Below are 72,089 nucleotides of genomic sequence, written 5' to 3'. Positions count from 1 at the left end.
CTAGATGAGGGATTTATCTGAATCTGTTCACTTTAGGTAATTTTCGAGGGCGGAAATTCTTTAAGTGCAGGACAGTTGTAACACCTCAATTTAGGTTATTTATTGAGCTATGTTAATTACATAAATAAATTATGATTCTTGTATGAGTATGTGGGTCATGAGAAGGTGTAAGGAGAGTTTGGTGTGTTGGTAGAGTAATTAGAAGCAAATATAATTTAAATAATATTTTAGAGAATGTAAATAATTAAATTAGTTAGTAAATAAGAAAAATAGAAGAAATTATAGTTAATAGAGGAATGATGGATATTTTGGCGAATAAGACAATAAGTGGGGATATTGTGGAGATAAAAAATTAAAGAGGTTAGGTTTATAATAAAAAGGGATCAGTAGAGAGTTTTTGAGATTAGAACATGAAAACTAAAGTTTTGGGGAAAAGGGAAAAGGTGTGAAGAACAAGTCTATGGCTCAATGAGGGAAGAACTAAACTTGACTAGTGAGCTTGCTTAATGTAAATCTAAGCTAAGGATGGAGAATAACCTACATGTTGTTATTGATTAATTTCTTGCACTATTCGTGACTGATTTTTCTGTTTTGATGCTTGATGTGTTAATCACCATTGTTGCGATTTTGAAGGTTTTAGGCATAATCTTAAATTAATGATTTGATATTTAATTATGTTAAAATTGTGACTTAACATGAGATAATAAAGGTATTGCATAAGTTGTAACTTTATGAGCATTTGGGTTTTTAAGGAACTGAAATCGGAGGTTTAGGATGCCTCTACTGATGAAAACACAAAAAATTCAGCATTTTGTCTATCGCAATCACGCTTAGCCTAGGGGGCGCGCTCTGCGCAAGAGCTGTTGTTCGTGTTTTTTGGTCGAAGCGTTAGAGAGCTAACACTTATAACTATTGATTAATGTTAGTATTTGAGTTATCCGTTATATGATTACTGAATGCCATATGAAAAAATGATTTTTCTTAACCAATTTTATAATTTTCATAGTGATATTGATGATGTTGTTAAATGAGATTTGTGTTATGATGGAGATACTTATATGTTGTTGATACTTATTTTTTGAGTATGATTATGTGTCATGATAACATGAGTAATTGATGATAATTGTGTGTAATTGTTGATGTTATCTTGTGATGATATTACAATGTTTAGAATGTTAATTATAATTGGTTAACAATATACATGTTAAATATGTGGAGTATGTTGAGAATGAATATGGATTATTTTGAGTTATGTTTGTTATATTGTCACATGTTTGAGATATAATTCAATAAAGATGAATTATTAGCATGCTTGTGTTACAATGTTGATTAATAATGTACATTTTATGATTTTGGTGTGATGTAATCTAAATAGGGGATTACTTGAGTTCTCAATGCATTTATGTTTGGATCAGAGAGGGGTCTTAACACATTGATTTGATGATATGTCCATACATTCATATTAAGTTATGTCAAGAGGTATGTTCCTAGTTCAGAGAGGGGACTAATGGCTTGTCCCAAGCTCAGAGAGGGGGCTTGGAGCTCAGAGAGGAGGCTCACGGGTTCAGAGAGGGGGCTCGGTTCCTGAGTAAACCATTGTTGAGTTGGTACCATATGTATAGAGTTGCATGGAGTTGTATTTTGAATATTAGATGCATAATGAGAGATAAATGCATATGATATTGATGTTGTGTGTAATATGGTGTGTGATTGGTATGTGAATGAGCTGTGATTTGAGATTATGTAGATTATGCTATGTGTTGGTATCCTACCTTGCAGTATATGCCCGTTATTATTGAATGTGATTTCTCATCCCTTCTATTTGAATGTTTCTTTTACACGAGCATCGTGCAGACACTCAAGAGTAGAGTCACTGCTTTAAGTGAAAGGTTGTTTTTGTATATATTTATTTTAATTTCTTTATTTTATCTTTGGTTATGCTCTGATATATAACACTAGGGAAACATTTCTTTATCTTATGTTAAGATTTCAGAGAGACAATGTATGCTCTCGTAATTTATGTTTTTGTGTGATAAGCATTTAGAGAAGACTTCTGAGTCGATGCTTTTTAATTATGATATGATATTTATTATGAGATTTAAATTGTTGTGTTTTAATTGAGTATTTCCACTGTAGTTATACCCTAAGTGAATGTGAGCATGTGATGACAGGCGTTGTATGTTTATTTAAATTAATTGTTACAAGATCAATCGGAGTGTGTTTTGAGATGTGTAACATCCTAAGTGCGAATGCTGTGAAAAATCTCTAATTTAATTATAATTATGCATTGGGGAAATAAGGTGTTACATTGGTGGTATAAAAGCAGCTTTGTCTGTCCGTCCAAGTTTATGACATGTTGTTTATTCCCTAGTTTATCGGTCTGTACCAGATATGCAAAAGATAGGAGAAGTGGCTTATTAGATTGCTTTGCTACCATCACTTGCTAATCTTCATAATGTGTTTCATATGTCTCAGTTGAGGAGATATATTTTGGATCCATCTCATGTGATCCAAGTGGACGATGTACAAGTGAGAGATGATTTTACTGTTGAGGCATCACCCATGCCGATAGAGGGTTGTGAAGTGAAATAATTACATGGTAAAGAGATTACCTTAGTGAAGGTATCTTGGGGAGGACTGAAGGTGAGAAAAACAAGAAAGGGGGGTTTGAATTGTTTTAGAAATTAAAAGCTTTTTCAAAAGTAAGAACACACAGAATTTTATACTGGTTCGCTTATAACACAAAGCTACTCCAGTCCACCCGGCCAAGGTGATTTCGCCTTCAATAAGGACTTAATCCACTAATCTTGAAAGATTAATACAACCAAATGTCTAAGAGAGTGATCTCTTACTCCTCCCAAATATACAGACTACGCAGAGTCACTTGAGGAACAAAATCAAATTAGCAAAGAATAAATTGTAATAGAGATTGCTTCTAAGAGTAAGCGGATATTACAGCAGAATAATCAAGCAAGTGTTTCACGTATGAGCAGCAGCTCGTGAAAATTAAGAGAGAATGTAAAGAATATTTCTGTGCGTTGTTATGTGTCTCTCACTGAAGTATGCTGTCCTTTATATAGTGGTGAAGAGGACCGTTGGAGTGATGACAGAATATTGGCCTTTGATGAGCATTTAAAGTCATTACTTTTGTGTTTCTTGCCATAATCAATTTGCCTCCCTGAATGATTTCTTTCTAAAAATACTTCCTTTCCATTTGAAGAAGTTCTTTCCGTTATTCTTTCTGGATTTGGAGAATCTTCATCAGAGTCTCTGTTATCTCGGAGTTTCTGTGTCAGAAGGAGATTGCATTGTGGTTACATCAGAGCTTCTAAGAGTACTGGTCTTTTAGATCATCAGAACTAAGTCCAATGGATGTTTAGAGCTTATGGTTCTTCCTTCTTGCTTTGCTCAGAGTCAGAGCTTCTAAAGCCCACTTCTTCCTCAGATGCTTCTGATCTTCTAGAACTTTGTATCTGACCAGAGTTTGTATCTGATAAAGCGATCAGATTCCTTTGTTGTTGTTCAGAGTCCTGCACACTTAGAGAATTTTCGTTAGGGTGCCATTTTTGGTTTCATCCTTTGTTATCATCAAAATCTTGGAATTCTATTGTAGAACTAATTTTGTGCTTACAAGGACCAGCTGGTAGGAATGTAACTTGGGAGCTCGAGAGCTAGATGAGGGATTCATATCGGAATCTGTTCATTTGAGTTAATTTTCAAGGGCGGAAATTCTTTAAGCTGGAGAGAGTTGTAACACTTCAATTTAAGTTATGTATGAATTTATATATTTACTTAATTATTGAGTTATGTTAATTAAATAAATAAATTGTGTTTCTTCTATGAGTATGTGGGTCATGAGAGGGTATAGGGAGAGTTTGGTGGGTTGGTAGAGTAATTAGAAGGAAATAGAATTTAAATAATATTTTAGAGAATTTAAATAATTAAATTAGTTAGTAAATAAGAAAAATATAAGAAATTAGAGTTAATAGAGGAATGATGGATATTTTGGTGAATAAGACAATAAGTGGGGGATATTATGGAGATAACAAATTAAAAAGAGGTTAGGTTTCTAATAAAAAGAGGTTAGGTATCTAGATACTCTTCTGCAAATTTCTAAGTCAAAAGCAACTAAAACCAATTTTTAAACAATGTTTGCAGAGTACTGAAAGGATTTAGATATGTTTTCATCAGAGCTGTTTTTAGTTCCCCCCCTTTTTGTCAGAATCAAAAAGACTTGGTAAAATAAAGGAAAGGCATATATATATATATATATATATATATATATATATATATATATATATATATATATATATATATATATATATATATATATATATATATATATATATATATATATATATATATATATATATATATATATATATATATATATATATATATATATATATATATATATATATATATTCAGATAGAAAGCACAAACAGCAGAAAGCGAGAACAGACACAACAGAAAGCAACAAACAAATTAGCAATCAAAAGGAATCCTAGGTGCCTAAGAGTTTGGAGGTGGAGGCATCCTTTGAAGCAGTTGGGTCAACAGATTCTGAATGTTGACATTGACTGAATCCTGTTGATCCAATCTAGCTCAGACTTCTTTCTACTCCTTCTGAAGATCTTCAAGTGTCTTGAGAACCAGAGGGACAAAGGTGGAAGACTCTCCTTGAGTCAAAGTATCCGGTTCTACCCTGTTGGCAGATTCTTCAGCACGACGAGCTTCAGCTTCAGCAGCAGCTTTAGCTTAAGCTTCAGCAGCAGCTTTTGCTTAAGCTTCAGCAGCAGCAACATCAGCTAGAGCTTTGGCTTCTGCTTCCTTAAGTGTTTGCATTTCCTCTTGCCTTGCTTTCTCTTCTGCTTCCTTTCGGGCTTGCTCCTCAGCTACTCTGGATAGGCGCTCCTGTAGTCTCACTTCAGCGCCTATGATGATGTCGTTTCTGACTTGCTCAGAGAGGCTCTTCAGTTTGAAGGCTTCAGAGGTCATCCATCCAATAACTCTGTTCCAGTGTGTCCTAACAGCTGAAGGATCATCACTGATGCCAGAGTTGATGGTCAGAGACTTGACCTTGTCAACTGAGGCTCCTGCAAACAACACTATTGCTTCCTCTAGGGTTGGCAGGGTGTTTTCTGGTTCAGAGGGTGGAGGTGGAGAAGTGGGAGGGCTTAGGTTTAGAGTGGGAGTTTGTGGTTCAGCGAATGTATTTGGTGGGTGTATGTCAGAGTTATTTGGTTCAGAGGGTTGAAGGTCAGATGGTGTTGGGTTTGGTTGTTCTGCGGGTGGTGAAGTGACTTCAGGTTCAGGTGTGGTTTGGGTTGGCTGTTTTGAGGCCAGAGTTTGAGCTTGAAGTTGGGCCAGAGTGGGAGATGAGGGGTCAGAATGTTCTGTGTCTGTGGAAATGTTATAGTAAGGGGGTGATTCTGGAGAAGAAGATGATGAGGTGGTTTCATTCAGCATTTCTGCGTCAGAACGAGGTAAGGTTGTGGTGGCAAGGTTAAATTTCTGGGATGGTTGGTGAGATGTTCTGGTGGTTGAGGGAGGGGTATCTGAGTTTGTGTAGATTGGTGTTGGTTGAAGAATAGAAGAAGCAATAGGATGTGTTTGTGCAGAGGGAGTAAGAGAAACGGACTTACCAGAAGGTCCAGTCAGAGGTGTTGGAGGTCTTGATCCGGAGGATTCTCCTACTCTTGCCTTCTTAGCTTGCTTCGCCTTTTCAGAGGGTCCCCGTGACGCTTCATGAAGTTTGGAGGCGCATCTGGTAGCTCGCTTATGTTGAAGTCTGAGATATCCACTCCTTCTCTCTTCAGATCATCTAGATAATAAAGGATTACTTCTCGGGGGTCTTCCTTTGAGAACAGATAGAGCCCATTGAGAATCTTCCTCTGATCTTTGAGAGTTTCCCAGGAGGTGTCCAGAGTAGGTTTGAATTTGACCTGATCCAGAATCCCCATGCTCTTCAGATTTCTGGCGTTGAGAGGTTTTCTAGTGTCGATCATCACGTCCTCCATGAGTCTGAACTTTAACAGATGGTCCACGAGACCGCTTTCTATCAGCACGTCAGAGATTAGCCTTCCTAGAGGGATGTAGTTTCTGGGCTTCATATTTTTTCTTGTATCTCGTACAGAATCTCTGAGGTACTTGAATAGAAGTGCTGGAAGACAGAGCTTCAGATCCTTATGGATACAATACAGAATTCACTTCTGGTCTGTGTTGATGTAGTCTGAAGAGTTTGAAACTGGGTGATGATGGATGGTACCCAGAATGATCTTCAGCCAGACACGGAGGTTCTGATGTAGCTCCTTGTTCTTGGAGAGATTGCCTTCAGCGTTCTGCTTGAAGATTGTTGGATTAATCTCCTGGGACATGTATTTTTCCCTGGGATTAATGTTGTAGATTCTTCTGCCTCCATCTTGACTCCCAACACATAGGAGACAATAAAGTTATCATCAGCATCAGCGAATCTCCAGAATTCCTTCACTAAATTTGTGTAGACAGGACCATACAAGCATTTGAAGTAATTTCCCCAGCCTTGATTCCTGAGTTATTCAGTTAGGTCAATACCGTTTCTGCGCATGTTGTCAAAATCCACCAAGGATTCACATAATACTTCTAGCTTCTCAAATGGTGTTGCTAAGTTGATGTGAGGCTCACGATCGAGAATGTGGGGCTCTTTGTAGATGGGAGTTGAGACTACACCGGTAACCGCTGGGTTTGGGTTGCTTGAACTTGGAGCTTGTTCGCTTGAATCCATTTGTTGAGAGAAGTTGTAAACTGATTGTTGTTGAGAATCCATGAATGTTGATGACGAACTGAGTTGAAGGTTGAATGCTGCAGGAATGCTGAGAGAGAGCTGAACTTGCAGAGGGTTTATGAGTGCATGAGAGTGAAAAGTGTACAATGTGTGAAATGAATGTGTTTAAATACCCAAATTAGGGCGCATGCAAAACGACACACAAACCAGAGTTTAGCATAAAAACCAAGTTAGCACGTTTAGAGGGAAAATGATTACAACTCATAAATGATGTCTAATCCCAACAATCAGTACACTGCTCGAGGAGATCTCAAGAGACTATTCCTTGATTTCTGCCAGACAGCTGTCTAGAAGTTCCAAGGTCAGACACAAGGTACTCCACGTGTTTGCTTTATCTGATCTTCAGGAATACAAAGGGATTGGTTCCTGGAGATTTCTAACTCAGATATCTTCTAACTTGGTAGGAGTATCAGAGTCAGACGCAAAATCCATTGTACTTACATCAGAATCTTATTTTACAAACTCAGAGGCACATTTTATTCAGGGCAATTTTGAATGTTCAGATTCTTTAAAATGAAGAGGAATTTATCTTCACCTAAGGGTTTAGTAAAGATGTCAGCCCATTGATGATCTGTATCAATGAATTTCAATGTTACTACCCCTTTCTGAACATAGTCTCTGATAAAATGATGTTTTATTTCTATGTGCTTAGCTCTGGAGTGTAAAATAGGATTCTTGCTTAAATAAATGGCAGCAGTATTATCACAGAAGATAGGAATGTTACTCTCGAAGATTTGCAGATCTTCTAATTGATTCTTCATCCAGAGCATCTGAGTAGTGCACAGTGATGCTGATATGTATTCCGCTTCTGCAGTGGACAGGGCTATGGTTGATTGTCTTTTGCTGGCCCAGGATATCAGATTCTTTCCCAGAAGCTGACAGTTTCCAGATGTACTTTTTTGTTCCATTCTGTCTTCTGCGTAGTCTGCATTACAAAAACCAGATAGTCTATACTCTGATGTTTTCTCATACATCAGGCCCAGGTTAGGAGTTCCTTTCAGATATTTGAGAATTCTCTTAACTGCTGTTAAATGAGATTCTCTGGGATCTGATTGGAATCTAGCACAAAGACAAACACTGAATAGAATATCAGGACGAGTAACAGTCAGATAGAGAAGAGAGCCTATCATACCACGATAGAGCTTCTGACAAACCTTTTGACTGACTTCTTCTTTTTCAAGAATGCAGGTTGGATGCATGGGTGTCTTTGCAGGTTTGCATTCAGCCATTTTAAATTTCTTCAGAATGTCTTTTATGTATTTACTTTGATGAACGTACGTGATTTCTGAAGTTTGATTGATTTGAATTCCTAGAAAGATTTTTAGTTCTTGCATTAAGCTCGTTTCAAATTCTGCCTGCATTAGCTCATAAAATTCTTGACATACAGAGGCGTTAGCTGAACCAAAAATGATATCATCAACGTATATCTGGCATATCATGAGATCATTATTAATGTTTTTACAGAAGAGTGTGGAGTCAGTTTTCCCTCTGATAAATTCATGTTCTAGAAGAAAATTGCTTAATCTTTCATACCAAGCTCTGGGAGCTTGTTTAAGTCCATATAAAGATTTCTTAAGTTTAAAAACATGTTCTGGATAATTTGAATTTTCAAAACCTGGAGGTTGGTTGACATACACTTCTTCTGATATATAACCATTAAGGAATGCACTCTTGACATCCATTAGATACAATTTGATAGAATGACTTATAGCGAATGATACAAGTAAGCGAATAGATTCTAACCTGGCGATTGGGGCAAAGGTTTCATTGTAGTCAATGCCTTCTTGTTGACTGTAACCTTGAGCCACCAGTCGAGCTTTGTTTCTGACAACTTCTCCTTTCTCATTCAGCTTGTTTCTGAACACCCATCTGGTTCCGATAATGTGAGTGCCTCTGGGCTTAGGAATAAGATCCCAGACATTGTTCTTTGTGAATTGATCTAGCTCTTCTTGCATGGCTAGAACCCAGTCGCTATCTTGAAGTGCCTCATCACAGGAAGTAGGCTCGATCAGAGATACTAGTCCCAAAGGAGTTTCTTCAGGAGTCTTGAAGGTAGACCTAGTTCGGATAGGTTCGTCCTTATTTCCCAGAATCAACTCTTCAGATATGTTGAGGCGACTTTTAGCTTTCTTTGGGATTGCTGGGGAGTTAGTTCCTTCTGAAGTTTGAATGGCAGTTGCTTCTGGAGCTTTAATCTTCTCGTCAGAACCTGCAAGAGTGATCTCCATATCTACAAGTTTCTCAACTAGCTTTGACTTTTCAAGGTCAAGCTTATCATCAAATCTGACATGAATTGATTCTTCCACAATTTTGGTTTCTGTATTGTATACTCTGTAGCCTTTAGAGCGTTCTGAGTATCCTAACATGATACCTTTTTGTGCTTTGGAATCAAACTTGTTCAGATGTTCTTTAGTATTTAAAATAAAACAGGAACATCCAAAAGGATGAAAATAGGAAATGTTTGGTTTTCTTCCTTTACACAGTTCATAGGGAGTCTTCTCCAGAATAGGTCTTATGGAGATTCTATTCTGAATGTAACACGCTGTATTTACAGCTTCAACCCAAAAGTGCTTAGCCACATTTGTTTCATTGATCATGGTTCTGGCCATCTCTTGGAGTGTCCTATTCTTCCTCTCTACAACTCCATTTTGTTGTGGAGTTCTATGGCAGAAGAAATCATGGGATATTCCATTAGAGTCAAATAATTCCTCAAAAAATTTATTTTCAAATTCCCCACCATGATCACTTCTGACTCTGATGACTTTTGAGTCAAATTCGTTTTGCACTTTGGAACAGAAGCTAGTGAATACAGAGTGAGACTCACTCTTGTGCTTTAAGAATTTTACCCATGTCCAGCGACTGAAATCATCAACAATGACTAGTCCATACTTCTTTCCATTGACTGATGCTGTTTTCACAGGACCAAATAAATCAATGTGAAGAAGTTCCAGAGGCTTAGAGGTAGAAACAATATTTTTCTTTTGGAAAGATGATTTTGAAAAATTTCCTTTCTGACATGCTTCACATAGAGCATCTGAAGAAAACTTCAGCTTAGGTAGACCTCTGACTAACTCGAGTTTATTTAGTTGAGATAATTTTCTCATGCTAATGTGGCCCAAGCGTCATTGCCATACCCATTGCTCTTCATGAACAGACATCAGACATTTCACATTTTGTTCTTTTAAAACAAACATATTTATTTTATAAATATTGTTTTTCCTCTTACCAGTGAATAGGACAGAACCATTGTTTTGATTTATGGCTTTACATGTTTTTTGATTAAAGATTACATCATATCCGTTATCACTTAATTGACTTATTGGTAACAGATTATGCATTAATCTTTCTACATACAACACATCAGATATAGAGGGAAGAGTACCATTACCAATAGATCCGGAGCCTCTGATCCTTCCTTTCTGATCTCCTCCGAAGCCTACGAATCCAGCATCTTTAAGTTCCAGGTTTTGGAACATAGACTTTCTTTCCGTCATGTGTCGCGAGCATCCAGAGTTCAGGTACCATGACTGGTGTTTTAACTCTGCTGCATAAGATATCTGCAACATAAACGATCTTATCCTTTGGTACCTAGAGTCTTTTGGGTCCTTTGTGATTAGTTTTCCCAGAGTTTCTTAAAACTTTGGGTTTTCTAGCATTATTTAATTGTTGTTCTTGTGTGTGTGTGTATAGTGATATGAAAATGGAGATTTAGGTTGGTCATTAGTAGAAGTTTTATCTTCACTAGGATCATACCCAATTCCTCTTTTATTGTTCTGACTGACTCCATAAATCATGGATGCCATTATGCTTCTCCCTATCCCATTTTTCAGAAACTTTTGAAAAGATTTTTCATATTTATAAATTATTGTGTTTGAAGTTTGTGGAGCTTGAGATAACGCTTCTTCAAGTTTTGAGTAATTTTTCTTTGTTGCATCTATTTCTAATGTCAAAGTTCTGTTTTCATCTTTTAGTTCTAAAATTGTTATCTCAAGTTTGCCACATTCTTCTAATGTTTCTTCAAGAACGCCTTTTACAGCTTTAAATTTTTGTTTGAGTTTCTGATATGAGCTTAGAGTTTCAGACAGACATGATTCAAGGTCAGATCGAGAGAGTTCAGAAAATACCTCTTCTAATTCAGATTCTTCATCTGAGGTGTTCTTGGATGTGGTAGCCATGAGTGCCACATTAGCATGTTCATCAGAGTCTGATTCTGATGAGTCAGATTCGCTGTCATCCCAGGTAGCCATCAGTCCCTTTTTGGTTCTGAGGGAATTTTTCTTGAAGTTCTCTTTTCTGGAACTGTCTTTCTTTAACTTGGGACATTCGTTTATGTAGTGACCTGTTTCTTTACATTCATAACACGTAACATCTTTGTTAGGTTTACCTTTTGAGGTTGATTCTGATCGGTCCCCTCTGGGTCTTGGTCTCTTGAAGTTATTATTCCTCTTTCTCCAGAGTTGTTTTACTCTTCTGGTCAGAAGGGATAATTCTTCCTCATCGTCAGAATCTTCCTGTTCAGAGTCATCAGCGTCTTCTGTTTCGGCCTGGAAGGCTTTGTTTCTGTCAGACTTGCGCCTTTCAGATCTGGACTTTAATGCTACAAACTTGATCTTTTTCTGAGGCTCATCTTCCTCCAATTCTATCTCATGACTTCTGAGTGAACTGACAAGCTCTTCAAGGCTGATGTGTTCAGATCCTTTGATAGCTTTAAGGCGGTGACCATGGGTCTCCACTTCTTTGGCAAGCTTCTGACTATCTTTTTGACATGGTCTGCAAATGTATATCCTTTGTCTAGCACTTTGAGACCTGCAATAAGAGTTTGGAATCTAGAAAACATTACCTCTACAACTTCATCATCCTCCATTTTGAAGGCTTCATATTTCTGGATTAGAGCCAGAGCCTTTGTTTCTTTGACCTGAGAGTTTCCTTCATGAGTCATCCTTAGGGAGTCGAGTATATCTTTAGTTGTTTCCCTGTTGGTGATTTTTTCATACTCATTGTAGGATATGGCATTGAGAAGTATCGTTCTGGCTTTGTGATGAATTTTGAATTCGCGCTTCTGATCATCTGTCATTTTACTTCTAGGAACTACAACTCCAACATCTGTTACAAGAGGTTTGTATCCAATTGTGACAATTTCCCAGAGATCAGCATCATAGCCCAGAAAGAAACTTTCAATTCTATCTTTCCAGTAATCGAATTTTTCTCCATCAAAGACTGGAGGTTTAGCATTGTAGCTGTCTCTTTCATTGGTGTTGGCCATAGTTTTTCTCGTTATGGATCTCTCTACACTGTTAAGTGTTTGATTAGAAAATCAATAACAGAGCCGAAGCTCTGATACCAACTGAAGGTGAGAAAAACAAGAAAAGGGGGTTTGAATTGTTTTAGAAATTAAAAGCTTTTTCAAAAGTAAGAACACTGAATTTTATACTGGTTCACTTATAACACAAAGCTACTCCAGTCCACCCGGCCAAAGTGATTTCTCCTTCAATAAGGACTTAATCCACTAATCTTGAAAGATTAATACAGCCAAACGTCTAAGAAAGTGATCTCTTAGTCCTCCCAAGTATACAGACTACGCAGAGTCACTTGAGGACCAAAATCAAATTAGCAAAGAATAAATTGTAATAGAGATTGCTTCTAAGAGTAAGCGAATATTACAACAGAATAATCAAGCAAGTGTTTCACGTATGAGCAGCAGCTCGTGAAAACTAAGAGAGAATGTAAAGAATATTTCTGTGCGTTGTTGTGTGTCTCTCACTTAAGTATGCTGTCCTTTATATAGTGGTCAAGAGGACCGTTGGAGTGATGACAGAATATTGGCCTTTGATGAGCATTTAAAGTCATTACTTCTGTGTTTCTTGCCATAATCAATTTGTCTCCCTGAATGATTTCTTTCTAAAAATACTTCCTTTCCATTTGAAGAAGTTCTTTCCGTTATTCTTTATGGATTTGGAGAATCTTCATCAGAGTCTCTGTTATCTCGGAGTTTCTGTGTCAGAAGGAGATTGCATTGTGGTTACATCAGAGCTTCTAAGAGTACTGGTCTTTTAGATCATCAGAACTAAGTCCAGTGGATGTGTAGAGCTTCTGGTTCTTCCTTCTTGCTTTGCTCAGAGTCAGAGCTTCTAAAGCGCACTTCTTCCTCAGATGCTTCTGATCTTCTAGAACTTTGTATCTGACCAGAGTTTGTATCTGATAAAGCGATCAGATTCCTTTGTTGTTGTTCCGAGTCCTGCACACTTAGAGAATTTTCGTTAGGGTGCCATTTTTGGTTTCATCCTTTGTTATCATCAAAATCTTGGAATTCTATTGTAGAACTAATTTTGTTCTTACAAGGACCAGCTGGTAGAAATGTAACTTGGGAGCTCGAGAGCTAGATGAGGGATTCATATCGGAATCTGTTCATTTGAGTTAATTTTCAAGGGCGGAAATTCTTTAAGCTGGAGAGAGTTGTAACACTTCAATTTAAGTTATGTATGAATTTATATATTTACTTAATTATTGAGTTATGTTAATTAAATAAATAAATTGTGTTTCTTCTATGAGTATGTGGGTCATGAGAGGGTATAGGGAGAGTTTGGTGGGTTGGTAGAGTAATTAGAAGGAAATAGAATTTAAATAATATTTTAGAGAATTTAAATAATTAAATTAGTTAGTAAATAAGAAAAATATAAGAAATTAGAGTTAATAGAGGAATGATGGATATTTTGGTGAATAAGACAATAAGTGGGGGATATTATGGAGATAACAAATTAAAAAGAGGTCAGGTTTCTAATAAAACTGGATTAGTAGAGCGTTTTTACGAATAGAACATGAAAACTGAAGTTTTGGGGAAAAAGGCAAAGGTGTGAAGAGCAAGTCTAGGGCTCAATGAGGGTAGAACCAAACTTGATTAGGGATCTTGCTTAATGTAAATCTAAGGTAAGGAGGGAAAATAACCTTCATGTAATTATAATTGAATTTCTTGCACCATTCATGACTAATTTTTTTATTTTGATATTTGTTGTGTTAATTACCATTGTTGCAATTTCGAAGGTTTTAGGCATAATCTTAAATTAATGATTTGATGTTTAATTATTTTAAAATTATGAATTAAATTGAGATAATTAGGGTATTTCATAAGTTGTAATTTTCTGAGCATTTAGGTTTTTTTGGAACTGAAATCGGAGATCCGGAAGGCCTCAAACGATGAAAAACACTGAAAATTCAGTATCTTGTCGGTCGCGACCGCGCTCAGCTCAGGGGGTGCACTCTGTGCAAGAGATGTTGTTTGTGTTTTTTGGTCGAAATCTTTTTGGGCATAAATTTGGCTCCAAAAGTCCAAATCGAGTGTCGTTCGAAGCGTTAGAGAGATAACACATAGAACTATTGATTAATGTTAGTATTTGAGTTATCATTATATGATTACTGAATGCCATGTGAAAGAATGATTTTTCTTAACCAATTTTATAATTTTCATTGTGATATTGATAATGTTGTTAAATGAGATTGATGTGTTATGATGGAGATACTTATATGTTGTTGATTTTTATTGTGTATGATTATGTGTCATGATAACATGAATAGTTGATGATAATTATGTGTAATTGTTGATGTTATCTTATGATGATATTATGATGTTGAGAATGTTAATTATAATTGGTTAACGATATAAATGTTTAATATATAGAGTATGTTGCGGATGAATGTGGATTATTTTGAGATATGTTTGTTATATTGTTGCATGTTTGAGATATAATTCGATTGAGATGAACTATTTGCATGCTTGTGTTACACTGTTGATTGATAATGTGCATTTTATGATTTTGGTGTGATGTAATCCAGATAAGGGATTACTTGAGTTCTCAATTCATTTATGTTAGGATCAGAGAGGGTTCTTAACACATTGATTTGATGATATGTTTATACATTCATGTTAAGTTGTATCAAGAGGCAGATTACTAGTTCTGAGAGGGGACTAATGGTTTGTCCCAAGCTCAAAGAGGGGGCTTAGAGCTCAGAGATGAGACTCATGGGTTCAGAGAGGGGACTCGGTTCCTGAGTAAATCATTGTTGCGTTGGTACCACATGCATCGAGTTACATGGAGTTGCATGGAGTTCCATTTTGAGTATGAGATGCATATCATATTTATGTTGTATGTAATATGGTGTGTCATTGGTATGTGAATGACTTGTGATTGATGAGTTGGTGTGAGAATGTAATTGATATACTATGATTTGAGATTGTGTAGATTATGCTATGTGTTGGTATCCTACCTTGTAGTATATGCCCATTATTATCGAATGTGATTTCTCACCCCTTCTGTTTGAATGTTTCCTTTACATGGGCATTGTGCATATACTCAAGAGTAGAGTCTCCGCTGTAAGTGGAAGCTTGTTCTAGTATCTATTTCTTTGTTTTAATTTTAATTGTGCTCTGGTATGTAACACTAGGGAACAATTTCTTTGTTTTATGTTAAGATTTATGAGAGAGAATGTATGCTCTCGTAATTTGTGTTTTGGTGTGATAAGCATTTAGAGAAGACTTTCAAGTCAATGCTTTTTATTTATAATATGAGATCTATAATGAGATTTAAATTGGTGTGTTTTAATTGAGTATTTCTGTTGCGACGATACCCGAAGTGAAGGTGAGCATGTGATGTCAGGTGTTACATGTTTTCTTAAATTCAACGATACATGGTCGACAAATGTGTGTTTCGAGATGTGTAACTTCCTATGTGTCAATGTTGTGAAAAATCTACGATTTAATTATAATTATATGTTGGGAAAATAGGAGTGGTACCAGAGCAGGTCGGTCTGTCCGACCTGGTTTTTGACATCTTATTTATTTCCTTAGTTCATTAGTTTGTACCTGATTATGTATAAGATATAAGAAATGGTATATTAGATTGCTTTGCCACCGTCACTTGATAATCTTCATGATGTGTTTCAAGTGTCTCAGTTGAGAAGATATATTCAGGATCCATCTCATGTGATCCAAGTGGATGATGTACATGTGAGAGATAACCTGAATGTTGAGGCATCACCCATGCCGATAGAGGGCCGGGAAGTGAAACAGTTGTGTGGTAAAGAGATTACCTTAGTGAAGGTAGCTTGGGGAGGACCAGCTAGTAGAAATATGACTTGGGAGATTGATAGCTAGATGTGGGATTCATATCTGAATCTGTTCACTTGAGTTAATTTTCGAGGTCGGAAACTCTTTAAGCGGGGGAGAGTTGTAACACCTCAATTTAAGTTATTTATGAATTTATATATTTACTTAATTATTGAGCTATGTTAATTAAATAAATAAGTTGTGATTCTTGTATGAGTATGTGGGTCATGAAAGGGTGTAGAGAGAGTTTGGTGGGTTGGTAGAGTAATTAGAAGAAAATAAAATTTAAATAAAATTTTAAATAATTTGAATAATTAAATTAGTTAGTAAATAAGAAAAATAAAAGAAATTAGAGTTAATAGAGGAATGAAGGGTATTTTATTGAATAAGATAATAAGTGGGGATATGTGGAGATAACTGTAGCACCTCAAATTTGCCCTCCTCATTCATGCATTCATTTTTTAGGTCATTTAACATTTCATATTGCATTTCATCATGTCAGTCAGAATTAGCTCCAAGAGGATGTCATCCAAGTCACTTTGTGGGTTCTATCTGAAGGATCAAGCTTAATGGGCTCAGTACAATTCAAAATTCAACTATGAAGCAAAAAGTCAACTGTTGGTCAACTGAAGGTGAAATGGCCAGGGAATGACTTGAGTTACTTCCAACATGTTCAAATAGGGTCTATTCATCATTCAAAATGTTAATCTTGAAGGAGCAAAAGTCTGTTCATGAGCTGTCATGCTCGCTAGGCAAGCAGAATGGGTCGCCTAGCGAGTCCCAAGAAAAGCCACCAGAATCACCTACGCTCAGAGGAATTTCCTGAACTGTCATGCTCGCTAGGCGAAGCCCACGCGTTTTGAAAAAATAAATAAAATAAAATAATATATATATATATATATATATATATATATATATATATATATATATATATATATATATATATATATATATATATATATATATATATATATATATATATATATATATATATATATATATATATATATATATATATATATATATATATATATATATATATATATATATATATATATATATATATATATATATATATATATATATATATATATATATATATATATATATATATATATATATAAAATATAACAGAAAAATCTTGGACTTGGACCTCTCTCATTTGAGCCCACAAAGCCACGAAAATCAAGTTATAAATCCTGAAATTTCAGTAAAGGAAAAAAAAAAGGAGAATTGGTGAAAGCTGAAAACACTCTGAAGTTTCCTTGGAACAAAACCCTAGAGAGATTCTAACTAATTCAGAGCAACCTCCAGAGACTGAAGGGAACTCATCTGCAAAGAACCAATTCCCTCTCATATAAACCCTAAGATTGTTCTGCAAAGCCAACGGCGCAATTCAATTTCAATCGATCTCTCCAATCAGTAGGTATGTCATGTCTTGATGTGTGGATCCTTACCCCTGACTTTGAATTTTGATACCCTTTTAATGAATTTGTTTGACAAGAGGTTTATGCCTCATATCCTTGGTTGCTTTTTGTGAGCTTTTTGTGAACTTTAATGGCATGATTCATGTGGTTACATTTTATTTTCTCTTATTCGGTGCAACTCTTGATTGCACCCCACCTTGTTATTCTAACCTGTTTGTCGAGTTTTTTTTGTGAGGACTCACATGAACCTTGAAGAGATAGCTTGCTTGGTATTCCCCTTTATTTGTGGGATACCATTTGGAGATTTATTCTGATTGCTTTGCTGACTTGTTTTCTTTGATGGTGCTAGCCTGAGAGATCTCTGGGTTTCTTATTTCTTGAGTTGTTGTTACTTCGGATCTTTGTCCGTGTGGTAGATCTCTCGATCCCTTTTACATCTTTTCCCGTATTTTACCGCTTTCTTAGCTGGAAGACCTCGATAGGAGGCAATGTTTTTGTGTGTTTACTATTGTGCCCAAAGACCTCTAAGAAGAGGCACCAGTGCTAAAGACCTCCATGAAGAGGCAATTGACGGATAAAAGGGATTAATAGTCAATCCCCCTTTATTCAGTGTGTCGTTCTTTAAGATCACACTACGTGTCGATGCTTCAGAACAAAAGCCCAAGATCTTTTGTCCGGTCAGTCAGTGGAGAGGGTTCCACCTTTCTGAATCCCCATTTTTTGTCATGAGCTCACCCTGTCCAGGGTTAAGAGCTATGAGGTCTTATCCTCATTACCCTTTTGATCTTCTCACCCTGACGTTCAATGTCAGTGGTTAAGAGCCCATTTGATTACCTTTCCATGGCTTGTTTGTCGAGGTTGATATGACCCCTCTTGACTAAAGCCCTACCCACATATGTTTGAGCCCCCTTGTTGGCGTGTTTACTTTATGCATGTTTGTTTTGTATGGTGTGATCGTCTCCCCATAGGATTGCTAGGCTTCGTATAGTCTCTCGTTTGCGTGTCAATTAAGGTAGCACAGTTCCTTCGTCTAGGACTTCCTTTTTGCATGAGCATTCCTAAAAAACAAACTAACTAATTGATTTTTCTTCTCCTAAGAACACATTAACTCCTTCTACTACAGGTGAGTAAGTCTCCAAAAGTCGAGCATCTGGTAGATTGTGTAGTAACGTCATTCATCACAAAAAACAAACACATAGGTTAGCCGAGCTACGGTGCTCTGATTCTCAATCCTTCTTGAGATACGTATGCAGCAAGGTAGGGCCTGTGCGAGCAATAACTCTTTCTTTTCCCTACTTTGATTTTCTCTCTTTCGCATCGCATATAGGACTTTTTATACACACACTTTAGACATAAATAGCAATCGTGGATCCTGTGGAGTACCACAGACGTGAAGGGGTGCGACAACCTTCCCTTCACGTAACCGGCCCCCTTACTCAATTTTCTTTGGTTCGAGACTTTGTTTTATCCGTTCCCTCTTGGTTATGCAGTATTACTTTTCCCTCCTCTTGGGATAAAAGTACATAGCCGGCGACTCTACTTTCTTCCGCGCCACTCTTTTCGTGTTTGTACTTGGATTCGGAAAATCCAGGGAGCGACAGCTGGCGACTCTGCTGGGGAATCTTATTTTCTCTAGTGGTCCTTTCCTAGCGTTTGTCTGTTTATTGTCTATTGTGTGTTATTTATTTATTGCTTTGCATACTTATCTGCTTGTGTTGCATCCTATGTGCGCTTTACTGTTTCATGCATACTGTGCTGGCCGTGTTTCTGTTTCGCTGTTGGGTGGGATTCATAAGAGGTAAAAGGCCCAATACACAGGCTATGAATGAACTTTAGGACACCTAGGAATAGAGTAATTCATGGGAAGCGGGTGGTATGGCGCCACTTAGCGGAAGATGGTATCACAAGCAGTTCAGATTCTGATGGGGTATTATCGTTGCATACACCTGGTGTGCATATGATGATATTCTTGAAAGGATTGTTTATCCTGCGTTTCTCTTGACCTTACCCTGGCCTAGATTACACCCGTGAGTGGGGCGGGAATGAATCATTTACAGGTACTGATGGTGACTTGTTCTGTTGGTGACCGTGTCCTGTTGGTGACTTTTGTTTGGTTCTTGTTGGTGACCGTTGGTTCTGAAGTATGGGTTCTAAGCTGATGACTGTTCTATGGTTCCCGGTTCCGAATTCATGCTGAAGTTCTGATCCTGTGCCTTGTGATACACAACCAACCAGCCATCGTTTCATCATTTTACATCATAGCATGTTTATTTTCAAAAAAATGCATAAAAAAAAGGTTAACCCGCATATGCATATCATTTTTCATGAGCATTGGTTATCAGCCTTTTCAATCATCAGAGCAGGGTGTCCAGGATCAGAAAGGGCCGTGTACTTTCACTAGTGATGGATTGATGAATCACAGGGATGTCTTTGCAACAGACAATGAAGATGGTGGCAGTGATTGTGATATGGATAATTGGGTGCACCCGTGTGCTCCAGGGGAGAAGATCAACAACTGGACTGCTGAAGAAATAGTCCAAGTTACTCTTCAGACAGAGTAATTTTCTTTTGTTTTGCATTTTGCATGAAAGTCTTACGTTCCGCCCAGGGCGTAATGACTCATTGTAGGGCCACATCATGTTTTGAATTTTCAATGACTATCATCAATAAAGGACGTTTTGCAATCAAATTTGTGCTCATTGTCTTTCTGTTTTTACTTTCATTTTCAAGACAATAAAAATGGCAATGTTTTTTTGTTTTCTGTGACTTCCTTGAACTCTTTTCTAAAATAAAGCATGAAACATCATTCGTGCAGAATTGATCTTGCGGATTCCATTAAAAACAGTTCTGTTATGGCTCAGTACGACTTTGATAATCCCATTTACCAAGCCGAAGAGGAGAGTGAAGAAGATTGTGAACTCCCCAAAGAATTGGCCAGACTATTGAAACAGGAGGAAAAGGTCATTCAACCTCATCAGGAAGAGTTGGAAGTCATTAACCTTGGTACTGAGGACGCAAAGAAAGAGATCAAGATAGGGGCTGCTTTAGAGGAAAAGGTCAAGAGAGGGATGATTGAAATGCTGCGAGAATACGTCGATGTCTTTGCATGGTCGTATCAAGATATGCCTGGTTTGGATACAGATATTGTGGTGCATAGGCTACCTCTCAGAGAAGATTGTCCTTCGGTAAAGCAGAAGCTTCGCAGAACTAGTCCTGATATGGTTGTCAAGATCAAATAGGAGGTTCAAAAACAGTTGGATGCAGGTTTTCTAGCAGTTACCAATTATCCCCCTTGGGTGGCCAACATCGTACCCGTGCCGAAGAAGGATGGTAAAGTCAGGATGTGTGTCGATTACCGAGATTTAAACAGAGCCAGTCCGAAAGATGACTTCCCATTACCTCACATTGATGTATTGGTCGACAACACTGCTCAGTCCTCGGTTTTCTCTTTCATGGATGGATTTTCTGGCTATAATCAGATCAAGATGGCGCCATAAGACATGGAGAAGACGACATTCATTACACCTTGGGGCACGTTCTGTTATAAGGTAATGCCATTTGGGTTGAAGAACGCCGGTGCTACCTACCAAAGAGCTATGACGACTCTCTTTCATGACATGATGCACAAAGAAATTGAAGTGTACGTGGATGATATGATTGTGAAGTCTCAGACAGAAGAGGAGCACTTGGTAAACTTGCAAAAGTTGTTTGAAAGATTGAGAAAGTTCAAACTGAGGTTGAATCCAAACAAGTGTACATTTGGAGTGAGATCTGGAAAGCTGTTAGGTTTCATTGTCAGTGAGAAAGGGATTGAGGTTGATCCAGCGAAAGTAAAAGCTATTCAAGAAGTGCCTGAACCAAGAATGGAAAAGCAGGTTCGTGGGTTTTTAGGGAGGCTGAACTACATTGCGCGGTTCATATCTCACCTAACAGCTATGTGCGAACCGATATTCAAATTGCCAAGAAAAGATCAAGCCATCAGGTTGAACAATGATTTTCAAAAAGCTTTTGATAAGATAAAAGAATATTTGCAGAAACCTCCAATTCTTATACCTCCAGTTCCTGGGAGGCCCCTGATAATGTACCTTTCAGTAACAGAGAATTCAATGGGGTGTTGTCGCATCCTGAAAAATACAGAGCGCGAAAAAAAACAACCGGCGAAGAAGGAATGACAGAAGAGTCGCCACCGTGCGTTATTTATCCCAAAGGAGGGAAAGGAAACGCTCGAAGTAAACCTGAAGAGAGGAAAGGAAAAGACAAGGTCTCGCAACCAAATCTTGGGTTCGGGAGTCGATTATGCGAAGGGAAGGTATTAGCACCCCTACGCATCCGTAGTACTCTACGGGATCCATTCTTGTTGTTCTTGTCTAAAGGGTGTGTGTTTATCTAATGTACTATTTACTAAAAGGGTCAAGAGAAAAATGACTCGCACAGATATCGCATCTATTGCATACGTATCTCATCTGAATATGAGAATCAGAGTCTTCGTAGCTCGGCTACCTATGGGTTAAAGAGGAGTGTGCTCGCTAAGACGTCGCGTCTTATGCCTACGTATCTCATCGGGAATGAGAATCAGAGCAAAACGTAGTTCAGCTAACTACGGGAACAAAGGTCTCGATTGCAACTAGGGCAAGAGAAAAGGAAGGTCTCGATCGCAACGAGGGCGAGAGAAAGGATAGTCTCGATCGCAACGAGGGCGAGAGAAAGGATAGTCTCGATCGCAACGAGGGCGAGAGAAAGGATCGCAACGAGGGAGAAAGCAAACAAGGATTAGTTGTTAGTCGTTAGTCAAACTCGGCAAGACATCGCATCTTGTGCCTACGTATCTCATCTGAACATGAGAATCAGAGTTGCCGTAGTTCGGCTACATAGGGCTTGCCATCTGAACATGGACTTACAAAGGAGGACACCAGTTGTGTCAAAGGAGAGTGGGCAATGTGTTCACGTCCAAGCAGTAGGTGTCGCAGCTCGCTGAATCGAGTCTTAGGCAGTTACCTCTTTGCAATAGGACGGATTGACATGCCACAGGATCGGAGACGCACGAAAGGTCTAAAAGAAATGGGGAAGTTCTGCCCTAGAGTTGTCATGCAATATGTACTTAAGTGTTAGGATTTACAAATCTACATTCGGAAAAGCATCATTTATGTCTACTCAACAATCGTGGCCGAAACATTGTTTTGTATCTCTTAAGACAATATATCTTTCATTTTAAAAGGTTTTTGATTGGTCGCACGGCGGCGAGAAAAAAGAGTTTGATTGGTTGGATGTGCTTTGAGTGATGGCGAGAACTAGGATTGGCGAGATATACATCTCGAATCCTAGCCTCAGGAGTGCATGGTATACACCATGTTCCATTTCCATCTTTATTTGCAAAAGTGTTTAATAGAGATTAAGTATTTTTTAGGTTTGATTGAGAAAGGGTTTGGAGAAACCGCATTGACAATTTTAGGCGATGGCGAGAGTTAAGATTGGCGAGGCATACATCTCGAATCTTAACCTCAGGAGTGCATGGTATACACCATGTTCCATTTCCACCTTTATTGAAAAAGTGTTAAATAAGAATTAGGTATTTTGAGTTTTTGTTGTGAAAATGACTTGACCTAGATCAAGTATTGATGGACGTTTGAGAAAGATTTGAATGAGTGTTTGATAGAGCAAAGTGGGTAAATTGGATGATGGCGAGAGCTAGGATTGGCGAGATATACATCTCGAATCCTAGTCTCAGGAGTGCGTGGTATACACCACGTTCCACTTCCATCTTTATTGAAAAAGTCTTGACTTATGAATTAATATTTTTTGAGTTTTTATTAGAGAAAATGGCTTGACGTTGAATCAAGCATTTGATGAAAGTTTGAAAGAAAAGGAATAGAATAGGAGGGCGAAATGAATTGATTTGTTTATTGAGAAAATACTCGATGTTGGATCGAGTCATATTTTTGTATTTTTTTCAGAAATTGTGGATTTTACTCTTTGGTTAGTGTCTAAAACAAATAGAGAAATAAAACAATACAACATTATATACACATTGGGGGAGTGGGGTACATTTTGTCAAATGGGGATTCAAAGTATTGGAATAATTAAATCGGGTCCAAACAATAAATAATGCAATGTATGAGTGTAAGTGCAAAGGAACTGTCTCATTGTAGGAAGGCCCAAGAGTAAGCCATGTGCAGAAAATAACACAACAAGTTATATTTACAACACACTTAAAAATTAAATCAAAAAAAGATAAAATCGGGATTTGCACGGATGGAAATTGAGGGACATACAAAACCTAAATAATGTGCTCAAAGCCGGTTTGCGCATGTTGACAATAATCGAAATGTCATATGCGATTAATCGAAACGTGGCGAAATACTATCACTATATCGATAAAAAATAATCATGGATAAATAACAAGAAAGATGTCAAATCCATAAATTAAAAAAAAATCGATGTTTAACATTAAAATCAAATACAAAGACAAACATTTAAAATCAACAAGTGTCTAGAAAATGAGAATAATAAAATAAAATAAAAAGGAGTCAAAAAAAGAAAAAGAAAACAGAATGTAAGAAATGGGGTATCGAACCCGTACCCTAGGGCTTGCCAAACGACACCCCTACCAACTCAACCAAACTGAGTTGTTGATATTAATTTGTATTCATTAATACATATGTTCAAAACTTGCGTTGTATTGGTTAAAAGAAAAACAAGTTAACAAACCAAAAGCATTAACAGCAGACAAGTTCAACTTAACACAGAAATCATGTTTCTTTTCATTTTTGAAGAACAAAGATTTAACAGCCATAACCACACAAATGGAAGCATCAAGGAAGCAGAGATGGAAATAGAAACTCGAAAAAGAAACTAACCGGTTGCGGCGAGATTGACCGACGGATGTAGGTAAGGTTCCGTCTGAACCGGTTTTTGATCTTCCACTCTTCACCACCAAGAACCACTATGGTTTTTGTTTCTCCTTGCCGTCGACCTCTTTTCCGTTGGTGAACAGTAGCGCGGCTCCTCCAAAGAATTAGGGTTTTTCCTTTTTGAAACTTTTTCGCCGTTAATTTCTCTCCATCCCTCCACTGATTCGTTTTCTATTTATGCTTTTCAAATTAGGGTTTCAATTGGTGTCTTTGGTATTCCAGAAGAGTAACTCTGCAAAGCACTTTGGATGTTCAGAAATTGGATTGACCTCTTTGATGCTAGGTTCGAAAATGGTAATCTGAACCTTCGTACTTTCTTGCTCTGTTTTGACTTCATGCTAATTTGGGATATTTCTTGAATTTTTACTGCTTTGGCTAATTACTTTGTGTTTTTTTTTCTTTTTACCGCAGTGAAGATTCTCTTGTAACCTTGAGGTTGTGGATGCTGTATACCAGAACGAAATTGCTCCAACCCTGCTATTGATTTTTCAACTGATGCAACTTTCTTCTGTGTTCATGGCCACTCAAATTTGACGCCAAATCATGAGATGTATCAGATTTAGTTTTTGGAACTTTTGATTTAAATCCAACCTCATCAGAAGTGTTACTAGACTTTTTCTTGCTTCTTTTACTTGAACTAGAATTCCTAACTTCAATATTGACAGGACTTTTCGATTCCAAGCGTGATGAGGGGGGCAACACAGTTTCATTTTCATCACTGTCAGTTGAAGCTATGCACGTATCATCAGCAGTATTATTACAGACAAGTTTCGTAAATGTGGCATGGCAGTTATCACCAAACGATTTTCTTGCAGCATTGTAAGATTCAACATGTTTTTCTTTGATTTCATGAAGACCAAACTGTGTTTCTGCTACCGACGCTCTGCAGGCAATATTTCCACCGTTGACCTCCCTGGTGGTGGTAATCAAAGGACAACATTCGTCCTTGTGACCTTGCCTCCAGTGACTAATTTGACACTTACCTGAACTACAAGAAAGCACGCTTGTGTAGATGAATAACAACTAGAGAAGTCTGGAGACATGTAACAGTATCTAACGGCTTTGCAACGAGAACATCTCATAGTGGTAGGAGAATTTTTGGAGAATTGGTGTTGTATCCTTAAATCTAGGGATGGTGTGGCAATTACAAGAGGATATACTCTCAGACTTGGATTGGGATGGAGATAAGCAGTTTGATTTATTCTGCATCTTAATCTGAGCGTTGAGGCAGTAAGAACACCAATACCTCCATCTTCAAAGCTTACATATATTGATTGACTATCACATGAATATGTAGCATGTGTGATTGCACCACTAGCTTCCCGAGGCACCCACTGCTTTAAGCATTCCAATTTTGGGGCCCTCGTATATTGCTATTTGATTTTCATGAACAGCCAGTAAATGTGTCTGGTCTAAATGAAATTGAACGCGAGTGTCTGCAAGAGGTGCCGGTGCTCGTCCATTTGGCATTTGTAGGAATTTATTTGTTTGCTTTTCCCATCCATCCGTGCTCCATACACACAACTGGGAGTCAGCTCCTGATGATACAAGAACATTTAGAACATGAGAAAAAGCAAGACCGGTGATTCTCTTCTGATGACCGTTTAATTTGGTTTTGACCTCATCCACTCGAACATTGTAAATTTGTATGGAAGAATCATCCATGCCAATAGCAATAATATTATTATCTTGAGGATGGAATGCAAGAAATGTAGCAGCTGGTGGTGGCGGCATGAAAGTTGTCATTGTCTTGAATGTCATCATATTGAACAGGGAAATTTTTCCTCCAGAAGCAGACATAACATAAGAGTCATTCTTGGACAGTGCAAAACATGACACAGAATCCTCGGGGTTAGATTCACCTATCTCGTTAGTCATCAATATTCCACTAGATGGCTGCCATAGTTGTGGTTGAAGACTTGCAGTGGCCTTGCCTGAAGTGTTACGGTCATTTTTCTGCCATTTCCAAAGCTTGTGAACGGCATTTGCTGCCAAAGCTAAAATCGCAACCCCTTGGTTTGTATAAATTAACCTAGAAACCCTCATTGATGGTAAACCATCAGGAAGCTTCAAGGAGCGGCATTGTGATGGTTCGTTAATCTCTGTTAACTTCCATATCCTAGATTTTTCCACAGCTTCATCAACAATTCTGGGTTTGACATCAACTAAACTTCGAGAATCATTATTAAGTCCAACCATGGCTGCTAGTGGAGGAATTCTATCAGCAAGGCTTGTTCCAACAGCAACATTGCTAGAAGGAAAAGTTCTAATAGTAGGTGCCTTCACAGCAGCTGCAGAAGCAACTCTGGACGCATCAAATGAACGATTCTCCACAGTCCGGAGCAGTCTAATACCTTCTGCATTTGATAAAATTTTAACTCCGTTATCACTTGCAGAAATGGCCAATAGTATTCCATCCTTGTTAAATCTAATACATGGAGAAGCCGGTAATCCACCATCTGCATCAATACTTGTCAACAAGCTAGTATTATCCATGTCCCAGAATTTGACCATAAACTCATCACCAGCAGCTAAGAACCTATTCTTAGTGGTATCAAATTGCACAACACCTACAGATCTCTTCCTAAGACCATGGTATGTACGCTTCACAGCTCCTTCACTTTCATTCCATTCAACTAGAAATGACTCCCCTTCTTTATTTGAGCCACACGAAAACAATCTGGTTCCATCAGCGCTATATGACATTGTGGTAGATGAATGGCCAGGGGCGTCATAGTCAACCCTGGAGCCCACGTTATCATACAGCCATGCCTTTATTTTTCCATCAGTTGCAGTTGAGAAGATAAACTAAATATTTTCTTTGTGTAGAATCAAATGTAATGGTTTAAAATGACATGAAATGGATTGAAATGGTTTGAAAAATGATTTGAAATTTGGTTTTACCATTGGTTTATTTATGACTTGAATGCTTGACTTTTTAAAAAAAAAGTCAAGCAATATATGTTAACAGGGCCATGAAATGATGGTATAAGATTAGGATTTGAAAGGGATATTTACGAATCAAGTGGCATGATTGGCAATTGGCTTGTGACACAAGAAGGTTGGTTGTTTGGATGACCAAGACCATATGTGTATTAACAATCACATGAACAACACCATGACTTTGGACCAAGACCAATCCTCATATAAAACCAAAGTAAGGTTAGGCCAAGCATGCTAAACAAAAATAAAAACATAAAAAATTCAGGACCAAAATCGGGGTATGACAGTTGCCCCTATTTAAGCGTCTTCAACTAGAGAATATGAAGCAGGACGTTCTTCATATGATCATAGTGGGAGATGGTTAAATACTAAGAAGACCCGGATTTTGATCCTGAATCCCTATGAAATAATTAACAATGCCTGTCAGAATCGGCAAAGAAGCAATCTCAAAAGAAGAATCCGTCTGGTACAGTGAAAATCGGCCTGAGTATCGAAACAGAAAGTTGACCTGGATACCAAAATAAATGGTAACACAGGAATACCCGTGGCCTGAACGCCACACATTAGTCTGAACACTAAGCATCGAAATATGAGAGTATCAATGTTGGTCTGATCACCGGAAATCTGGTCTGAACACCACTTCGATCTGGAAATCGGAAAACTGGCCTGAATGCCACAAGTACTTCGACCTGAATTTCGGAAACTTCTTCGATTTGAATATCGGAAACTGGCCTGAATGCCACTTCGGTCTGGATACCGGGAACTGGCCTGAATGCCACAAGTTGCATCGACCTGAATGTCGGAAACTTCTTCGATCTGAAAATTGGAAACTGGCCTGAATGCCACTTCGGTCTGGATACCGGGAACTGGCCTGAATGCCACAAGTTGCATCGACCTGAATGTCGGAAACTTCTTCGATCTGAAAATCGGAAACTGGCCTGAATGCCACTTCGGTCTGGATACCGGAAACTGGCCTGAATGCCACAAGTTGCATCGACCTGAATGTCGGAAACTTCTTCGATCTGAAAATCGGAAACAACTGGCCTGAATGTCACTTCGGTCTGGATACCGGAAACTGGCCTGAATGCCACAAGTTGCATCGACCTGAATGTCGGAAACTTCTTCGATCTGAAAATCGGAAAAAACTGGCCTGAATGCCACAAGTACTTCGACCTGATTGTCGGAAACTTCTTCGATCTGAATATCGGAAACTGGCCTGAATGCCACTTCGGTCTGGATACCGGGAACTTCATGCCTGTCAGCATCGGCAGAAATAGGGAACAATAATAATTGAGGCGGCACGTGGGCCAACGACCCATGCTGGGGATAATAAGTCATGAACAACCTTCAGTCTGAGCACTGGAAACAAACTTCTGGCTTATCACTTGGGATACCGAGAATGTTTTATGCTTACATGCGTATGTTTGAATTTTTCAATGGCGTAATGCTCCATGAGAATGGAAATGCTACACGATTTGGGAGGATGCAATGCAATATGATTCTACATGCAGGGATGCGAAATGCTGGGGAAAATGCCAAGCTGAAGCAAGGAATCCTGTTGGGGAAATGATCACAATCTTCCGGACCCTGGCACTATTGTTGGAGATGCACAGCATAATGAACTATGTGGGGAAATGACCGGCCACGCGGTGTTCTGGCAATGACGAGATACCGAGACTCTGACTGGGGAGAGAACGGCGCTGCAAACCTGTTGTTGGGGGAAGCGATAGTGGTTCTGGCAACCATAATCTACGAGAGATGACTCAGTAGGGGGGAGCAAACACCGATACGATACCGAGGTTATGCTTCCAGGAAAGAGATCATCGATTTGGGATTGAAATCCTTGATCTGACATCGAACTCTGAGGAGCAGCTGCTTCTGCTGGGAAGATACAGTCTGGTACTGTCAACTCCGCTAGGGAGTGTATAGTCTGACACACATGCTTAGGAAATGCCCCGAGGGTATCTGTTCTGAATAGATGATCCAAAGCACTTAAAATTCACATCAACTTTAAATGTTTATTAAGCATGTACCTGTAAAGCCCTTATGTGTCATGATGCAATGTTTATCAAAAATTCGGACGTCATTTTTGCAAACAAAACAGTAAAATGAAAATGAAAACGGAGATATACTGAGTAACATGATTTTATTGATTGAATGGCCTCTGAATAGGCATTTACATCAGGAAGCAATCCCTGGAAAGAGGTAATCGCAAAACAAGAATTAATCTAATGGCAATGTGAAATGGATTTCTATTGGGTTCCAATTCTGCTATGACTTGCCCGTCTTCAAGATCTTCCAGATGATCAGCCTTCTGAAAAGGTGATTAGATTGTTTTCTTCCTTTTGAAAGTTTCCAGTCATTGACATGAGATGAGATTCAGAACTAACTCAGGACGCAGTCATTCGCTTAATCCCTAACTTTTGCCTGGATCGCCCTTTTCGGGTTTTCAATCCACCTGGATACCCATTTTTGCCTAAGTTGCCTTTTCAGGTTTTCAACTTACCGGGTGTACGATCTTTTCATTTTTAATCCTTAATTTTTTTGCCCGAACCTTTTCATTTTCTTGGTTCGTCAGGATGCCCATTTTTGCCTGGACTGTTCTTTTTACCGTCCAGCGGGTCTATTTTATGCGAAGTATTTTTTAACTGCGTCTGAGTACACAGGGGAAGTGAAGTCTTCGCCATCCATCGTTGCGAGCATTAAGGCCCCACCATCGAAAACCTTGGTGACGATATACGGTCCCTCATAGTTAGGAGTCCACTTGCCTCTGTGATCCGTCTGAGGAGGAAGGATTCTTTTCAACACCAAATCTCCGACTTGGAAACATCGAGGGCGCACTTTCTGGTCAAAGGCTCTCTTCATCCGACTCTGGTACAACTGCCCATGACAAATGGCTGCCATTCGCTTCTCTTCGATAAGACTCAACTCATTGAACCTTGTCCGAATCCATTCAGCTTCATCTAACTTGACATCCAACAGGACTCTTAGAGAAGGAATCTCCACTTCAACAGGTAGGACTGCTTCCATACCATACACCAGGGAGTAAGGGGTCGCCCCGGTCGACGTACGTACTGAAGTGCGGTACCCATGCAACGCGAAGGGTAGCATCTCATGCCAATCTCTGTACGTAACGACCATCTTCTGCACAATCTTCTTTATGTTCTTATTTGCTGCCTCAACAGCACCGTTCATCTTAGGACGATAGGGGGAAGAATTGTGATGCTAAATGTTGAAGTTCTGGCACAACTCCCTCATCATTTTGTTATTGAGATTGGAACCATTATCAGTAATGATTCTTTCGGGAATCCCATAGCGACAGATGATTTCTTTCTTGATGAAACGGGCAACCACATGTCTGGTGACATTCGCAAACGACGCTGCTTCGACCCACTTGGTGAAATAGTCGATGGCAACAAGGATGAAGCGATGCCCATTGGAAGCAGTCGGCTCAATCTTTCCAATCATGTCAATGCCCCACATTGCAAACGGCCACGGCGAAGACATCACATTCAGAGGATTCGGCGGTACATGCACCTTATCAGCATAAATCTGGCATTTATGACACTTCCGAGCATACTTGAAACAATCTGATTCCATGGTCATCCAGTAATAACCCACCCTTAACAATTTCTTAGCCATTGCATGTCCGCCGACATGAGTACCGAAGGAACCTTCATGAACTTCCTGCATTAACATGTCCGCCTCGTGTTTGTCCACGCATCTGAGCAAAACCATGTCGAAGTTCCTCTTATACAGCACATCGTCTTTGTTCAAGAAGAAACTGCCTGCCAATCTTCTCAAAGTTTTTCTGTCATTGTTGGATGCCCCTGCAGGGTACTCTTGATTCTTCAGAAAGCACTTGATATCGTGATACCAGGGCTTGTCATCAACTACCAGTTCAGCAGCAAACACATACGCGGCCCTGTCAAGGCGCATCACATCAATTCTGGGAGCATGGTTCCAACGAATCACCTTGATCATGGAGGATAGAGTAACAAGAGCATCTGCCATCTGGTTCTCATCACGAGGTATATGATACAGCTTTACTGTTGTGAAGAAAGTCAACAGTCTTCTCGTGTAATCTCTGTAGGGGACCAGAGTGGGCTGGAGAGTATTCCAATCACCATTCACTTGATTGATCACCAGAGCTGAATCTCCGAAGATGTCCAGAGTCTTGATTCTCAAATCAATGGCTTACTCAATACCTAAGATACAGGCCTCGTACTCAGCTTCATTATTGGTGCACTCGAAAGTCAGACGAGCGGTGAAAGGCATGTGGGCACCTTTCGGAGTAGTAATGACAGCGCCAATTCCACTTCCTTTGACGTTGACGGCCCCATCAAACGTTAAAATCCACTTTTCATCTGGATCAGGTCCCTCCCCAACAACTGGCTCTTCACAGTCTTTCATCTTGAGGAATATGATGTCTTCATCTGGAAAATCAAACTTCATCGGCTCATAGTCTTCAATCGGTTGTTGAGCAAGATAGTCTGACAGAATACTCCCCTTGATGGCTTTCTGGGATGTATACTGGATATCATACTCTGTCAGTACCATTTGCCAACGAGCAACCCTTCCGGTGAGAGCTGGCTTCTCGAATATGTACTTGACTGGATCCATTTTGGAGATCAGTAAGGTTGTGTGAGTCAGCATGTATTGTCTCAATCGCTTAGCAGCCCATGCAAGTGCACAACATGTCTTCTCAAGCATTGAGTATCTCGACTCGCAATCTGTGAACTTCTTACTCAAGTAGTAGATGGCATGTTCTTTCCTACCTGTCTCGTCGTGTTGACCGAGAACACAACCCATAGAATTGTCAAGTACTGTCAAGTACATAATCAGCGGTCTCCCTGAGACTGGAGGCATAAGGATAGGAGGATTCTGCAAATACTCTTTTATCTTTTCAAAAGCCCTTTGACAATCGTCGTTCCACCTGATAGCCTGATCTTTCCTCAACAATTTGAAAATTGGCTCACACGTGGCTGTTAGGTGAGAGATGAACCTTGCAATGTAGTTCAACCTCCCTAAGAAACCACGAACTTGCTTCTCTGTTCTTGGCTCAGGCATTTCCTGTATTGCTTTCACTTTGTTAGGATCCACCTCAATCCGTTTTCCGCTAACAATAAAACCCAACAATTTTCCAGATCTCACCCCGAAAGTGCACTTGTTCGGATTAAGCCTCAGCTTAAATTTCCTTAACTGCTCAAACAGCTTCTGCAGATTTACCAGATGTTCTTCTTCTGTCTGAGATTTGGCAATCATATCATCCACATAAACCTCGATTTCATGATGAATCATATCATGGAATAGAGTCACCATAGCTCGTTGATATGTTGCCCCAGCGTTTTTCAGACCAAACGGCATCACCTTGTAGCAGAAGGTGCCCCATGGGGTTATGAAAGTTGTCTTCTCCATGTCTTCTGGTGCCATCTTGATTTGGTTATAGCCAGAAAAGCCATCCATGAAGGAGAATACCGAGAACTAAGCTGTGTTATCCACCAAAACGTCGATGTGAGGTAATGGGAAATCATCTTTAGGACTGGCTCTGTTCAGATCCCGGTAGTCGACACACATCCGTACCTTTCCATCCTTCTTAGGTACTGGAACAATATTTGCGACCCATGGCGGATAATTGGTAACCGCTAGGAACCCTGCATCCAACTGTTTCTGCACTTCTTCTTTTATCTTGACAGCCATCTCTGGTCTTGTTCTTCTGAGCTTCTGCTTGACCGGAGGACAACCCTCTTTGAGAGGTAAACGGTGTACCACAATGTCTGTGTAAAGCCCTGGCATATCCTGATAAGACCAAGCGAAGACGTCAACATACTCTTGCAACCGTTCAATCAACCCCTTCTTCACATCATCTTCCAAAGCAGCCCCTATCTTGATTTCTTTCTTGACGTCCTCGGTGCCAAGATTAATCACTTCAGTAGACTCTTGATGCGGTTGAATGACCCTTTCCTCCTGTTTTAACAGCCTGGCAAGTTCTTTAGGGAGTTCACAGTCTTCATCACCCTCTTCTTCAGCTTGGAAGATTGGATTTTCGAAGTCGAAGCGAGCCATAGCAGAACTGTTATCAATAGGATCCGGTGGTGTGCATCTGCATGAGTGATGGTATGTGCTTATGAGTGTGGACAGTGAGTGAAAACTAAACAAAACATTGCCAAATATTTATATTCTCTTGAAATTTTGAAAACTGCAAAAAATAGAAAGACAGTGAACAAAATATTTGAATGCAAAAGACGTCCTTCATTTATGATAAACAATGCAGGTATTCACATAGATGAGCCCTACATTGAGTCATTACGCCCTGGGCGGAACGTAAGATTTGGACATGCATGAATAAATAAAGAAAAATTACTCCTCTAGAAGAGTGACTTGGACAATTTCCTCGGAAGACCAATCGTTGATGACTTCACCAGGGATCCTCGGACGCACCCAGTTGTCGATGTCGCAATCACTATCTCCATTTTCATCGTTGATCGCAGAGATCTGGCCATATTGGATGACGCCAACACTGGAGAAAGTAATCGGCCCCTGACGAGTCTGAAATGCTGAAGTTGTAGAAGTCAGCGCTGGTTGATACCCAATCCCGAACTTGTCGTCTTTCATTGGTAACTCCAACAGACGCCCCTAACCAGGAGCAACACCTGAATCCACCAAGGCTTGCGCCTGCTTGAAAGATGAGATAGGGGCTCCTGCTTTAGCCCCTTCCACCGGAGTTGCATCCTTGATCTGAACTGACTCAAAGGCCTGACTGAGAGTCTCATGAATTTCACCTTCTACCTCTACATACTTGAAGGTAGACATGTTACTTACCAGTATGTCCTCCTCACCACAGACGGTGACAATTCTTCCATTGACTGGGAACTTGATCTTCTGATGCAGTGTTGAGGAGACTGCCCCAGCATTGTGGATCCAAGGACGACCCAGAAGGCAACTGTACGAGGGACTGATATCCATCACATAGAATACGGTGTTGAAGGTTTGTGATCTAATCTGAATTGGCAATTCTACCTCTCCAAACACCGACCTCTTAGAACCATCGAAGGCTCTCACCATGAGATCGGAAGGTTTCAAGATCAAACCTTCTACTTCTAACCTTGACAGGGCTCTCTTGGGTAGCACATTGAGAGAGGAACCTGTATCCACCAGAACATGTGATAACACAGTGTCTTTGCATTCCATTGAGATATGCAAAGCTTTGTTATGGTTGCGTCCAGCTGGTGTTAAGTCAGAATCAGTAAAACCCAACCCTTTGCTTGCATGAACATTTGCAATGATCCCTTCTAGTTGGTTTACTGAGATCTCCTGAGGCACATATGCAGCATTAAGGACCTTCAGAAGTGCCTCCCTGTGTGCCTCTGAACACAATAAGAGTGAGAGAATGGATATCTTAGACGGCGTCTGAATCAACTGATCGACTACCTTGTAATCGCTTTTCTTTATGATTCTCAGAAACTCGTCCACATCCTTCGCAAAAGTGGGCTCAAAGCCAGCCTGGGGTGCAGAGGTACCCTCATTCACAACTTGTTTGCCTTTGGCCTTAGCCGCGGCATCAACACTATTATTTTGGGTAACGGGTGGCGAGAATAGTCTGCCACTCCTGGTGAATCGCCCGATTCCACCAACATTGTCCACTGCGGGACCTTCAACTTCGAGTTCAGAATTTTGACCCTCTTCTACCTTCAAAGGTTGTTCCACCCCATGATCGTGTGTGTATACACTCCCCCCATAATGCCAAGGAATGGCCCTATCGCTTGTGAAAGGTAAAGGACCAGGGGTTGTGATTGTCATAGCGGCCGGTCGCACTGGTGGCACTGGTTGCGCTTCTGGCACACTGATCTGATTAGTCGGGTAAAAGATGGTGATAGTAGCGACATCATAGTCATACTCAGGAATCTCATTCATTGAAAAAAAAACATCCGGAACACCGGAATCAAGTTCAGTTACATCAAAATCAGACACATTGTTTGGTATATCAGCAACAACATTTGAAAAATTAAATACATCAATGGGAAATACACAATCAGCAGGAACAACATCTGTGAATTCTTCAACAGCATCTTCAAACACCTCTTCAACTACCCCTGTATAGCGCAATCCAAACAACCTTTCCCACAACCGAGGAAAACATCAGCCTTCAGCAAGCATTCCTTAATTTCCAACAACGGAGTCTTCAACTTCAACACATCCTTAACGGACTTGGCTTCCTCTTCCAGCATATTCACGTTTGCACCACCATGCTGTGGCATGGGATTGTTGACGACATTAGGAGCCGGTGCAAGGCTGATAGCCTTTGAATCTATGAGGTCCTGAACTACGTGCTTAAAAGCTTTGCAGTTCTCAATGTTGTGGCCAGGTGCCCCAGAGTGGAAACTACACCTAGCATTGGCATCGTAACCCACCAGAAGTCTACCAACCGGAGGAGCCAGAGTGTGTAACTGCACAAGTTGCAGCTGTTGAAGACTAGCAAGCAGTTGAGCGCACGACATTGGAAGAGTGTCGAAACGCCGGTCCATCATCCTCTGCCTCTGTTGATAGGCGGGTCTGTTACCTGGTTGTTATTGTTGTTGATACTGAGTTTGCTGACGTTGTGGTTGTTGTTGTTGTAGTGGTGCTGCAGCCGGGATGGTCACAGCCGCAACATACGGTCGCTGATGATAGTTTTGAAAATTATTCCTCCTGTTTTGATATGAAGACACAGAATTCACACCCCCTTCCCTCTGCTTTTGTCCTCCCATAAACGGCTTCTTTACTCCTGATGAGGATCCACCTCCATTGTGGCTCTTGTAGGTCTTCAGGTAATTTTCTACCCTCTCTCCGGTAGAGACCACATCAGCAAAGTTGGAGGCATTGCAACCCACCAGACGCTCCAGGTAAGGTCCAGGCAACGTATTCATGAACATGTTGGCCATTTCCTTTTCCAACATGGGAGGTTGAACACGGGAAGCTGTCTCCCTCCAGCGTTGAGCGTATTCCCTGAAGCACTCATTGCTTTTAAGAGACAGGTTCTGGAGTTGAGTTCTGTCCGGGGCCATGTCTGCATTATACTGGTATTGCTTCACAAAAGCTTCCGCCAAATCCCTCCAGCAACGGATGTGGGCTCTATCCAACCTCATGTACCATTCCAGGGATGCCCCAGCTAGGCTGTCCTGGAAGAAGTACATAAGTAGCTTCTCGTCATCAGAGTATGCAACCATCTTTCGGAAGTAGGCTTGCACATGGGTCTTCGGGCAAGAGCTACCATTGTACTTGTCAAAGATTGGGACTTTGAACTTCGGTGGGACCCTCACGCCTGGGACCAATCCCAAGTCAGAAACATCTACCCCCAGGGGGTTTTGTCCTTCTACCGCCTTAAGCCTCTCCTCTAATCTCCTGAACATGGGATCCATACCATGGCCCAAACCAAAGTCTTCTGGCAGCAAGAACTGATCATCTTGATCATCGTGAATGGGTTGTTGATCGTGGTTGTTATGTGGGATCGGGACAGGCCCCGGTCCATTAACCTCTGCAATTGGAGGATCAGTCACGACCTCTGGTTGAGTAGTTGCGGGATTCCTTTGTATCATTTGTCTAATCTCTTGCTGTCCTTGCGCTACTCCCTGAACCACGTCCATGAACTGGTTCATGCGGACCCTCATCTCAGCAAGTTCTGCTTGTAGACTTTCCATTGCTTTCTGCTGGTTTCTGCGGGTACCGTACCGGTGAATTCCTGAATCAGCTATCCTGCTAGTGGAACACCAAATAATATGAGAACACCGCAGCGGTACCTGTTATGCAAGATATGAACATGAATATGTAAATGCAATGACATGTTTATCAAATCCAAAAGGTATTTTACCCCCTTGATTCCAGTCTCACATCAGGTGAATAGTGCAAGAAGACCGAGTCATGGATAAACTTCCGAGATCAATATGCAATAAAGGGAAACCACCATACAAACAAGTTCAAGGAAAGGGGCCTTAGCCGAAAATACATCAAAATAGGATCTCCACAACAAGCCTGTGGATCATCACTACACAACAACAAAGCAATAAGTAAAGGGAGGAGCAATAATCAGGATTCAGCCTCATGTGTACAAACCATGAGGACTGCTCCTCACTTCAGCCAGCAATGCTATCGTGTCAGGATGATCTGGGAATTCTATCAAACGCCGGATAAGCAGATTCCTTTGGTGAATAACTCCATCCAACTCGTTGATGTGCTCTCTGTAGTAATTCCCGTCATCTTCTCCGAATACCTCTTCAAGTCTGGATTTCTTCAAACCTGCCAACACCTTAAGTTCTTCAATCTGTCCTCGAGCCTCATTGAGTTGATCGGTGATGTAACCATTGGTAGAACGGGCGCACAGAAGCTCATTGTTCTTCTCCTTCAGCAAAGTCTTCAATTTCTCCATCTGACCAGTCAGTTCGGTCACCATCTCCTCCTCCTTTTCCTTCCGAGAAGTTGAAAATGCATCCCATTGCTCTTGCCACCCTGCCAATTTACCATGAGCATCCATTAATTGTTGCTTGACTCGCTTCAACTCAGAACTGGATGATCCCAAGGCCTTGTCTGTCTTCCTGAAGAAGTCCACCTCCACAGCTAATTTCCCTTCTGCTTCCCCTTGCAATCTGACGGCTTCCCCCTTCTGATATTCTGCCTCATGGAATTGATGCATATAGTCTTGCAACTTCACACTTAACTCCGAGTTTTCAGTTTGAAGCTCCTCCATGGCTTTCTTCAATTTGTCATACTCCTCTCGGCTCACCATTGTTAACTGCGCAGGAGTAGGTGGATACAAAGGTTCTTCTATAGGAAACGGCAGACCCAACTCTTCGACTCTTCCTTGAAGCCACTCTCCATACTGAGGGTAAGTTCTACAATCTCCTTTTCCAAGCACAGTTCTTCCTCTCTTGATCACCTTGAGCCAGGCCTCAACTGCCTTACGGGGTACAGTCAAATCAGGCGAAGAATGGAAAAACAGAGATTCTTCCACATCCTTTTCCAAGGGCGGAGTTGTTAAAGCATATCCAAACTGTCTGACTGCTAGAGAAGGATTATAGTTGATTCCTCCTCTTCTTCCTACCAACGGTACATTTGGGAAGTTCCCACAACTGTGAATAATATCCGCCCGAAGCAAGCTCCGGTCAAACCACCAAGAAATATCTTCAGCTCTCAACCCCATCAATCTCTTCGACCAACTCAACGATTCCTCGACATCAACGAACGCTCCTGACTTGGGTAGGTGAGAACTGAACCACTTATGAAACAAGGGTGCATAACAATTCACCAATCCTCCCCTTCTATTCTCATTCCTGTGATGCACTGAATGAAAGAAATCTCCCAACAAGGTCGGCACCGGATTTCCCAATACGAAGAGGCGTACGTCGTCTATGTCCACAAATTTTGCAACATTAGGGAACAGGACAACCCCATACACACAAAGAGCCAACACAACATTGAAACCCCTCTGGTCACCATCTTCAAGTTTCTTCTTTGCTTTTCCCAGCAAGAAACTCAAATGAAAACCACTGACTCCTCCCTTCTGACACATATTAGCCTTCAAGACTGATTTCCCCAAATATGTGGCCGAAGCAACCATGCTGAGATCGGGCAGAAACTCAGAACTATAGAACAACAACTGTGACTTGATAGGAATTCTGAGAAAACTGGCAATCTCCTCCAAAGTAGGGACCAAAATATAATCTGGGAATGTGAAACACCTCAATGGAGGGTCATAGAACTGCAGCAGTGTAAAGAGAGCATCGTGTTGATCTTTGGAGAGAACCGTGACGAAGCTTAGAATCAAACCGTAATCCTTCCGGAATCCTTCTAGAGAATCGTGATCCATTAACTTCATCAGTTGTTGAATAGGCTCCAGACAGACCACCGGAAACTTGTAGGCGACATGTCTTTTTCTGCCAATATCCATCTTAAGAGAACCAGAAAAACCCCGACCGGAATCAAGAAGAAGATGTAAACCCCCTAGAAATGGATAAACATGTGTTAAATGATATGAATGCAGAATGATGTGATGCAATGCAGTGTCATGGAAATCAGGACTGCTGTATCTGCTTGAACATCTGTCGGGTTGCACTGTCTGAAAAGAAACCCACTGAGGAATGTAATACAAGACCAAAACTCTGCTCCAGAAAACCGGGTTGGTTGGAGGTTAAGGTTACCTGAATTTAGCCCACCCCTCACTGGTAGGTTCTAAGAACAAAAGTTTGTCAGCTTCAGCCCTTCAGTCGAGAATAATACGTTTACCACTGAAGGTTTGGCATTATTACGGGATAAAAGACCTCCACTGACTCCCCTCAACAGGACATCCTAAAGCAAGTTCCCAGTCTCGGGGTCCTCGGATTGAGCAGCGAGAATGCACCCACCAGAGCTAACATAATCACATCTCGGAGGAGAGGCCTCGACTGAGTTCTCGGGAAATGGTCACCAGAGTCGACGATTTCTAAAGGAATATATGTCGTTATGGAACACCCATAGGACAAAATATATCCAACAAAAACCTCGTCTGGAATGTGGGTCTCATGAACGACTTAACGTAGCAACATACGACACAAGCCTCATGACTATCCACTCTAACACCTATGTGTACACTCAAGCCTGGGTAGTGGGCTTGTCTCTCATAGAACAGTCCCAACCCAACAAACAAACAACCCACAGAACTCACAAATACAACAAACATATGTACATGAATGCAATAAGGTAAAGCAGGTAAATGCTGAAAATAAATAACTGTACAAAAGAATAAACACCCAACAAACAAGAAACCTACAAAAGCTAGGAGGGACTCGCTTAGGGAAACCGGGTCCCCAGTGGAGTCGCCAGCTGTCGCATCCTGAAAAATATAGAGCGCGAAAAAAACAACCGGCGAAGAAGGAATGACAGAAGAGTCGCCACCGTGCGTTATTTATCCCAAAGGAGGGAAAGGAAACGCTCGAAGTAAACCTGAAGAGAGGAAAGGAAAAGACAAGGTCTCGCAACCAAATCTTGGGTTCGGGAGTCGATTATGCGAAGGGAAGGTATTAGCACCCCTACGCATCCGTAGTACTCTACGGGATCCATTCTTGTTGTTCTTGTCTAAAGGGTGTGTGTTTATCTAATGTACTATTTACTAAAAGGGTCAAGAGAAAAATGACTCGCACAGATATCGCATCTATTGCATACGTATCTCATCTGAATATGAGAATTAGAGTCTTCGTAGCTCGGCTACCTATGGGTTAAAGAGGAGTGTGCTCGCTAAGACGTCGCGTCTTATGCCTACGTATCTCATCGGGAATGAGAATCAGAGCAAAACGTAGTTCAGCTAACTACGGGAACAAAGGTCTCGATTGCAACTAGGGCAAGAGAAAAGGAAGGTCTTGATCGCAACGAGGGCGAGAGAAAGGATAGTCTCGATCGCAACGAGGGCGAGAGAAAGGATAGTCTCGATCGCAACGAGGGCGAGAGATAGGATCGCAACGAGGGAGAAAGCAAACAAGGATTAGTTGTTAGTCGTTAGTCAAACTCGGCAAGACATCGCATCTTGTGCCTACGTATCTCATCTGAACATGAGAATCAGAGTTGCCGTAGTTCGGCTACATAGGGCTTGCCATCTGAACATGGACTTCCAAAGGAGGACACCAGTTGTGTCAAAGGAGAGTGGGCAATGTGTTCACGTCCTAGCAGTAGGTGTCGCAGCTCGCTGAATCGAGTCTTAGGCAGTTACCTCGTTGCAATAGGACGGATTGACATGCCACAGGATCGGAGACGCACGAAAGGTCTAAAAGAAATGGGGAAGTTCTGCCCTAGAGTTGTCATGCAATATGTACTTAAGTGTTAGGATTTACAAATCTACATTCGGAAAAGCATCATTTATCTCTACTCAACAATCGTGGCCGAAACATTGTTTTGTATCTCTTAAGACAATATATCTTTCATTTTAAAAGGTTTTTGATTGGTCGCACGACGGTGAGAAAAAAGAGTTTGATTGGTTGGATGTGCTTTGAGTGATGGCGAGAACTAGGATTGGCGAGATATACATCTCGAATCCTAGCCTCAGGAGTGCATGGTATACACCATGTTCCATTTCCATCTTTATTTGCAAAAGTGTTTAATAGAGATTAAGTATTTTTTAGGTTTGATTGAGAAAGGGTTTGGAGAAACCGCATTGACAATTTTAGGCGATGGCGAGAGTTAAGATTGGCGAGGCATACGTCTCGAATCTTAACCTCAGGAGTGCATGGTATACACCATGTTCCATTTCCAACTTTATTGAAAAAGTGTTAAATAAGAATTAGGTATTTTGAGTTTTTGTTGTGAAAATGACTTGACCTAGATCAAGTATTGATGGACGTTTGAGAAAGATTTGAATGAGTGTTTGATAGAGCAAAGTGGGTAAATTGGATGATGGCGAGAGCTAGGATTGGCGAGATATACATCTCGAATCCTAGTCTCAGGAGTGCGTGGTATACACCACGTTCCACTTCCATCTTTATTGAAAAAGTCTTGACTTATGAATTAATATTTTTTGAGTTTTTATTAGAGAAAATGGCTTGACGTTGAATCAAGCATTTGATGAAAGTTTGAAAGAAAAGGAATAGAATAGGAGGGCGAAATGAATTGATTTGTTTATTGAGAAAATACTCGACGTTGGATCGAGTCATATTTTTGTATTTTTTCAGAAATTGTGTATTTTACTCTTTGGTTAGTGTCTAAAACAAATAGAGAAATAAAACAATACAACATTATATACACATTGGGGGAGTGGGGTACATTTTGTCAAATGGGGATTCAAAGTATTGGAATAATTAAATCGGGTCCAAACAATAAATAATGCAATGTATGAGTGTAAGTGCAAAGGAACTGTCTCATTGTAGGAAGGCCCAAGAGTAAGCCATGTGCAGAAAATAACACAACAAGTTATATTTACAACACACTTAAAAATTAAATCAGAAAAAGATAAAATCGGGATTTGCACGGATGGAAATTGAGGGACATACAAAACCTAAATAATATGCTCAAAGCCGGTTTGCGCATGTTGACAATAATCGAAATGTCATATGCGATTAATCGAAACGCGGCGAAATACTATCACTATATCGATAAAAAATAATCATGGATAAATAACAAGAAAGATGTCAAATCCATAAATTAAAAAAAAATCAATGTTTAACATTAAAATCAAAGACAAAGACAAACATTTAAAATCAACAAGTGTCTAGAAAATGAGAATAATAAAATAAAATAAAAAGGAGTAAAAAAAAAAAAAAGAAAACAGAATGTAAGAAATGGGGTATCGAACCCGTACCCTAGGGCTTGCCAAACGACACCCCTACCAACTCAACCAAACTGAGTTGTTGATATTAATTTGTATTCATTAATACATATGTTCAAAACTTGCGTTGTATTGGTTAAAAGAAAAACAAGTTAACAAACCAGAAGCATTAACAACAGACAAGTTCAACTTAACACAGAAATCATGTTTCTTTTCATTTTTGAAGAACAAAGATTTAACAGCCATAACCACACAAATGGAAGCATCAAGGAAGCGGAGATGGAAATAGAAACTCGAAAAAGAAACTAACCGGTTGCGGCGAGATTGACCGACGGATGTAGGTAAGGTTCCGTCTGAACCGGTTTTTGATCTTCCACTCTTCACCACCAAGAACCACTATGGTTTTTGTTTCTCCTTGCCGTCGACCTCTTTTCCGTTGGTGAACAGTAGCGCGACTCCTCCAAAGAATTAGGGTTTTTCCTTTTTGAAACTTTTTCGCCGTTAATTTCTCTCCATCCCTCCACTGATTCGTTTTCTATTTATGCTTTTCAAATTAGGGTTTCAATTGGTGTCTTTGGTATTCCAGAAGAGTAACTCTGCAAAGCACTTTGGATGTTCAGAAATTGGATTGACCTCTTTGATGCTAGGTTCGAAAATGGTAATCTGAACCTTCATACTTTCTTGCTCTGTTTTGACTTCATGCTAATTTGGGATATTTCTTGAATTTTTACTGCTTTGGCTAATTACTTTGTGTTTTTTTTTTCTTTTTACCGCAGTGAAGATTCTCTTGTAACCTTGAGGTTGTGGATGCTGTATACCAGAACGAAATTGCTCCAACCCTGCTATTGATTTTTCAACTGATGCAACTTTCTTCTGTGTTCATGGTCAGTCAAATTTGACGACAAATCATGAGATGTATCAGATTTAGTTTTTGGAACTTTTGATTTAAATCCAACCTCATCAGAAGTGTTACTAGACTTTTTCTTGCTTCTTTTACTTGAACTAGAATTCCTAACTTCAATATTGACAGGACTTTTCGATTCCAAGCGTGATGAGGGGGGCAACACAGTTTCATTTTCATCACTGTCAGTTGAAGCTATGCACGTATCATCAGCAGTATTATTACAGACAGGTTTCGTAAATGTGGCATGGCAGTTATCACCAAATGATTTTCTTGCAGCATTGTAAGATTCAACATGTTTTTCTTTGATTTCATGAAGACCAAACTGTGTTTCTGCTACCGACGCTCTGCAGGCAATATTTCCACAGTTGACCTCTCTGGTGGTGGTAATCAAAGGACAACATTCGTCCTTGTGACCTTGCCTCCAGTGACTAATTTGACACTTACCCGAACTACAAGAAAGCACGCTTGTGTAGATGAATAACAACTAGAGAAGTCTGGAGACATGTAACAGTATCTAACGGCTTTGCAACGAGAACATCTCATAGTGGTAGGAGAATTTTTGGAGAATTGGTGTTGTATCCTTAAATCTAGGGATGGTGTGGCAATTACAAGAGGATATACTCTCAGACTTGGATTGGGATGGAGATAAGCAGTTTGATTTATTCTGCATCTTAATCTGAGCGTTGAGGCAGTAAGAACACCAATACCTCCATCTTCAAAGCTTACATATATTGATTGACTATCACATGAATATGTAGCATGTGTGATTGCACCACTAGCTTCCCGAGGCACCCACTGCTTTAAGCATTCCAATTTTGGGGCCCTCGTATATTGCTATTTGATTTTCATGAACAGCCAGTAAATGTGTCTGGTCTAAATGAAATTGAACGCGAGTGTCTGCAAGAGGTGCCGGTGCTCGTCCATTTGGCATTTGTAGGAATTTATTTGTTTGCTTTTCCCATCCATCCGTGCTCCATACACACAACTGGGAGTCAGCTCCTGATGATACAAGAACATTTAGAACATGAGAAAAAGCAAGACCGGTGATTCTCTTCTGATGACCGTTTAATTTGGTTTTGACCTCATCCACTCGAACATTGTAAATTTGTATGGAAGAATCATCCATGCCAATAGCAATAATATTATTATCTTGAGGATGGAATGCAAGAAATGTAGCAGCTGGTGGTGGCGGCATGAAAGTTGTCATTGTCTTGAATGTCATCATATTGAACAGGGAAATTTTTCCTCCAGAAGCAGACATAACATAAGAGTCATTCTTGGACAGTGCAAAACATGACACAGAATCCTCGGGGTTAGATTCACCTATCTCGTTAGTCATCAATATTCCACTAGATGGCTGCCATAGTTGTGGTTGAAGACTTGCAGTGGCCTTGCCTGAAGTGTTACGGTCATTTTTCTGCCATTTCCAAAGCTTGTGAACGGCATTTGCTGCCAAAGCTAAAATCGCAACCCCTTGGTTTGTATAAATTAACCTAGAAACCCTCATTGATGGTAAACCATCAGGAAGCTTCAAGGAGCGACATTGTGATGGTTCGTTAATCTCTGTTAACTTCCATATCCTAGATTTTTCCACAGCTTCATCAACAATTCTGGGTTTGACATCAACTAAACTTCGAGAATCATTATTAAGTCCAACCATGGCTGCTGGTGGAGGAATTCTATCAGCAAGGCTTGTTCCAACAGCAACATTGCTAGAAGGAAAAGTTCTAATAGTAGGTGCCTTCACAGCAGCTGTAGAAGCAACTCTGGACGCATCAAATGAACGATTCTCCACAGTCCGGAGCAGTCTAATACCTTCTGCATTTGCTAAAATTTTAACTCCGTTATCACTTGCAGAAATGGCCAATAGTATTCCATCCTTGTTAAATCTAATACATGGAGAAGCCGGTAATCCACCATCTGCATCAATACTTGTCAACAAGCTAGTATTATCCATGTCCCAGAATTTGACCATAAACTCGTCACCAGCAGCTAAGAACCTATTCTTAGTGGTATCAAATTGCACAACACCTACAGATCTCTTCCCAAGACCATGGTATGTACGCTTCACAACTCCTTCACTTTCATTCCATTCAACTAGAAATGACTCCCCTTCTTTATTTGAGCCACACGAAAACAATCTAGTTCCATCAGCGCTATATGACATTGTGGTAGATGAATGGCCAGGGGCGTCATAGTCAACCCTGGAGCCCACGTTATCATACAGCCATGCCTTTATTTTTCCATCAGTTGCAGTTGAGAAGATAAACTAAATATTTTCTTTGTGTAGAATCAAATGTAATGGTTTAAAATGACATGAAATGGATTGAAATGGTTTGAAAAATGATTTGAAATTTGGTTTTACCATTGGTTTATTTAAAACTTGAATGCTTGACTTTTTTTAAAAAAAGTCAAGCAATATATGTTAACAGGGCCATGAAATGATGGTATAAGATTAGGATTTGAAAGGGATATTTACGAATCAAGTGGCATGATTGGCAATTGGCTTGTGACACAAGAAGGTTGGTTGTTTGGATGACCAAGACCATATGTGTATTAACAATCACATGAACAACACCATGACTTTGGACCAAGACCAATCCTCATATAAAACCAAAGTAAGGTTAGGCCAAGCATGCTAAACAAAAATAAAAACATAAAAAATTCAGGACCAAAATCGGGGTATGACAGGTGTGTATTGGGACAGCATGTCGAGTCTGGTCGAAAAGAGCATGCAATATACTACCTTAGCAAAAAGTTTACCGATTGTGAAACAAGATATTCGCTGCTCGAGAAAACTTGCTGCGCTTTGGCATGGGCTGCTCGCCGACTAAGACAGTATATGTTGAACCATACTACCTTGTTGATTTCTAAAATGGACCCAGTAATGTATATCTTTGAAAAGCCGACTCTTACCGGACGAGTGGCTCGTTGGCAAATGATTTTGACAGAGTATGATATCCAATACACGTCGTAAAAGGCCATCAAGGGTAGTATTCTGTCTGATTACCTTGCCGAGCAACCAATTGATGACTATCAGCCGATGATGTTTGAATTCCCTGATGAAGATATCATGTACTTAAAGATGAAAGATTGTGAGGAGCCTCTTGTCGAGGAAGGACCGGATCCCGATGACAAGTGGACGCTGATGTTTGATGGGGAGGTAAATGTGAATGGAAATGTGAATGGAAATGGTGTTGGGGCAGTACTCATTAATCCTAAAGGTGCACACATACCTTTTTCTGCCAGATTGACTTTTAACCAACAACGAAGCTGAGTACGAGGCCTGTATCTTGGGTATTGAGGAAGCCATCGATCTAAGGATCAAAACTATGGACATTTATGGAGATTATGCTCTAGTGATTAACCAGGTCAATGGAGATTGGAATACTCATCAGCCGCATTTGATTCCTTATAGAGATTACACCAGAAGGATCCTGACTTTCTTCAAGACAGTAAAGTTGTATCATGTACCCCGAGATGAAAATCAAATGGCTGATGCTTTAGCCATATTGTCTTCCATGATTAAAGTTCATTGGCAGAATCATGTGCCACACGTTGCTGTGAATCGACTCGAGAGGCCTGCGTATGTGTTTGCAGCCGAGTCTGTTATTGATGAGAAGCCGTGGTTTTATGATATTAAGAATTTCCTCAAAAGCCAAGAGTATCCTGAAGGAGCGTCAAAGAATGACAAGAAGACATTGAGAAGGCTAGCTAGAAGCTTTTACTTGAACAAGGATGATGTGTTGTACAAGAGGAACTTTGACATGGTTCTGCTCAGATGCGTGGTTAGACACGAAGCAGACATGTTAATGCAGGAAGTACACGAGGGATCTTTCGGTACCCATGCTGGTGGTCATGCAATGGCCAAGAAGTTGTTAAGAGCCGGTTATTACTGGATAACCATGGAATCTGATTGTTTCAAATACGCTCGGAAGTGCCACAAATGTCAGATCTATGCAGATAAAGTGCATGTACCACAAAACCCTCTGAATATTATGAATTCTCCTTGGCCATTCGCGATGTGGGGCATCGATATGATTGGAAAGATTGAACCTAATGCTTCTAATGGACACCGCTTCATCCTAGTCGCAATTGATTACTTTACCAAGTGGGTGGAAGCAGCTTCCTATGCCAATGTTACCAGACAAGTGGTTGCTCGATTCATTAAGAAAGAAATTATCTGTCGTTATGGGGTTCCTGAGAGAATCATCACTGATAATGGTTCGAATCTCAATAACAAGATGATGAAAGAGCTTTGCAAAGACTTTAAGATCGAACACCACACATCTTCTCCTTACAGACCAAAGATGAATGGTGTTGTAGAGGCGGAAAACAAGAACATTAAGAAGATTGTGCAAAAGATGGTTGTGACATACAAGGATTGGCATGAGATGTTGCCTTTCACTTTGCATGGGTATCGTACCTCAGTGCGTACGTCAACCGGGGCAACTCCGTTTTCACTTGTGTATGGCATGGAGGCAGTCTTGCTAGTAGAAGTTGAAATCCCTTCTTTGAGGGTGATGATGGATGTAAAACTCGACGAGGCTGAGTGGGTTCAAGCCAGGTTTGATGAGTTAAATTTAATTGAGGAAAAGCGATTAGCAGCTGTGTGCCATGGACAACTATATCAGAGAAGGATGAAGAAAGCCTTTGATCAGAAAGTGCGTCCTCGAAGCTATCAGATAGGTGACTTAGTTTTGAAGAGGATCCTTCCTCCCGGTACAGATAACAGGGGCAAGTGGACTCCGAATTATGAAGGTCCATATGTTGTTAAAAAGGTCTTTTCTGGTGGAGCCTTGATGCTTACAACTATGGATGTTGAAGATTTTCCGTCTCCTGTGAACTCAGATGTAGTCAAAAAATACTTCGCATAAATTGACCCGCTGGACAAAGAAAAAAAGTCCAGGCAAAAAAGGGCATCCCGACGAACCAAGAGAAAAAGAAAAAGAAAAAGGTTCGGGCAAAAGTTAGGGATAAAGAATAAAAATAATATGTACACCCGGTAAGTCGAAAACCTGCAAAGGCGGCTTAGGCAAAAATGGGTATCCCGGTGGATTGAAAACCTAAAAAGGCGGTCCAGGCAAAAGAGGGATTAAGGAGAAGGCTACAGTCTGAGTCATCTGTACTTCATCGCGTTTCAGTGTCTACCATCTAGAAGGATATGATCGGTCCAATCACTCTTCTCAGAAAGCGAAGAATTTGGGGGAAAGTGAAGATCTATGAGTCATAACAGAATTGGAAAATAGTGGAATGCCGTGTTCACATTGCCAATAGGATAGTTGATTTTCTCTTTTGGCGCAATTACCTCTTCCTAGGAATTGCTTCCTGATGTATTTGCCTTTATAGGCCATTTTCAATCAATAAAAGTCGTTATTCAATCAAATTGCTCTCTTGCTTTTATTTTTACTGTTTTGTTTGCAAAAAACGTCCGAATTTTTGATAAACATTGCATCTAAAAACATGAAGGCTAGACAATGACGTGCGGAAAGATAAAACATCTGAAAATCATTTTGAATGTTGAGTACACTTGAGTATATTTTGTCCATACGATCCCCTGGGGCATGTATGTACTGCCGTTTCGCAGGTCACTATCTTTGATTGATGGCTAAAACAGATGAGCCAAAGTTTGTTCGAAGGAAGACCCTGTTGTTTCAACACTGTCCAGTCATGTAAGAAGTTGGGTCGTCTAAGTCGAGTTCAGAATTTGTTTCCCCAGCATGGTTGAGAGGTTGGTGTTTTCCCAACAAGTGACTCCCTAGTTGAGTTGGTTTCTCTACCGTTCCGAGAATGTCAGTTCAGTAAGTATCCTCAGCAGAATTGTTGTATCTCCCCACAGAGTTGGAAGATCGAATAAGGAATTGTATGCTCAGTAAAGTGATCATTCGCTTTCCCAGCAGGAGTTTTCCTCCCTTTGCATCTTGCATGTAATAATCACCATTTGCATTTGCATTCTCAAATCGCGTAGCATTTCCATTCAGTGTGGAGCATTACGCCATAGAAAACTCAAACATATGCATACATGTATTAAACCAGATTGGATCATATCTCCGGAAGAGACGTATCATTTTTCAACATCAGTGTAGCACATTTGCAGCAGTTGCTCTTGGCAACATTCAGAATTGATGATCCCAGTGAGATTTATTTTCTCACCAGTCCGTGAAAGGAAAGTTTGATTCTCTTCCGATCTAGTCACCAGTAAGTGTCTGCCTTACTTTGACATATGTAGATGTCATCCTTGCGATACTGGTAAGTGTCGTGTTGATCCTCGTAAATGTCTGTGCTTTTCTTTGATGTCGGTAAACATCATCTTTCGATGTCGGTAAACGTCGAATTCCAATCGTTGGCCATCAGTAAATGGCATGTCTCTCACAATGTCTACAAAAAAATCGTTCTGTCAACACCCGTGTGTGTCCTTTCCCTTTTTGGTGTTGGTAAACATTGTTGATTCGATGTCGGTAAACATCAGCTGCTTGTTAACCATCGGTAAATGGTTTTGTCATTAAGATTCCCCAGTAAATTCGCTATCCGTGAATATCGAGTGTTTCATTTTCGCCATCGGTAAATGGTTTTGTTTCATAAGCGTATTCTTTCTTTGGTGTCGGTAAACATCATTGTTCGGTGTCGGTAAACATCATTGTTCGATGTCGGTGAACATCGAGTTCCTTCCCAGTCATCGGTAAATGTCTGGTCGTGTAGCGCTTTCTTTGACATCGGTAAATGTCTGGTCTTGTTTCACTTATAAACATCCTTGTTCGATGTCGGTAAACATCGAGTTCCTTCCCAGTCATCGGTAAATGTCTGGTCTTATTTCACTTATAAACATCCTTGTTCGATGTCGGTAAACATCAAGTTCCATCCCAGTCATCGGTAAATGTCTGGTCTTGTTTCACTTATAAACATCCTTGTTCGATGTCAGTAAACATCGAGTTCCTTCCCAGTCATCAATAAATGTCTGGTCTTGTTTCACTTATAAACATCTTTGTTCGATGTCGGTAAACATCGAGTTCCATCCCAGTCATCGGTAAATGTCTGGTCTTGTTTCACTTGCTCCTCCCCAGTGAAGCCGCCATCGGTAAATGGCCTCGCTTTCCTTGATATCGGTAAATATCAAATTTTATTTTGAAGCCGTCATCGATAAATGGCCTCGCTTTCCTTGATATCGGTAAATATCAAATTTTATTTTGAAGCCGCCATCGGTAAATGGCCTCGCTTTCCTTGATATCGGTAAATATCAAATTTGTTTTGAAGCCGCCATCGGTAAATGGCCTCGCTTTCCTCGCTTCGTCACCTACAGAGTGCAAATTCTCCGGTTCTTTTGGTATTCAATCCCTGTTTACCTTGAAAGTCTGATAACCGCTGCTTTCATCCGTTCAGGTTCACAGTTGATTGAATAGGGGCAGCTGTAGCACCTCAAATTTTCCCTCCTCATTCATGCATTCATTTTTTAGGTCATTTAACATTTCATATTGCATTTCATCATGTCAATCAGAATTAGCTCCAAGAGGATGTCATCCAAGTCACTTTGTGGGTTCTATCTGAAGGATCAAGCTTAATGGGCTCAGTACAGTTCAAAATTCAACTATGAAGCCAAAAGTCAATTGTTGGTCAATTGAAGGTGAAATGGCCAGGGAATGACTTGAGTTACTTCCAACATGTTCAAATAGGGTCTATTCATCATTCAAAACATTAATCTTGAAGGAGCAAAAGTTTGTTCATGAGCTGTCATGCTCGCTAGGCGAAGCCCGCGCGTTTTGAAAAAAATAAAAATAAAATAAATATATATATATATATATATATATATATATATATATATATATATATATATATAACAGAAAAATCTTGGACTTGGACCTCTCTCATTTGAGCCCACAAAGCCACGAAAATCAAGTTATAAATCCTGAAATTTCAGTAAAGGAAAAAAAAAGGAGAATTGGTGAAAGCTGAAAACACTCGGAAGTTTCCTTGGAACAAAACCCTAGAGAGATTCTAACTAATTCAGAGCAACCTCCAGAGACTGAAGGGAACTCATCTGCAAAGAACCAATTCCCTCTCATATAAACCCTAAGATTGTTCTGCAAAGCCAACGGTGCAATTCAATTTCAATCGATCTCTCCAATCAGTAGGTATGTCATGTCTTGATGTGTGGATCCTTACCCCTGACTTTGAATTTTGATACCCTTTTAATGCATTTGTTTGACAAGAGGTTTATGCCTCCTATCCTTGGTTGCTTTTTGTGAGCTTTTTGTGAACTTTAATGGCATGATTCATGTGGTTACATTTTATTTTCTCTTATTTGGTGCAACTCTTGATTGCACCCCACCTTGTTATTCTAACCTGTTTGTCGAGTTTTTTTTGTGAGGACTCACATGAACCTTGAAGAGATAGCTTGCTTGGTATTCCCCTTTATTTGTGGGATACCATTTGGAGATTTATTCTGATTGCTTTGCTGACTTGTTTTCTTTGATGGTGCTAGCCTGAGAGATCTCTAGGTTTCTTATTTCTTGAGTTGTTGTTACTTCGGATCTTTGTCCGTGTGGTAGATCTCTCGATCCCTTTTACATCTTTTCCTGTATTTTACCGCTTTCTTAGCTGGAAGATCTCGATAGGAGGCTGTCGCATCACGCGAAAAACCGGCGGGAAAACAAAACAACAGAGCCGCCACCGTGCGTTATTTATCCCAAAAGAGGGAAAGGAAACGCTCAGAGTAAACCTGGGAAAGAACATGGTCTCGCGACCAAAGAGAATGGGTTCGGGAGTCGGTTATGCGAAGGGAAGGTATTAGCACCCCTACGCATCCGTCGTATTCGACGGGATCCACGCACAAAAGGAAGGAAAAATGGTTGCTAAAACACTGCTCACACACACACACACACTGGCTGAAAGAGACACAGAAAACAGACAAGACTGACTCGGCAGGATATCGCATCCTGGGCCTACTTAGTCTATCAGGCATAGACATCAGAGTCGAAGTAGTTCGGACTGGGAAAAGACACATGCTCGCTAGGATATCGCATCCTATGCATACGTATCTTCTTGGACGAGAGAAGAATCAGAGCATTCGTAGCTCGGCTGACACGCACACAAACAAACACAGGCAAAGGCAAACATGGAGCCTGAATGCCAATCACTGGGCTTACATCAGCATCCGAACCAACAAACCCACACTAAGAGGCAAACATGGAGCCTGAATGCCAATCACCGGGCTTACATCAGCATCCGAACCAAACACACGCACACTGGAACCCAAATGCCACTCGATGGACTTACATCAGCTTCCAAGCACACAAGACAATAGGTTAATAGGGAGTCGGGGACTCGAGCCTATAACTGTCAAACACACACTCAAACAAACAGACAATAAATTGCTAAGGAGTCAGGCACTCGAGCCTAGCAACTGTCAAACAACACACACAAAAAGGGAAAAGGGCGCCCGGAGAGATCAGCTCAATCTCCTGCCTACATACTTCATCTGGTGTGAAGATCAGGGCGATGTAGTTCCCCTACGGAGGGATAAAGGACTAGCCTAACCAGATAACAGAGGGAGACACAACTAGGGAGACTACGACTCGAGCCTAGATGTTATCATGCAAAATCATCCCTAAGTTAAGGTTTCTAACTAACTGGCACAGGGAGCCAGCCTATCCTAGTCATGACTTGCACAGGAAGCAAGCCACACACACACTTAACTTGCACAGGAAGCAAGTCAAGCACAACCTAACTTGCACAGGAAGCAAGTCAAACAAACCCTAACTTGCACAGGAAGCAAGTCAAACAAACATACAAGCACAGATAGCACACACTATACACAAGCAAGTGGCTCAAACAAGGGTTAGGTTTTAGTCGAGGGGTCATATCAACCTCAACAAACAAACCTCTGGAACTGGGTGAATGTGCTCTTAACCTTGTCATTGAGGGGCTAAGGTGAAGCAGATGAAAGGTGAGTGAAGATAAGACTTCACAGCTCTTATCCCTGGCCTGGGAGAGCTTAAGACAAGAATGTGTGGGTTCAGAAAGTGGGAACCCTTCTACACATTTAAAACTGACTCAACTGTACAATTGTACAAGATCTTGGGTTTGTATCTGCAATGCATCAACACAGTGGTGTGAGCAAAGCAGATGACACACTGAATAGCAGGGGATAGATTGCATATCCCTTGGGTTCTGCCAATCGCCTCTTCACTTAGGAGGACTTTGACTCTATACAAGGACAAAATTAAACATCCACAAACATTGCCTCTTAAGGAGGACTTCAGACAGTTGCCTGGCCAAGTAACCGGCCAGGTCTTCCAGACTACATGAAGTAAAGGAATCATACCTCAAGCAAGTTGCTATTTAAAGCAAAGCAAAGCAAAAGTTCACAAGGAACTAAAAGCCACTAAAGTACCTGAAATCAGTCAAGCACAGTTAGTATACAAGTCAAAGTTAAATCAGAATGAAACAGAGGTTAACAGTCAGCACAAGCAGATAGGTGTGCAATGCACAAGGTTCAAGGCATGTGAGCCAAGCCACCTACAAAACAAACAAGTTAATCAATGATATCCAAGCAAGCTCAATCAAAAAGAATTGGTCTCATTGATCCTTTATTGGTCAACCTGAAAACATGAGCTCAAAGGTGAGTAACAGGACCACTAGGACAAGCCTAGGGTCAAAAAGGAATGAAAAAGTCAAAACAGCAAAGGGCAAGCATCCAAAATCATGTTCAAACAATTAAGAATCAATGCCAATTGGGTTCACATTCATATCAATCATCATCATCATTTCATGAGCAAATTAGGTCAAAACATGGCATTTAGAAGCTCATAGAAGTCAACAGCAAGACTTGCATCAAAAGCAATCTTAAACATTTCCAAAAATCACCAAATAAATCATGATCAGTCACAACCCACAGCATGGTAAGCATGTCAAATTTCATCTCATTTGGACAAGTGGAAGGCAGTCAATGAAAATCAGAAAGTCAAAGCAATTTTGAACATGCTCAATGAAGTCAACCAAACAAGCATCAACTTAGAAAAATCATAAGTCAGAGATGGTGTATGATAAATAAATGGGACTAAAACCATGGCAAATCTTAAGATGTCTAGTTATCTCATGTAAAATTTCATGTCCATCTAATAAAGTATGAGAATTTCACAAATGAAATGGGAACATGTGTCACAAAAAGTCAACATTTGACTAGTCAGGGGAGAAAATCTCAAACAATTAGGAAATGCCACAAATAATTCCAAGAAAATTCACATGTGAACTAGACATACAAGAGTAGGTTCATGCAAAAAATCAGATCAATTGGAGGTCAAGAAGCATGGTATCAAAAATCATCAAGTTGGACATCAATGGTGTGACACAAATTGTCACACCCTAATTCAAAAAATCATAACTCACAAACCAGCAATGATAAATTCACAAACTCTACACCAAAATCACCATGAGTGTGTCTAGTTTAAGCACAAAAAATTTGGGAGCCATTGGATAAAGTATCACCATTTCACAAATGTTTTGGCAAAGTGTACAAAATGTGCATACATGTCACAAACCCTAATACCAATTAAAATCCAATGATCACAAAATTCTGGAAAAATTATGATAAAAAGTAGAGATCATGATGAACACAACACAAAAAATCCCCTTAAATTTGGATTAAAAATGAACAAGTTATGGTTTTTACAAGATTGGTGATCAAATGAAATAAAAAATTGCAAAACAACATGGATTAATGGGTCATGGGGTCCGGCCATGGCATTTTTGTAAATAAGCCATCCACTTATTAAAACACTGCGTTTTGGGCTGGAAAGCGAAATAAACTGATTGGTTGTTGGCCATGCTACAGTAAACAGCACCATGCAGAACACGTGAAATGGCAAAAAATCTGGAAAATTAGGGTTTGTTCAATGCTACAGTAAGCTTCATCATCACCTTCAAATCGTGATTTTCAAAAACGCCCAGAAATGGGAATCCAACATATCACTAGAACCAGCACACCACACACATTAAGAATCCATCATCCATTTTTCTTAAAACACACTAACAATCATGAATCGAAGCTAAACATATTCATACATCAGATTTCAAGTCGACATATCTTTTAGCATAGGCAACCATTTGACATGATTCAAATTTCAAAATGATTAGCATGGTGTGATCTAACTAAAGCATATCATGATTTTTGGAATGGTGAAAGTCGAATTTTTACCAATTTGGAAGAACAGTCGTGTTTCTGATGTTGTTTGGTCTCCAATGGCTGAAACAGGTGTGCTAGAAGGCTTCAAATGATGAATGGTGAAGTTGGCTTGGCTTGAGATAGCTTGAGATGGCTTCAAACTTGGACTGCCATTGATGATGCCTCTTTAAAACAGTAGTGGAAAAGGAGCTTCCAGTTGGGAAAACATGGTGAAAACAAGGTCACAAGGTTGCTTGGATGATGGAACAATGCTAACCAAGTCGTGCTCTTTGAAGGTTTTTGGAAGAACTTGGAAAAATGCAAGCAAGATGGATTTTTTAGAGAGAGTGAATTTCTGTGTTATGGCTGCAACTGAGGTTTTCCAATTGACAGAAAATGAGGTTAAAGTCTGCTGTTGGTGAAACAATCCATGGCCAAGCTCAGTTCTTTGGAAGTTTTTTGACTGGTTTTGAGAAATGGCCAAAATGAAGTTTTTTTGAGAAATGAATGAGTTCTTGTTTGATGGCTGCAGCTAGTAGTGTTTCAAAATGACAGAAAAATGATGATAAAAATCTGCTATCTTAGAATTTTTGAAAATGAATTGATCATAACTTGCCAACCATACATGGGAATTGAGTGTTCTTGGACTTTTTGGAAATGGGAGAACAAGATCTTCAACTTTCATGTTGGGCAAAAATTCATTTGAAGCTTGTATCATGATGTAAGTTTGAGGATCAAGACTTTCCATTTTTGGTAAGTTTCAGTTACAGGTCCAGTTTCCATTTTTGGAAATTTCTGATCTGGCTTCAAATTCTTCCATGATGGTGTCTGACATGATATATGAGGACTATATGGACATGAATAAGCTCCCTCAAACCAATTTCCATCATCAAACCACTGATTAAATGGTCAGTTGACCAACAGTTGACTTTTTAGGGTTTCTGACTGACTGTGCATTGACTGATGACTTCTGAACATCCAATCCTTGACCAAAACACTTCAAATGGATCCTCAAGTCATGTGAACATGTTGGACCAACCCTAAGGCCTTGGCTCAATGGAATTTGTGCTTGCTTGCTTGACTGACTGATCTCCTGACCAGTTTGACCTAATTTCTTGATTGGCTTGCACTTGAGGCAAAAGAGGCAATGCAATGCTATGCAATGGACCATGATATGCTATGACCTAATATGAAAATGTATGTACAATGATAGGTGCAAATTTGAGGTGCTACAGCTGCCCCTATTCAATCAGCTGGGAACCCGAATGGATGATAGCAGTGGCTGTCAGACTTTCAGGGTAAACAGGGATTGAATACCAAAGAACCGTAGAATTTGCACAACAGGGATCCACCAATGGAGACGTCCACTGGGATTTATACTTATTACGGGGTATATATTTTGGTTTTGTTTTCAAAAGGTACGGCCATATCTAGACATCACAACGATGGTGAATGGGAATAGAAATCACAACTAGATGCCAACGGACAACTAGGAAAAACTCAACGTTTACCAAGACCAACGGAGAGGTAACCAGACGTTATTGAATGACTGGAAGGGATACAACCATACGTCAACGGACGAAATGGGAAAAACTCAACGTTTACCAAGACCAACGGAGAGGTAAATCCACGTGGGGACAGGTACAACTAGACGTCATAGGACGAATAGGAAAAACTCGACGTTTATCGACACCAACGGAGAGGTAAATCCACATGGGGACAGGTACAACTAGACGTCATAGGACGAATAGGAAAAACTCGACGTTTATCGACACCAACGGAGAGGAGGAATACTTCACTAGGGAAGAAGGACACAAGCAAATCATCAACGGATGATCGGGAAAAACTCGACGTTTATCGACACCAACGGAGAGGAGGAATACTTCTTTGATTTGAAAATCGGAAATTGGCCCGAACGCCACTTCGGTCTGAATACCGGAAAATTGGCCTGAGTGCCATGAGTACATCGACCTGATCGTCGGAAACTCCTTCGGTCTGAATACCGGAAAGACATAAGTACATCGACCTGATCGTCGGAAACTTCTTCGGTCTGAATACCGGAAAAATCATAAGTACATCGACCTGATCGTCGGAAACTTCTTCGGTCTGAATACCGGAAAGACATAAGTACATCGACCTGATCGTCGGAAACTCCTTCGGTCTGAATACCGGAAAAATCATAAGTACATCGACCTGATCGTCGGAAACTTCTTCGGTCTGAATACCGGAAAAATTGGCCTGAGTGCCATGAGTACATCGACCTGATCGTCGGAAACTTCTTCGGTCTGAATACCGGAAAAATTGGCCTGAGTGCCATGAGTACATCGACCTGATCGTCGGAAACTTTTTCGGTCTGAATACCGGAAAAATTGGCCTGAGTGCCAAAGCGTGAATTGGTTTGTGTTCCAAAACACTCAACATCCTGAAGAGGGCTTAGAAAAGCAGTCTTGTTAAAGGATGGACATTCAATTCCACAAGGAATACGAATCTTACTCTGCTGGAGATAACAATCGAAAGATTGACCAAAGAGTGCATGAAATATATTATCTATAGCCGTCAAAACGTAGATAATAACCTCGCATGGAAGATTATCCATAACCGGGTTGCAGGTTGTTAAATGAATAGTCGACCGAAAAGAAAGGCATCAGGGTACCAGGACTAGGTATGCAAAAGATGACCAATCAGATGATAAAGTTGCTAACTCGGAGCAAGTATCCAAAGAGAAGGGGAAGACCCAATGGGGACAATACTGCTTGATCAAGGCAAGACTACCAATACCACAAAGAGGGGATTACATCTACCGGTTTGTAGGCAGAAAACCACGGAAAAAGTAACCGTCATCAATCAGGATGAGCACAAAGGGTTAACTCCTCCAAAGGGAGAACGTGGGATTTTACAACTACCAGCTTGTAGGTAGGAAACCACAAAGATAGGACTTACAACTACCGGTTTGTAGGTAGAGGCCAACAAATTCCGCTGAGGATAAGATGAATGAGTGCCAGTTGGTGAGCGACTATTCATTTATGCCCCAGGGAAGCACAAGAGACGGTCAACGGGGAGCCAGTTTAGGATCGATCCAAAAAGGCAAACTGAACCAAGACTCACCCTAATGAGGAAAGAACTCAATAGGGAAAACCCATCCCGTGTGGGGAGGGAATGGAAACAACCGTCATCCACGAGGACGTATCTCAGTGGGGAAATGGCAGGAAAGGATAGACACTTTCTGCTTAAGGGGTTGGCTCTACATGGAGAGATCAGACACACCCGACTCTGCTAGGAAAATCTACTGGGGAGATTTGTATTACCAAATAGCAGGAGGCAATCATCACCAGATACACGGCAACAGCTGCAACATGAGTACCTGAATGCTATGATTATGCATGTATGCTTTATACCTAAAATGCATGATGAATGTTGACAAACAGACATGCTTAACACGCAGGTCCGGGAATCAACCATCCGGAGAGAAAACCAAAGTCACCAGAGAGCCAAGAAAATCCACTAGAGGCTGGGACAATAGGAAACAATCAACATCCTGCAGGGGAGAAAGGCCACCCGAGGCTTCCGGAGGGATCGTCGGTCACAACCGGAGAGAAGAGTTCAACATACAAGCGGATGCGCCACAACAACTTGTGCTAGAGATACCAAGAAGCAATCAGATCTCTGATGAAGATAGATAGGCATTGAGAAAGCTTTTCATGCCAATAACTCCGTGGGGGAATCTATCTGAGGGACATGATGGAGTACTAGGATGTCAATTTGCAAAATACTGAATCTTCCAAGAAAAGCACCCATGCTGGGGAGAGATGAAGACTGCTCTGCTGGAGAGGCGAAAGTTGAAGTCTTCGGTAAACACTCTGCTAGGGGAGCTGCCCCATAATAATGTCCGAAACAGCAAACTTGCTGGGGATGCCCCACGATAGGGCTCAAACAGCACTCTACTGGGGATGCCCCACAATAGAGCTAACAGGGATTTGGAGGAAGAATCTGTACTGCCGGGAACATGAAGATGAACAACTTCAAACAACACTGCATCGGGCAACTTCACTGAGGAGATACCATACGAGGTTCTGCAGGACAAAGATACAGTCATGCTCGAGATACGAACAATTGTCTTACCTGTTGGTAATCATACCACCCCCGGGAGAGCACCGTGGGTCTCCTAAGTATTCTTCCATCTTTGTGAATGTTCACTTTGTTTAAGAACAAAAAATTTTTTTTTGAAAAATTTGTTTATTTTGAAAAACAATGATACTTTATCAATTAAAACATGCAAAACATTTGTTGAGTTGAAACAAATAAGAGTGCAAATAATTGGATAAAAGCTCAAATTGATGTGATGGAATGGTAGTCTGCAAAGGGCGAGACTCCATAGATCTGTGCAAGTTTGAAATCGGTGATGTATATTGGAGAGGGATACATTGAACATAATGACCTTTCCTCTACCATTCTGAATTTTCGATGTATTCAAAACTTCAGTCGACGACAAATCGAGAATTCCTGACGGATGACAGATATAAAGCACGGTCTTGTCAAGATGCAGTTACTTGCCAAATCCCTAATTTTTGCCTAGATTGCCCCAGTGTGAGGTGCTCAATCTAGCGGGATGCAAATTCTTTTTTCAATGTCTCTAACTTTTGCCTGGATCTCCCTTTCGGGTTTTCAATCCACCGAGACGCTCCTTTTTGCCTAAGTCGCCTTTTGGGGTGTTCGACTTAGCGAGCTTTTGCTTTTTTGTCTTAGGCGAAGTATTTCTTGACTGCATCGGGATTCACAGGACGAGTGAACTTCTCCATCCATTGTTGTAAGTGTCAAAACATTGCCTGAAAAGGCTCTCTTGACAACATATGGACATTCATAGCTTGGGGGTTCACTTTCCCCTGGAATCGGGCGCGAAAGACAAGACCTTCTTGAACACAAGGTCACCTTCTCGGAACACACGAGGCTTGACCTTCTTGTTGAATGCTTTTTTACTCTCTGCTGACATGACTGTCCATGACACATGGCAGTTGATCTCTTCCTTTCGATCGAATTCAGCATCAGCCAACTTGGGACTTTGAGGGTGCTATTTTTTTTGTTTCTTTCTTTCTTTTTCTGCCTTTTGATCTGGATTTCTTTTGATTTTTTTTTTTTTGATTTTGCACCCTCCTCTTTCTTTTTCTTTTTTCTTTTTCTCTCTTTTTTTTCGATGCCCCAGTTGGCTGTTCTGCTGATTCTCGAGATGCAGCTGAGTGATCTTCTTTTCTTGCTCAAGAAGTCGGGAAATACCGTCAGGAATCCCTTCAACATCATCTTCTTCCGCTTCGAATACAGGGAATTCAAAATTGGGAGATGACGTCTGATCACTATGTTCAATGGGTCTAAGAAACAACCTGCATAAAGATTTTGAGTATAAAAGCTTTTTGGAAATCAAACAAGACAATCGTTATGCAGATGAAAAGATTGCTTTTATTCTTGTTTTTTAGGGTTTTTTGTGATCACCAATTTCATGCAAAAAGCGAAAAGGGAAAACAATTGGAAAACAAATGTTTTAACATGAATTATTTGAATGAAAATATCATTGCACAAAACGTTGCCAACAATGTCATCACATCTCCTCATGGGAGAAGGGTTTCTAAACAAAGTGATTATTACTCCGACTTATGAACAACTGTAGGAACGCCCACTGTGACCCAATTGTGATAGATCCCACCGGGGATGACAACTGTCAGTATCTCTTGCATCAGCAACTTCTGCTTTCTGAACAACCCTTCTGAAGAAAAAGTCGGCGCCAGCCCAGGACTTGTTATCTTCAGGCTTGATTAACACGGGGACCCAAGTCTTCAAAGTTCAAAATACCTGACCTTACGAGGTCTTGAACCTTCATCTTCAACTGAAAGCAACTATCCACATCATGACCAGGAGCACCCGAACGATACACACAATGCTGATCGGGCCTATACCACCACCGAGGGTTGTCGGGTTTAGCCGGCGGGTCTCTGGGAGTAATCAAGTTCCGCTCTATCAACGAGGGATACAGCTCTGTGTAAGACATAGGGATCGGATCAAAAATGACCCTCTTCCTCTCATTACTTGTACCGGCTTGATTATCATAGGGAGGCTGGTAAGCCTGCTGTTGCGGACGATGTTGTTGATGTTGATACCGCTGAGTTGGCCTTCCCTGTTGCTGTTGGGTTGCTGGAATAGTCACAGCAGCAGCCTGACGATAATGTCCTCTGTTTGCACTCCTCCGACAGTGCACAGCATTTGTTTCACTTTCTCCCCTTTTGGGTGCCCCAGAGAATGGCTTCTTAGAATTCAACGAACTTGAAGAGCCACAAAGGCGAACCGGAGTACGGGTTGCTCTGACATTAACAGTTTCTGTAGCAAGAGGCTGTCCATTCACTATGATACCCCTCAAATCATCATCCACGTCGTAGTTGTTGACGGGAATAGTGACAGCAGCAATTTGATCATTAACGGGGACCCCCTGGTGAAACACGGTGGACTGGTGGAATCACGGCTTCCAGTCTCTGGGCTAAGGCACGCAGCTCCTCTTGCCCCTGAACAACTCCTTGCATCATCGTCATGAACTGGGCCATGTTTGCCCTTATCTCGGCCAATTCTGCCTGAACTTGATCCATACTCCTCTGTTGATTTAATCTAGTTGAGTAGCGGTGCGGACGTTGACCAGCTATCCTGCCTTAAACAGGAACCAGAGTGAGAAGCCACGACCAAGAACACCTGTTATGCAAAATGATATGAGTATGATGCTAATGATGCGTATGATGCACATGATATGCTCATTTCTCAGGCATTCAAAGAGCCTGAGTCATCCTCCAAAGATGGCAACCTGCAGCAAGAACAACACAGAAGCACAAAAACAACATACATAAGAGTAATGAGTACAAGGTGAAACCAACAACCTCATCTATATGAGTGACAGGATCATATAACAAAGTCGACAAAGAAAATCCAAACAATCAGAGTACAACAATGAATCCCATCCAACAAGCCTGGAGGTGATTTTCAACATACATATCAAAGATACAAGCTAAGACAAACGGCCTCCCGGAATGAGAGTCTTCAAGTACTGACACTGGTCTATCAACAGGTCACATTCTGAACATTCTGGCAAAAGAGTGATCTTCTCCTTCAGTTGTCGTCTAAGCTCTACCACTTCTCCTCCAAGGCGGTTCTCTGATGCCTGTCTCAAGTCTACTTCCTTCTTCAACTGGATGTCTTTATCTCTGAGTTGTTTCTCCAAGTCTCTGATCTTCTTCTGATAGCTGGCCTCAACCCTCTGCAGCCTCAAGCACTCCCGGTGTTCTGCATTTAACATGCTCTCCATCTCCTCGTAGGATCTCTTCTTGTTTCTCAGTCTGCTAGCATCTTCTTCTCGCACTCCTCTGAGTTGATGAGCCAAATTCAACCTATCAGCTTTGGCTTTGTACAACTCCATCTGGGTATCCTGCTCCTTCTCTCTCAAACGGCGATTCTCCATCAGGGCTTGCTTGTAGTGCTCCGCAGGCACACTCTCAGCAAGGATCAAAGGTGGTTGCTCCTGCAACGGCTCCATCTTATCGTAGGGTAACAACAAAGTTTCTACTCTCTCCTTGACCCAATCAGTGTAATCGGGCATAGCAACGGCAAACTTCTTCCCTAAGACAGATCCATCCTTCACACCAATAGACTTCCAAGCTCTCCCTATCTGCTCCAATCTAGCCGGGTCACTCTGCTTCTCAAAATACACACTTTCTACTACCTCAGCCTCAAGTGGTCTTCCCTTCATCACAAACCCCAACTGGCGAAGAGAAAGAACCGGGTTGTAATTGATGCAACCCCTAGCCCCTACGAGTGGCACATTACGGAATCCTCCACAGCTCATAATGACGTTACGCACATCCGTCCGGTAAGATTGCCACCTGATATCATAGGAGGTAAGAGACATAACCCTCTGAGTCCACTTATGCGTGCTCTGAGCATCCACAAAAGGTCCACTGACTGGTAGGAGGGACAAGAACCATCTGAGCAAAAGCGGGAGACAACACCTGATAGCCCCACCCTTACCATGCCTACTGTGAATAGCATAGTAAGTGTCAGCCAACAGAGTAGGAACTGGATTCCCTCCAATGAAAATACTGACCGCAGCATAGTCAACAAAATTGGGCATACTCGGAAACAAGACGATCCCATAGATCATGACGGCCAACTGAGCATGAAAGGCTTCCCAACTTCCCTTCTCTGCTTCTTCTCTAGCTACCCTCAACAGAAATTTCAAAGGCAATCCTACAACATCCCCACTGGACTTCCAACTATCACTGACTTCCTTGATACCCAAATGGAGAGCTCTGGCAACAACTCTGAAATCAACCTCCTTGGGCACATCCAAAAAAGGAACCTGATACCGGACCGGGACACTCAGCAGAATGGAGTACTCCTCAAGAGTAGGCGCCAACTGATAATCTTGAAAGGTGAAACAATGAAGCTCTGGGTCGTAGAACTGTAGAAGAGTCTGCAACGGCACCGGATCGACTACCATCTTCAACAGTGTCAGAATATCTCCATACTGGTCAACAAACCCCTTCTGGTTACCACTGGTCATAAGGTTACTCAACTCAATCAGAGACGTCAAAGGTTCACGGTGAAAGCTGTAGGAACAAGTCTTCCGCTTCAACTCTGGGACTGTTGCCATCTCTATCAGTGAACAAGCTCTGGAATGTACCTGAGAAATGATATGCATGCAGGGATCAATTTTTCTTTTTTTTTTTTTTTTTTTTGTGTATCTTTTTTATTGTGTTTCTTTTGAAAAATAAATATGCTATGATGCAAATGATGCAGACTCGACTGATTGGCTGTGTCTCTCGGAACACAGGATCAAAGCTTCGGCTTGAACTCGGAACCACAAATTCATCTGAAACCCAAAGTTATCTAAGACCCCAAACTTCTGAACCAATAGTCACCAACAGGATCATAAGTCACCAACAAGTCACCAACAAGTACCTGTACCTGTAATAATGATCATCCCCTCCCCACTCACGGGTGTCATCTAGGCCAGGGTAAGGTCGAGAGAAACGCAGCATAAATAACCTTTCGCAGAACATCATCATATACACACCCGAAGTATGTAACGATAATATCCCACCAGGGTCTGAACTGCTCGTGATATCAATGTTCCGCTAAGTGGCGCAATACCACCCGCTTCCCATGAATCACTCTATTCCTAAGTATCCTAGATTTCACTCATGGCCTGGGTATTGGGCCTTTTACCTCATGTAACTCCCACCCCAACAGAGAGAAACAGACAACCAGCCAGGTGAACAGATGAATAAATGCAAACATTAATGCAAATAATAAATGCAAATAATAGACAATGAATGCAAACAGTAAATAATGAATGCAATAAATAAACACAGCACAAAGCAACCAAACCCTAACCTAGAGAGCGCTAGGAGAGACTCGCTTAGGGAAGATGGACCAGCATAGGTCAACTTCTCTATTTCCCCAGCAGAGTCGCCAGCTGTCGCATCACGCAAAAAACCGGCGGGAAAACAAAACAACAGAGCCGCCACCGTGCGTTATTTATCCCAAAAGAGGGAAAGGAAACGCTCAGAGTAAACCTGGGAAAGAACATGGTCTCGCGACCAAAGAGAATGGGTTCGGGAGTCGGTTATGCGAAGGGAAGGTATTAGCACCCCTACGCATCCGTCGTATTCGACGAGATCCACGCACAAAAGGAAGGAAAAATGGTTGCTAAAACACTGCTCACACACACACACACTGGCTGAAAGAGACACAGAAAACAGACAAGACTGACTCGGCAGGATATCGCATCCTGGGCCTACTTAGTCTATCAGGCATAGACATCAGAGTCGAAGTAGTTCGGACTGGGAAAAGACACATGCTCGCTAGGATATCGCATCCTATGCATACGTATCTTCTCGGACGAGAGAAGAATCAGAGCATTCGTAGCTCGGCTGACACGCACACAAACAAACACAGGCAAAGGCAAACATGGAGCCTGAATGCCAATCACTGGGCTTACATCAGCATCCGAACCAACAAACCCACACTAAGAGGCAAACATGGAGCCTGAATGCCAATCACCGGGCTTACATCAGCATCCGAACCAAACACACGCACACTGGAACTCAAATGCCACTCGATGGACTTACATCAGCTTCCAAGCACACAAGACAATAGGTTAATAGGGAGTCGGGGACTCGAGCCTATAACTGTCAAACACACACTCAAACAAACAGACAACAAATTGCTAAGGAGTCAGGCACTCGAGCCTAGCAACTGTCAAACAACACACACAAAAAGGGAAAAGGGCGCCCGGAGAGATCAGCTCAATCTCCTGCCTACATACTTCATCTGGTGTGAAGATCAGGGCGATGTAGTTCCCCTACGGAGGGATAAAGGACTAGCCTAACCAGATAACAGAGGGAGACACAACTAGGGAGACTACGACTCGAGCCTAGATGTTATCATGCAAAATCATCCCTAAGTTAAGGTTTCTAACTAACTGGCACAGGGAGCCAGCCTATCCTAGTCATGACTTTCACAGGAAGCAAGCCACACACACACTTAACTTGCACAGGAAGCAAGTCAAGCACAACCTAACTTGCACAGGAAGCAAGTCAAACAAACCCTAACTTGCACAGGAAGCAAGTCAAACAAACATACAAGCACAGATAGCACACACTATACACAAGCAAGTGGCTCAAACAAGGGTTAGGTTTTAGTCGAGGGGTCATATCAACCTCAACAAACAAACCTCTGGAACTGGGTGAATGTGCTCTTAACCTTGCCATTGAGGGGATAAGGTGAAGCAGATGAAAGGTGAGTGAAGATAAGACTTCACAGCTCTTATCCCTGGCCTGGGAGAGCTTAAGACAAGAATGTGTGGGTTCAGAAAGTGGGAACCCTTCTACACATTTAAAACTGACTCAACTGTACAATTGTACAAGATCTTGGGTTTGTATCTGCAATGCATCAACACAGTGGTGTGAGCAAAGCAGATGACACACTGAATAGCAGGGGATAGATTGCATATCCCTTGGGTTCTGCCAATCGCCTCTTCACTTAGGAGGACTTTGACTCTATACAAGGACAAAATTAAACATCCACAAACATTGCCTCTTAAGGAGGACTTCAGACAGTTGCCTGGCCAAGTAACCGGCCAGGTCTTCCAGACTACATGAAGTAAAGGAATCATACCTCAAGCAAGTTGCTATTTAAAGCAAAGCAAAGCAAAAGTTCACAAGGAACTAAAAGCCACTAAAGTACCTGAAATCAGTCAAGCACAGTTAGTATACAAGTCAAAGTTAAATCAGAATGAAACAGAGGTTAACAGTCAGCACAAGCAGATAGGTGTGCAATGCACAAGGTTCAAGGCATGTGAGCCAAGCCACCTACAAAACAAACAAGTTAATCAATGATATCCAAGCAAGCTCAATCAAAAAGAATTGGTCTCATTGATCCTTTATTGGTCAACCTGAAAACATGAGCTCAAAGGTGAGTAACAGGACCACTAGGACAAGCCTAGGGTCAAAAAGGAATGAAAAAGTCAAAACAGTAAAGGGCAAGCATCCAAAATCATGTTCAAACAATTAAGAATCAATGCCAATTGGGTTCACATTCATATCAATCATCATCATCATTTCATGAGCAAATTAGGTCAAAACATGGCATTTAGAAGCTCATAGAAGTCAACAGCAAGACTTGCATCAAAAGCAATCTTAAACATTTCCAAAAATCACCAAATAAATCATGATCAGTCACAACCCACAGCATGGTAAGCATGTCAAATTTCATCTCATTTGGACAAGTGGAAGGCAGTCAATGAAAATCAGAAAGTCAAAGCAATTTTGAACATGCTCAATGAAGTCAACCAAACAAGCATCAACTTAGAAAAATCATAAGTCAGAGATGGTGTATGATAAATGAATGGGACTAAAACCATGGCAAAGCTTAAGATGTCTAGTTATCTCATGTAAAATTTCATGTCCATCTAATAAAGTATGAGAATTTCACAAATGAAATGGGAACATGTGTCACAAAAAGTCAACATTTGACTAGTCAGGGGAGAAAATCTCAAACAATTAGGAAATGCCACAAATAATTCCAAGAAAATTCACATGTGAACTAGACATACAAGAGTAGGTTTATGCAAAAAATCAGATCAATTGGAGGTCAAGAAGCATGGTATCGAAAATCATCAAGTTGGACATCAATGGTGTGACACAAATTGTCACACCCTAATTCAAAAAATCATAACTCACAAACCAGCAATGATAAATTCACAAACTCTACACCAAAATCACCATGAGTGTGTCTAGTTTAAGCACAAAAAATTTGGGAGCCATTGGATAAAGTATCACCATTTCACAAATGTTTTGGCAAAGTGTACAAAATGTGCATACATGTCACAAACCCTAATACCAATTAAAATCCAATGATCACAAAATTCTGGAAAAATTATGATAAAAAAGTAGAGATCATGATGAACACAACACAAAAAATCCCCTTAAATTTGGATTAAAAATGAACAAGTTATGGTTTTTACAAGATTGGTGATCAAATGAAATAAAAAATTGCAAAACAACATGGATTAATGGGTCATGGGGTCCGGCCATGGCATTTTTGTAAATAAGCCATCCACTTATTAAAACACTGCGTTTTGGGCTGGAAAACGAAATAAACTGATTGGTTGTTGGCCATGCTACAGTAAACAGCACCATGCAGAACACGTGAAATGGCAAAAAATCTGGAAAATTAGGGTTTGTTCAATGCTACAGTAAGCTTCATCATCACCTTCAAATCGTGATTTTCAAAAACGCCCAGAAATGGGAATCCAACATATCACTAGAACCAGCACACCACACACATTAAGAATCCATCATCCATTTTTCTTAAAACACACTAACAATCATGAATCGAAGCTAAACATATTCATACATCAGATTTCAAGTCGACATATCTTTTAGCATAGGCAACCATTTGACATGATTCAAATTTCAAAATGATTAGCATGGTGTGATCTAACTAAAGCATATCATGATTTTTGGAATGGTGAAAGTCGAATTTTTACCAATTTGGAAGAACAGTCGTGTTTCTGATGTTGTTTGGTCTCCAATGGCTGAAACAGGTGTGCTAGAAGGCTTCAAATGATGAATGGTGAAGTTGGCTTGGCTTGAGATAGCTTGAGATGGCTTCAAACTTGGACTGCCATTGATGATGCCTCTTTAAAACAGTAGTGGAAAAGGAGCTTCCAGTTGGGAAAACATGGTGAAAACAAGGTCACAAGGTTGCTTGGATGATGGAACAATGCTAACCAAGTCGTGCTCTTTGAAGGTTTTTGGAAGAACTTGGAAAAATGCAAGCAAGATGGATTTTTTAGAGAGAGTGAATTTCTGTGTTATGGCTGCAACTGAGGTTTTCCAATTGACAGAAAATGAGGTTAAAGTCTGCTGTTGGTGAAACAATCCATGGCCAAGCTCAGTTCTTTGGAAGTTTTTTGACTGGTTTTGAGAAATGGCCAAAATGAAGTTTTTTTGAGAAATGAATGAGTTCTTGTTTGATGGCTGCAGCTAGTAGTGTTTCAAAATGACAGAAAAATGATGATAAAAATCTGCTATCTTAGAATTTTTGAAAATGAATTGATCATAACTTGCCAACCATACATGGGAATTGAGTGTTCTTGGACTTTTTGGAAATGGGAGAACAAGATCTTCAACTTTCATGTTGGGCAAAAATTCATTTGAAGCTTGTATCATGATGTAAGTTTGAGGATCAAGACTTTCCATTTTTGGTAAGTTTCAGTTACAGGTCCAGTTTCCATTTTTGGAAATTTCTGATCTGGCTTCAAATTCTTCCATGATGGTGTCTGACATGATATATGAGGACTATATGGACATGAATAAGCTCCCTCAAACCAATTTCCATCATCAAACCACTGATTAAATGGTCAGTTGACCAACAGTTGACTTTTTAGGGTTTCTGACTGACTGTGCATTGACTGATGACTTCTGAACATCCAATCCTTGACCAAAACACTTCAAATGGATCCTCAAGTCATGTGAACATGTTGGACCAACCCTAAGGCCTTGGCTCAATGGAATTTGTGCTTGCTTGCTTGACTGACTGATCTCCTGACCAGTTTGACCTAATTTCTTGATTGGCTTGCACTTGAGGCAAAAGAGGCAATGCAATGCTATGCAATGGACCATGATATGCTATGACCTAATATGAAAATGTATGTACAATGATAGGTGCAAATTTGAGGTGCTACAGCTGCCCCTATTCAATCAGCTGGGAACCCGAATGGATGATAGCAGTGGCTGTCAGACTTTCAGGGTAAACAGGGATTGAATACCAAAGAACCGTAGAATTTGCACAACAGGGATCCACCAATGGAGACGTCCACTGGGATTTATACTTATTACGGGGTATATATTTTGGTTTTGTTTTCAAAAGGTACGGCCATATCTAGACATCACAACGATGGTGAATGGGAATAGAAATCACAACTAGATGCCAACGGACAACTAGGAAAAACTCAACGTTTACCAAGACCAACGGAGAGGTAACCAGACGTTATTGAATGACTGGAAGGGATACAACCATACGTCAACGGACGAAATGGGAAAAACTCAACGTTTACCAAGACCAACGGAGAGGTAAATCCACGTGGGGACAGGTACAACTAGACGTCATAGGACGAATAGGAAAAACTCGACGTTTATCGACACCAACGGAGAGGTAAATCCACATGGGGACAGGTACAACTAGACGTCATAGGACGAATAGGAAAAACTCGACGTTTATCGACACCAACGGAGAGGAGGAATACTTCACTAGGGAAGAAGGACACAAGCAAATCATCAACGGATGATCGGGAAAAACTCGACGTTTATCGACACCAACGGAGAGGAGGAATACTTCTTTGATTTGAAAATCGGAAATTGGCCCGAACGCCACTTCGGTCTGAATACCGGAAAATTGGCCTGAGTGCCATGAGTACATCGACCTGATCGTCGGAAACTCCTTCGGTCTGAATACCGGAAAGACATAAGTACATCGACCTGATCATCGGAAACTTCTTCGGTCTGAATACCGGAAAAATCATAAGTACATCGACCTGATCGTCGGAAACTTCTTTGGTCTGAATACCGGAAAGACATAAGTACATCGACCTGATCGTCGGAAACTCCTTCGGTCTGAATACCGGAAAAATCATAAGTACATCGACCTGATCGTCGGAAACTTCTTCGGTCTGAATACCGGAAAAATTGGCCTGAGTGCCATGAGTACATCGACCTGATCGTCGGAAACTTCTTCGGTCTGAATACCGGAAAAATTGGCCTGAGTGTCATGAGTACATCGACCTGATCGTCGGAAACTTTTTCGGTCTGAATACCGGAAAAATTGGCCTGAGTGCCAAAGCGTGAATTGGTTTGTGTTCCAAAACACTCAACATCCTGAAGAGGGCTTAGAAAAGCAGTCTTGTTAAAGGATGGACATTCAATTCCACAAGGAATACGAATCTTACTCTGCTGGAGATAACAATCGAAAGATTGACCAAAGAGTGCATGAAATATATTATCTATAGCCGTCAAAACGTAGATAATAACCTCGCATGGAAGATTATCCATAACCGGGTTGCAGGTTGTTAAATGAATAGTCGACCGAAAAGAAAGGCATCAGGGTACCAGGACTAGGTATGCAAAAGATGACCAATCAGATGATAAAGTTGCTAACTCGGAGCAAGTATCCAAAGAGAAGGGGAAGACCCAATGGGGACAATACTGCTTGATCAAGGCAAGACTACCAATACCACAAAGAGGGGATTACATCTACCGGTTTGTAGGCAGAAAACCACGGAAAAAGTAACCGTCATCAATCAGGATGAGCACAAAGGGTTAACTCCTCCAAAGGGAGAACGTGGGATTTTACAACTACCAGCTTGTAGGTAGGAAACCACAAAGATAGGACTTACAACTACCGGTTTGTAGGTAGAGGCCAACAAATTCCGCTGAGGATAAGATGAATGAGTGCCAGTTGGTGAGCGACTATTCATTTATGCCCCAGGGAAGCACAAGAGACGGTCAACGGGGAGCCAGTTTAGGATCGATCCAAAAAGGCAAACTGAACCAAGACTCACCCTAATGAGGAAAGAACTCAATAGGGAAAACCCATCCCGTGTGGGGAGGGAACGGAAACAACCGTCATCCACGAGGACGTATCTCAGTGGGGAAATGGCAGGAAAGGATAAACACTTTCTGCTTAAGGGGTTGGCTCTACATGGAGAGATCAGACACACCCGACTCTGCTAGGAAAATCTACTGGGGAGATTTGTATTACCAAATAGCAGGAGGCAATCATCACCAGATACACGGCAACAGCTGCAACATGAGTACCTGAATGCTATGATTATGCATGTATGCTTTATACCTAAAATGCATGATGAATGTTGACAAACAGACATGCTTAACACGCAGGTCCGGGAATCAACCATCCGGAGAGAAAACCAAAGTCACCAGAGAGCCAAGAAAATCCACTAGAGGCTGGGACAATAGGAAACAAT

The 72,089-nt window shown here is 40.7% G+C and overlaps 1 pseudogene; it reads right to left on the bottom strand.

The window, feature by feature from the left end:
* Nucleotides 1-24,733: 24,733 nt before the first annotated feature.
* Nucleotides 24,734-45,643, bottom strand: LOC127094306 (topless-related protein 4-like; annotated as a pseudogene).
* Between the last annotated feature and the right edge of the window lie 26,446 nt (nucleotides 45,644-72,089).

This window comes from Lathyrus oleraceus, chromosome 1 (assembly GCF_024323335.1).
Source record: "Lathyrus oleraceus cultivar Zhongwan6 chromosome 1, CAAS_Psat_ZW6_1.0, whole genome shotgun sequence".
Taxonomy (NCBI): domain Eukaryota; kingdom Viridiplantae; phylum Streptophyta; class Magnoliopsida; order Fabales; family Fabaceae; genus Lathyrus; species Lathyrus oleraceus.
The sequence above is the reverse complement of the archived record's forward strand: the minus strand, read 5'-3'. Positions and strand labels throughout refer to the sequence as shown.